This window comes from Drosophila serrata, unplaced genomic scaffold, assembly GCF_035046125.1.
Source record: "Drosophila serrata isolate PLE 108 unplaced genomic scaffold, ASM3504612v1 contig_272, whole genome shotgun sequence".
Classification (NCBI taxonomy): domain Eukaryota; kingdom Metazoa; phylum Arthropoda; class Insecta; order Diptera; family Drosophilidae; genus Drosophila; species Drosophila serrata.
The window spans coordinates 5,546,845-5,599,964 of NW_028257170.1; the positions used below are offsets into that span (position 1 = coordinate 5,546,845).

At 36.1% G+C, this 53,120-nt stretch overlaps 2 long non-coding RNA genes across 2 annotated transcripts; one reads left to right on the forward strand and one right to left on the reverse strand.

Moving 5' to 3' along the window:
- Positions 1 to 14,963: 14,963 nt before the first annotated feature.
- On the reverse strand, positions 14,964 to 22,889 carry LOC147643507 (uncharacterized). Its single transcript, XR_015271930.1, has 2 exons — positions 22,737 to 22,889; positions 14,964 to 16,328 (listed from the first exon to the last, which is right to left on the reverse strand). It is a non-coding gene; the product is annotated as an uncharacterized LOC147643507 (long non-coding RNA).
- Positions 22,890 to 24,152: 1,263 nt separating this feature from the next.
- LOC147643508 (uncharacterized) lies at positions 24,153 to 30,611 on the forward strand. The gene is made up of 2 exons (XR_015271997.1): positions 24,153 to 25,345; positions 25,567 to 30,611. It is a non-coding gene; the product is annotated as an uncharacterized LOC147643508 (long non-coding RNA).
- The last annotated feature ends 22,509 nt before the right edge of the window (positions 30,612 to 53,120 follow it).

Below are 53,120 nucleotides of genomic sequence, written 5' to 3' on the forward strand. Positions count from 1 at the left end.
GAAAAATAAGTGAAGCTTGGATTCTCTAAAAATATCTCGAAGGAATGTCATCAAGACCTAGGTTCTTTAATAAAATATTGATCTAAAACTCTTTTCTAAAATCCATTTCCTCCTTGAAATTCTTACACCTTATAAGCCATTTAATTTTTATGAAACGAACAAAGGCCTTATGTGCCGACGACAGCCATTACCTAAACGGGTAGCACAAATAAATTATGCAAAATAATGTTTAAATGTTCTTTTGAAACTCCCTTCTCCCAATAAAAACTGCAGCCACCTAAAGTCATCTCCAGGTGCATTAAACTAAGTTCCCCCCGAGGAAACTGAATCCCCCGGTTTTCTCCCATAAACAGGACCGTCGTCGTTTTCGTTGCATTCCACTAATGAGAGAGAGACCCCGGTCCCGGTGACGACGGGACTTAACGACACACGCATGGGTGTACGAATGGGTAGATGTCGGGTATTAACATACGCATGTCCGTGAGTATATAACACAAATTTAAAATGTTAACGTTTCTACAAGCTAACATTGAAAATCGTTTAGCGGCAATTACCATCAAATGTCCGCGGCTCTTTGAAGTGCCCCGATGTTTGGACGCCAGTAATCCCAACTCGGCCTAAACATTTCAGGCATTCCTTTAGCCATTGCCGCGGATCAGCGCTTGTGGTTGCAACAGCAACAGCAACTGCAACTGCAACAGCAACAGCAACTGCAACTGTGGCCCAGGCAGCAACTCCGGCTTATGAGTGCATGCACAGGGAGAAAATTAAAGGGATTAATATATGGAAGAAGGAATAAGATTACAGGATTTCTTGTATTTATAATATTTGAAAAAACTCTTTAATATTTCTGTAAAAATTAATTAAGAAATTGTAATACAAAATACAAAGCAAAATACAAAGCTCCTTTAATGGGTTCTAAAAGTAGAAATGCTCTCAGAACAATTCAATCCTTTAGGCATAATGTCTTATATGTTAATTCCTTTTTATTTTTAGTTTTTTTTTATACATTTAATCTTATAATTGATATCCCTTTAATAATATTTTTCCCTGTGTGATCTCCTAAACTTGTGCCTGCGCCATGCACGACCACAGTGAGCCATGTACAGTGAACACGCGCACGCGCACTAAACAAACCTCCGGCGTCTGTTCCTCTTTCTTTCCCTCCACTCACTCACTCTCTCCCTATATACATATATATCTAAGTATATATACAAATATATATATAGGCAATCTGGCTAAATCCAAGGCATTAGCCAGGAAAACACGCCATGAGGCCATGCAAATCGCTGGGCAAGGCAAATACACTCGGCGAATGGGCAAACAGGCCGCTATGATGATCACAAATGCAGCCGAGAAAACACCGCTGACGGTTGTTGTTTGGACACTTGTCACTCAACGACTCGGAACCGATCCATAGATCTAAGGATCTTCAGATCTCAAGGGTTGGAGCGACCGACTGGCCATCGATTTCTATTTGCACCGCCGCCGCAGATGCGGATTCAGATGCAGATGCAGATGCACATGCAGATGCCGCTGGCGATCCAAGAGATGCATTTGTTTGCCGAAACGCATCCGCAAAGCCAGCAATCCGTTAAATGTGCGCAAACAGCAGTCTCAGATTCCATAATGGAGCTGGAGAGTCAAGAGTGAAGATATATACCCTGACAGTGCCTATGCAAATATTTGGAGTTGTTTCTCACACGATTTCCCTAATCTGCCACGGTCTCTGAGGCCTACCTTCTTCGCTCTCCAAATGCGCTTAGTCCGTTGTCACAACAATCACAAACGCCGTCGTCTCTGGCCAATCACACGACTTTTTACACCGCCGTCGACAGGGGGCAAAAGATGTAAGTAAGTAAGCCTTTTGCCATGGAGTTTGGCTTTAAACTCACTCCTTAAGGTGAGAGAAGGTGCTCCATAGGAAGAACAAAGTCCGCATGTAGCTTTTGGAGAGTCTTTTGGGATGGACTTCAATTGGGTGATAATACAAAGGCTCGGAGTTAAATTGTATACAGTTTTGTTTAAAATAGTAATACATTTATGAGGAAATAACATTAAAAAATATAGTTTAAGATTATTTAACACTAACCTAGATGACAGATCTTTAAAGGTAAATTGTTTTTAGTTCGAAAATCCCCCATAACAACCTGCATTTATCAATTTACTTGAGTGATCACACTGCGTATGAGTAATATTTACTGGGAAAACCTTATATACTCTATAGATTCAGCCTTTTTAGGTACCTTTTTGCTGTGTAGGTCTCCTTATAAGGTCCACCTCATTTTGCATATTGCGGATTAACGCATATTCTGCTCTTTTTTTTTGCGTGCAGCGGCATTGTGGCACTGTGGCACTGTGGTGTGGTGTGGTGTGCCTTAGTGGTGGCGACAGCGTCATATTGCTATCGGGCGATCGGACAAATCGAACCATCGCACAGGTGACGACAAGGCCCATTGGCAGGCAGCGCATGTCGTCGCAATTAAAAAACGCCTTCTTCGGCATTGGCATATCGGCTGGATTTGGCACTGACTTTGGCATGTAGGCGCAGGTGCGGCATATGTATGCAGGCTACATACTCGGGGCACTGCCAGTGTTCACCGGTGACGCACATCGTCTGTCCACGGGGGCTTTCATCAATACACCAACTATATGTCCCCTATGCCACATCCATTCCGGAGTGAGTAAGCACGCACAATGGCCATGCAAATTCCACGGCTTGCGAACAAGCAAATTAACGGCCAAACAAAGGCCCGGGGGCAAAGATCAATCGGGGGAATATCGACAGAGAAATGAAAGCCAGGTAGTAGCACTCCGCTGGCTTTATCTCAGTCAGAAAATCGAATTGGAATCGGGATTAAATGGCATTCCATTAAATGATAGATTGGTATGCTAGAGATGGGGTTTGGGGTGTGGTTGACAAGTAGCAAGTTTTTGATACACTTTCAGGTAGTTCTTGTTAACAAGGCTATATTAGATTGTAGATAAATCTACTCTTTTTCAAGGAAATGGGATGTTTTATTTACATTTTAGGTTCTACATTTATAGTTTAGTTTTAACATAACTTTATGGATCCATAAATGTACCTTTTGTTATCCAAATTAATACCAAAACCATAACATTTAAATATTCCATTATGTTTCCCCCAAAGTTGGCGCCTAGGACTATATAGTACCCCCTTCTATATAGAAGTCTACAAAATAACAAGGAATATGAAACTCTTAATGTGGCCATTAGGAACGGCATAAGTGCTGTCTTCCAGTAAAAAAGGTGGAAATTATGTACACACACCATTATCGCCCGATGGTTGCCATGCAGAGCTAAGCATTTCCTCTTTAAAAACCATCCACAGCTTTGCTCCGTTTTGTATGACTTTGTTCCGAGAAAAGTCGTAAAATTACTGCGTAACAACTGCAACAAGGTGTTATGAAGAAGGTGCAACTTGGGGTTCGGGCTAGCTACAGCTACTGTGCCGGCTGCTGGTGGTAACATTGTTTGGCCTAATAGAAGTAAAATTGTTAATTGCCAAACGCTTGACTTGGGTTTGCCGCTTGATTTATACAGTCCAGTGGCTATGCCATACGTGAATAATTGCCAGTCCGCTCTCCGGACTAGAGTGGATGCTCCAAATGTCGTGGGAACGCTTTGAGAAATTTATGGAGGAAGAGCTCCAGGAATGCGGCACCTCGACACCTCAAGCGAAAACTACTTTAATGCCGCTGCAGTTATGCAGTTGCAGTTGCACTTTCAGTGGCAGTGGCACTTACAGTCGGTTTGTGCCACATGTCACATGGCATTCAGCATTCATTGAGGGGCGAATTAGGAATTAATTTCTAATTCGCATGCAGCCCGGCACTGGATTTTGGCCCGCAGTGGCACTACAAGCGATTTGAGCAGTTACCTACACATGTTTCTCGTCCAAATCCGAGCTGTCGCCCTGTCGGCACGTATAACACCTCCGTCCGGGGGCCGCTGCGCATGCGCTGGCGATCGGGTGCGGCATTAGTGCGGAAATATTCGTAAATTTCTTGTATATACTTTTATTTGTATAAAGGTTTCCTCGCCCACATGCCCTGCGATCTGTACTTATCCCAAATCGACAAGGGGGATGTGGGAATTGATGATCCTCGGGTTATATCCGTTGGGAAATGTGTGTTTCCTCTGCTTCATAAAATTATTGAAAGTTAAGGGGTATTTTTCTTAATACGGAAATATTTAAATATAAAATTATTACCTATAACATTCTTTGTATTTGAACGCTTCAAGATTGGCTTACCAACTCCTCCTTAAGTTTCTTTTAGCCCCTTATTAAATTCATATTATATCTTTCCATAGCAAATCCCACTCCCCGGCAGGCGTCTAATTAAGGGAGCTGAAGAACAAGTGTTTAGAGCATGTTTCTGTGCATCTGAAGCATAAAATATGCACTGCGAGAATGCCTAATGCATTTATGCAGACGTGTCTGGAAGGCACTCTTTGTGCCTCTTTGGACTTGGCTCGAATTGCTCACGCAAAACGCTGATAATGAGCTGGCAATTATCACTTTTTAGCTGCGACTCGAACACGGCGAAAGCACAGTTATCAGTCCAGAGTCCCGGGATTCACATGGAACCCAGTGAAACATGAATATGGCGAGAAATGCATAGTGCACACTATGTGCTATAAGCACTATTAGTAACGGTAGACTTCCATGGTTTCGTGCCGCCAATCTGAAGAGCAACAACTTTACCTCAACGCGACTCGACTCACGGATCACGGATCTTGGATTGTGGCTAGACCAAGTCCGGAGCAGAGCTTCCAGCTCGACTAGCGTGCACTGGCGCTAAATTGAGCCGAGATGGAATCAGTGACATCGCCTCCAACAGTGTCGTCTCCCAGCGGAACAGACCTAGTCAGGCTAACCGAAAAAAGCGGAAATAACAGGTTGGAGTTTAAGTTGGGATACTCTTTAGGGGGATTTTCTGATATTTTTAGTTTTAATTTAGAAAATTGTATAGTATTTTCTAGGTTTAAGTGTTTGTAAATATAGTTTTTAGCTTATTAAGTTCCGAGTTTGAAGTTGCCTTATATTATATATATATTATATATATATGCCAGTTATATTATTTTTTAGATACCTCTATCTTGATGTTCTAACTTTTATGGGGCTTGCGATTTCTTCTAAAATGTATACATTAAAATATAACACTTTTTATAATAATATCTGCTGAAACCTTGACAACATACACCTAGAGTTCTACCAAGTTTCAAATTCTAGAGGAAAAGAAAGTACTTTGACTGCAGTTTTACTAATTGAAGTACACACATATATAGTATAAATTCTATATCAAATCAAAATCCCATTGAAAACCAGCATACCCCTCTAAAGATAGGGCATATCGGTCGCCGTTTAATAACATGCTTCCATAAACAAACTTGTTTATTGGCGGCCCCAAAGATGCGAAGGGCTGTGCTGGCATCTCCCACTGTGACTCTGAGACTCTGATTCTGACTCTGTGGCTGCGATTGTGAGTTGCTTGGCTCTGCATTCATTTTTGCAACATTTGCAAAAGTCAATAACACTGCCGCCCACAAAAAAAAAATAAGAAGAGAAGCAAAAGCGTAACGTATACGCCGCGGGGGCCGGCGAAGGGCGAAAGGGCGGGCGGAAATGGAGCGGGTGTGGGGCCGCAGCAGCGAAGCTAGTGGCGAGTGCCAGTGAAATTAATAATAATAAGTGCTGAAACAAAACAAAATGTAAACAATTAAAATGGGCTGCTCCGGCCTGGGCTCGATGCGGCGCGCCGTTGCCAATTTGCAATTCCAAGCACCATCGGCTGGGAGGCGGAGCAGCTCCAACAGCTGCAGCTGGTGGGGATCACCGTCTCCACCTTTACCTCCCCCACACCCAGCAAGAGTGTGACATTGAGGCGCGAAGTGGGTGAAGTGAGTCAAGCGACGGGCGACGAGCGACGCCAACTGTTTGGAGCTTGTTTGTAAAACAAGCGAAAGGTCACAAACTATTCGTGTAGAGTGGCGACCTCTGGCGCTCAGTGTGTGCCACGCAGTTCCGTTTCCTCCACACTAACACATACACGCACACACACAGGCACACACGCACATGCACGGTAAGAAAGTGTGTGTAATTTAATCAAGACACTTTGTACATAAAATTAGTTTTCTAATTAAAGTAGACCTATGTTAGCTTGACTTTTATGTGCTTTTAGAATATGCAAATCTGTAGTTTCCTGTTCTTTAGTCTAGTGTATTTTTTGCGTCTCTTTTCATTGTTAAACACAAGTACAATTCAGTTTAAACCATTCAATGAATTTAAATCAATTCTACAAACACTGTTCGATATTTAGGAGTTCAAGGTAATATTCAATATATTTTTAAGATTACATTTAAATACAAGCTACTAATCTAAAACGTTATTTTAGAATTTCTACGAATTTCTATGAATTTAAAAAAAGTAATTCAAGTATTTTTCTTTTCTTTATTATATTTGAAGTATATTAAATATATTATTAATAATATAAGTACACATTCCACCTCCGTTAATTAATAAGAGATATATTTTAATATATGACATTTAAATAAAAAGTTAAAAGTACTCTTAACAAAGCCTAACCTTCCTGAAAAGTGGAAAAATCGAAATTTAAGTCTCATAACTTAGTGAAAAATCTTTAATTTCAATTTGGGAAGCAGTTTCGTATTAGTTTTCATACGGTTAACAAATCTGCATATTGAATTTTAAAATTTGGAAAATTAATCTTTTTTGTCCAATTTTGACAATTTTAATGATGTATAAAATTTTCAACAAATTTATTTTTAACCGGACATCGATTCAGCTGTTAATGCTGATCAAGAATATATATATATATAGAGTCGGAAATGACTCCTTCATAATGTTACAAGATTCTGACTGAAAGTCTAATCTATATTTTAATTAATACAAATGAAGGTTTCAATCTTTCTTTATGATTTTTTTCTTAGCAAATTTGTAGTAAAATTTATGCACGAGGCATTTTATTTATAAATAGAAATATTACAATGTATATAATTAGTTTTTCTTGTCTTATGAAACAATGTTAAACAAAGATATTATTATCCGAAGGTAAGGAATTATATATGTAGATCTCGTATTGTTTTAGAAACTCCAAACTTTCAACCATTTCCACTGTGTAGATATACACACGTAATTATGGCGATAAAGATACAGATACTGAGCGTATTTTCGAGTAAGTGTTTTAATTGCAGTTGCGCAAATAGCACAAAGGCAATTAATTAATTGCGCCCACCCCCTCGGGCGTTTGCCACCCATTGGCCACGCCCACTTTGCACACACTATGGGCGGTGTCTATGTGTGGGCTAGTTGCATGGCTGTGTGTTGGTGTTGGAATGCGTACATACAGAGTACATGTGTTCCTGGAATGTTGACATGTGTTCCCATAGATGTATGTACAAGCACACCCGCACACACACTCTATACACACACCGAACACCGAACACCGAACACTGAACAGCGAACACTGAACACCGAATACTACGACATCTACATCTCGCTGCCATGGACAGTTGCAGTTGTCATGTTCATGAATTGCCAATGGGGAGCACAAAACTATGCGAAATGCACACACACACACACAGCAAGTTACACACACAACACCCACCCACCCAGCTCCCCCTGCACTGCGCTCATTTAAATGCCCGAGCAAGAATATTAATGGCAACGCTCTCCGGCCCGCGTTACTTAATCAAATCAAATCCATATTTGCATGCGGGCTTTGAGTGCATAGGCATTCGCCGCCTGGCATGTGTGTATTGTTTGTTGTGCAACAACGTCCGTTCATAATTCTGCTTTCTATTTTCCATTTTCCATTTTCATTTCCCATTTTCAATTTTCAATTTGCTTGCCATTTGAATTTACAGAGCCATTGGCACATCTGCATATAATGGATAACGAGTAAACTGTTTGGGAAATATATAATTATTTGTGAATAAATATGAGCAGCCCTTGATCAGCTGGATATAATCAATAATATATTCTAGAAATTTAAGATTTTATTTTAATTCAAATGAATTATATATATAGCAGGAAAAAGATACTTTTAAAAGATTAAAAGGGAATTAAGACGATTATCAACATAAACCTTATTGGGGTAAAGAATACATCTTCAGTTTATAAAAAAGACAAGTATTAGACAGATTTTAATACAGTATTTATTATTATTTTAAGTTATAAAAAATTTAAGTGACTCCATTTGAAGTACATATTGAAAGACCGTGACTCACTTCAGCTATTTTTTCCCTACAATTCTTAAAAGGCATCAAAACAGGGACCACCTGCGTAAAGTCAAGTTTGAGATGGCACCCTTTTTTATTTTTGGTTTCTCATTTCCTTGAGCTCCTCCCAGGTATGCAGATACACATATTGTTCATTAGTGCTAAGCCATCATGTATACAAACATCCACGAATATGGGAATCTTGTTGGCGGAAAGGAAAACAAGTCCGGACAACCTTTGCCTCGATCTGAATGCGTAACTCTTGCAATGCGATATCAATCTCTCATCAAACAAATTCCAGAGCTGCCTGAACAGCATTTAACAATCTTTTGATCATTTATCTATAATTCTACCCAAGTCGAGGAGCAACCTAAGCCATCTCGTCAGACATTGTGTCGTCTCGTTTGGATCGGGATTTCAGGGATGGAGGGATTCTCAACATAGATGGGCATCCGATAAGTGCGTTTTGGGGGGCTACCGACGCTGCCTAATTTGTTTTCAAAGAAAAGTGCCGCGACAAGCCCTATTTTGGAAATGCCATCCGATGGTCGTCATGGGCAGTGGTTTGATTAATACGATATATCCCAGGTCTACGACCTCTTCAAGCCGTGGCTTTGATGGAATAAAAATCAATGATGACCGCCAAGTTCATGTGGGCAGAAATGGAAAGTAAGATAAGTAATAATATGCATTATATTGGATAAGATTTAAGATCTAGCAATAGTTGAGGTTCCTCGAAAAGAACCTTTACTCTACCCCAAAACTGTTCATTGATCTCTGTAAAATATAATTATTCCTCATACCGATGGGATCCCCCACGACTTCCGTTCAACTTTCACTCAACTCAAAATTTCTAGATTAAGATACGCACTTTCGGAAGTGTTTAGTGCTGATGTCAGCGATGATATGCCCTGTCATCTGCTCCTCATTATGCGTATCTCCCAGCAGATCCTTTCTGTTTATTAATATTTAGCATATTGTTGAACTCGACTCTCTCTCTCCTACGCCGACTATCAAGGACACCCATCTACGTGAAAAGCAAAATTGAAAAAATTACTTATTTCCACTTCCAAGGAAACGATCGACAAGCCGCTGGACATTGCGAACGCCTATCAGCGGCGTATCTCAGGCACATTAATAAATTTTACTTTGCTCACCTCAGAGTCCCCGGACCTCAGAGCGTGTGTGTGTTCGTTAGCTAAGCTACCGGGCATATTTGCTCCTTACTTGTGTGTTTATATATTTCTCCTGCATTTTTTAAAACCAGCCCTCCTCCAGCACTCTTTCAATTTGTGGACGCGACCACCGGAGTTCGCGCGCTCATTTGACTGCCATTCGTGGCTGAAATTCTTCAAAAACAATAAAATAAAATTAAGCAAAACGGCATTTTAATAATGCTACTGCCACTGCCGCTGCCTTTCTTCCCTCGACCAACTCAGGTGCTAGTGGCTGGTGTCCGTAATGGGCCATAATGGATCTTCATCCTAACAATTCGATGATTTATGTTGTGCACATAGCGGTTGCTGTTTTTCGTTTAGCTTTTTTATAGTAGTTTTATGATGTTAATAGCGTTTTTGTCTGCATCTTTATCGCCGAGGCCCACACTCTGTTTCCCCAAAAAAGAAAAGGAGAAGAAGGCTAGTTAGTGGATGACGTGCCGGCTCTCGTCTGGGATCCGCCGAGCGCTGCGCATGAGCTGTGCCGTTCCCTTAACCTTTGTGCGCGGATATTTGGGTTAGAGTTTGTTTTGTTTTGTCATAATAAACCACTAAAACGAGCATATAAAAAGTAATTTTCCGCACCTGTCCGCCAAGGTGGGCAAATGCCACTCAACAGCAGCAGCGGTACTTCAAGGGCTCTTCCCGCCGCATGATTTACGATCCTCTTCTCCGTGGCGATCTAATCGGCTAACAAGGTTTGGCCGTTCAATGGCAATTGGCTTAATTGAATGTGGACTTTGTTTCTTAAATTATTAGATGTCGTGGAAATAAATAAGCTAAAAATGTGATTGTGCGAAATAAAGCCATAAAGATGCCAGGCCATCATAATGGATTATCTTAAACGGCTATTAATTTCACACCGTATCTTGTTTATTGCAGATGTTAAAGAGTCAGTTAATGAGGTGTCAATAACAGGTATTATTTCATTAAATAATATATACAAGCTTGGAAATTGAATCCTTAAATTCCAATTAAGTGAAGCAAATGTATTCCAATAAGTATTATTCACAAATTTGAAATCAGTAATATTTTTGTAATTTATTGTTTTAGGAAAACCCAACCCAAATATGAATATATATGTTTTCCCTGCCAGGTGTGACGGCTTTTATCATAGCGACATTGTCCATTAAAGACCACTTTGATTCGGCAGAAGGTCTTGTTTGGTAACCAAAAATGTTTGCCCGGCTTCTTCCTACGATGGGAATGGGAATTGGTAATGGGAATTGGTAATGGAAATGGAAATGGGTGGTTTCTTTGATATTTGGGAGGGGATTTCATTTTTGGTGGAACAGAGAAACCCGACTACGCGCTGCGCATATGAAGAGGTTAGCATTCAAATATGATATTCCGATATATTCAAACTCAATACTATATACGCATAGATAGATCGAACCGAACGATCCGCATCGCGTCTGATTTTGGTTGTCGTCGCACGCAGTTAACAATCGCATTACAAACAGCAAATGTGTCAGAAATATTGTCGTGAGTCTTTCTTATTTGTTTCTGGTACAATGCTCGTAATTTGGGACTTAAAGAGCTTTCAATGTGTCGTTTCGGCGTGCGCTGCTGGAATTTTAAATTAATTATTTCTTTGACCCCACGCAGCAGTTCGTGCCGAGTGCCAGTGCCAGTGCGAGTGTGGCGGAGTATCTGGGAGTCCGAGTATCTGAAAGGCCGCCCGAATCGATAGTTGCGGATGCAGGGTGTGGGGGCAAGCACCCACTTGGAGAAAAGAAGATACTTTGAGAACCAGAAAAGGGAACGATACAACAGTAAACTTAATAAAATAAAGAGTGAAACGTACTTAAATGGCTTATATTTATACTTCAGGTTTTCAAGTTTCAATAGTTTCCTTGGCTGGCATTTTTATACCCTACCCATAATCATTTTTAAAAATTTTTTAAATACATTTCTCTAAGTGCAGAATAGGCATATCGGCTACCGCTCCCCTTGCCACTTACTGACATAATATTATTGTAATGTTCGGAATGGCTCGTTGTCCGACTTGGCTCCGATTCGATTCGATTCAATTCGATTCGAATAGTTCGATGTGTGCCACTTTCTGTCGACTCACGAAGACATGAGCATATTTTGTTTGTAATTTATTAGACAAAGCCGTAGCTTTGCCTACCAAATTAATATCGAACTACCGCCTCGGTCCCTTCCCGTGTGTATTTACCTGGCCTTAGACCATACACCACACACTCATTCTTGGGGCAGAGAACAGCAGTTGGAATCCGCACCGTGGGCAAGCTTAATTCGTAAGAAACAATTTGCATATATATGTCTTGTCGTCCAACAATGGATTGGCAAGGTGTGAATTAATTTGCTCTGCACGCCAGAAGTCAGCCGCTGAGCAGGAGAGCCACACACAATCACAATCAGGATTCCATCCTTCCGTCCGGTTTGGGTCTTGCCCTGCTCTGGGACTCGAACTGGGACTGGGACCTCGTTTCTGCGAAAAGCCCGCATTTGGCAGCCCTTTTACCACTCTGCCCGACTTATCAATGACAAATCTCCAAAATCGTTTACTCTGCCTTTTGCCTGTCAATTTGGCTCGCTGACACTTCCCCTGGCTTTAACACTAGAGCGTTGTCCTCGGCATCCAGTTCGAGAGTTCCCAGTTCGCAGTTCCCAGTTGCCAGTTACCGGGTTCCCAGCTCCAGAGAGCTCCCAGTTGGCGGTGTTAACAACCAGACAGGTTTTGTGTACCGCCGCCACACATACCGCACTTTTTGTGTGTGATTTTGTGTCTCGACTCCTTATTTTCCCGGTGGGATTTGGAGCTTCATGAATGAAAGGCAATGCCAGGATGGGCACCGGGACTGGGACTGGGATCCCTGAGCCCCGAAATCAACGGACAAGCGGAAGTTGCCATAGCATCTTGGCCTCGATTGAGACAATAATCAAACACTCTCCCTGGTTCAGAGTTCCCTTGGTGGAGAAAGTGCCTGATGATGATGATGAGTCGGACTTAAGGAGAGTGTCTCGAGTCCGTTCTGGACCTCACACAGTCATTAGGTCCCAAATCGCCTTCATTTATCGAGCGGACTTTGGGTGATTGAAGGGGCTTGCCAGCTGCCTTTGAGTTCTATTCCAATGGGAAATGACTTTGCTTGGGGTTAATGCACTGCTAAAAAATACTAGAGGGATCTTTGAGAGTGTTTTATTTTATAAATAAATACAGTTTGTTAAAGGTAAGCTTCCCTTTTACTGAAGATTTTAAAGCAGGAAACTGAATTGTGAGAGCTTGCTTATTTGATAATCTTTATGTTGTTGCTTAACTGCTTAGGATAATTATCTACAATTTTCTTCCTAGCTTTAAAGTTTCCTTATTATTATTTTCATTCTATTTTAAATAGATTTTCTTTATTATTGATTTATTTCTCTCTCTGTTTGACCACAAAGTTGAGCCATGAATTTGTCGCCTGCACGCCGCATTTATTTGTGGCCCTCGGTGCCAGCGGTGTGATTAGATCTACGAGCTTCATTGAGCAAAACCCAGGGCTGAGAGTGAGGATTCTACAGATCCAGAAAAAGCTAAAGCCGCTGGCAGCAGGGCAGGCAGGATAAATATCGGCAGAAGCGTTGTCACCTCAACCCGTCGTCCCAATCGAGACACATTTATTTAAGCCTCACGTTGCTCGCATTGCAAACGGTTGGTGATTGCCGTTGCCACCGTCGCCGCTTAAATATTTCGCGTTTCTCCACTGAATAGCAGACAAAAGCCAAACTTAAAGGAGCAAGAAAGCTAAAGCAAAAGCTAAAAAAGAAAAAACAAACAGCGACACAGACACGCTGACAATCGAAATTCGAAATTCTGAATGAAGGCGCAAAGTAAAACAATATCTGATTTGAAGCATCCGGTCGCGATTGTCATTGCCACCTATGCCATGCCACCGACTTGGCGACACGCGCGGTTGGAGGCACTGTGGGTATGGGGTATGGGGTATTATGTATAAGGATCGGAGGAGGTGGCTCAGACCAGGGTACGGACTGAAAATGAGGGCCCCGAACTCCACTTCCTGCGACTGTCCGTCCATCCGCCCGTGCCTGTCCGTTCATTCTGGCCATTCAGTTGCCATCCTTTTTGGCTCTTAGCTGTTTTGCTGTTGCTGTTGTTTTGCTGTCGCCATTGTCACTGCTGTTGTTGATGGTGATGCTCCAGCTCCCGCTCCATCTACAGCCTGGCTCCAGCACTGGCCCAGCTGCAGATACAGATACACATACAGCCGAGGCACAGAGATACAGATACAAAAGGAGGACGAAGTGGGGTGGCGAGTGTGAGATCAATCGTATTTGATTGCAGAATGCGCGGTAGGTAAGCGTTAACGACGTTTTTGAAGTCTCGCTGCTCTGCCTGTTATTTTTCTCTGTGTTTTTTCTGATTTTTATTTCGATTTTGGTTTTGTTTTGTTTCTGTGGCATCAGCAGCAGCAGCAGCAAGGAGCACACACAGGCGGCAAGGGCGACAAAAAATTGCGACACGTTATTTCAATTTAAAATGTTTATAATTCAGTGTGTTCTGTGTTTTTTTGTGCAGCTACCTCCTCGGATCCACATTCGCATTCGCATTCACGAGAGCTGGCTGCCTGGATGGCTGTCGCCACTTTTGTCATGCTCACCGAGTGAAACAAAAGCGCTGGGAAACGAACCCAAGGCGAACGGATCCAATCCCAATCCCAATCCCAATCCAGTCAACCGGGCCCAATCCCATCCAGATTCGGATTCAGGACCGGGCGGGCACAATGCCATGCCATTAGCGTATTGTATTTAAAGTTTCAGCCTCAACCTCGTAGCTCCTCCGCAGCTAACCCCCCGAACACTCAACTTAGCCCATCGCCATTGCCATCCCTCGGATACATTGTTAGCGTTTGCTTATTAAGCGAACGGATGCAGGCCTTTATATAGATTACCACATCATTTTGTTCCTGCGGCGTCTTGCACTCGCGCTGCGGAGAGATCCGGAGGCAGACGTGCTAATATCCAATAAATGCAAATTAAATGCACTCACGGCGCCTCCGCCTGCGGCAGGCAGCTCCACTCCATTCCACTCCACATACATCAGGATGTCTTCACGGGTTTATCACTTTATAGTTGGCAGTCAACAAAAGGTTCTCGGCTACCCGGCAACATTGTTTTTCCTGGGTGGCCATCATCACACGCAGGGAAATAAAATGAGAGTCTTAAGGCTGAGTGCACTGGGAGAAATGGTTTAGCTTTAATAATAGGGAAGAAAAAAAGCTGCCTTGGAGGTTGAAGAAAGTATATTTAAATAGGTCTTACATACCTTGGTTTGTTAGTGCAACTTTAACCTTTGAATAAGCAATAGTTTTCGAGAATTAATAACAATGTTTTGAATATATATCTTTAAATTGCAATATTTATTTACTTTTATAATTATATGTTTTAATAGTTTTCAGTTTATGAAAAACGTTGATCTTTAGATAAACTCTTGTAAATAAAAAACACATTACATGGTTATTTGTAAGTTAACATTTATTTATATTTTTTAATGTTTCAAATTTCAAGTAGAATGTTTTTAAGAGTTTAACTTATTTCTTTAACTGTTTTTGGACCCACACACACACTCACACATTGGATGATGCTGGGGGTCCATTAAATGGCAAATACATTTATGACCGTAATTACACCATAAAATTCAAATTATATCAACAGACCAAAAACCGCACATTGTGTCCAGGCCGTGACTCAATCCTTGGGCCTCGGCCTTCGGGTTTCTGGTAACTGGGGCTCACTTGGCCTTGCGGTTTGCCGGGAACATGGACATAGACATGACACTGGCCATAAACAGCCAGCTGTGTGGCTCTGACGATGGCCTGGAGTTGGGCCTATTTAGCATAGTCAAAGGCAGCGGCAGTATCTATTCTTTTAGCACTCTCCATGAACAATACTCCAAGCTCCCAGCTCCATACTCCATACTCCACTTATTTTTACTACGAGTAACTTGTAGCACAATAGTCCGGCGGAGGCTTTGGTCGGCACTCCCACGGCTCCTGCCCGTCCTACACCTCCTCCACCTTAGAGAAAGTCGTTCCTGACTTGGTCTGACTTGACTTGGCCCCGGCCCGGATTATCCAGCAAATGCTAAAAACTTTTTAGAAGTCATTAAAGCCTTGTAGTGGTAAAATTAATTACTTGTAGTTGCAAACAATGTAGCCACGCCGCAAGCAACATTTCCATTCCGTCTTCTCCTTTATTTTTGTGGGGCCCCGCTCCTATCCCGGGGAAGTCCCCCAGTACTTGGATCCAGCGGAGTCCGAAGTCGCCAGACGCCGCCCAACATTCTCGGGCAGACTAAATGCATGATGGTGAAAACATATTCACTTTGAAATTTATTAACTTTGCGTGTTTTGTTGAATTAAGAATCCAAACGTAAAAGTTTCGAAAATGTTAGCTAAAAGCCGTCCGTAGACCCAGTCGGGGAGAGTCTCATGCATATTTATATATCATTTCCACCACGCGGCCACCGCGGTAAACAATTCGTTTTTATTTCCTCAATTTTTGTTGTAGTTGTTGAATTTATTTCTTAGTGCTAAGCGACTTAAAGCGCTTCCATTAAAGAGTACACATTGTTTCATTGAGTGATGATCGCCCAAAACAAGGAAGCAATAGGGGATTCCAATTTGGCGTTTATATATATTTAATTATTTTTATTTGGCACTGCTCTTTAATTACTTGTTTTTCGGTTGTTTTATATCATTCGAAGCAATGGCAAATTAATTTGAAATTCCAATTAGTTATTAATATGTGCTTCTTTAATCGTGTTACTCCTTTAATCACTTGTTTTTGGCTTGTTTTCCTACAATATTTATAAGGAAACTAAAATGGAATAATATTAGCTGTAGTTTGCTTTAGTTTCCTGAAGGTGTTTGGGAAGGAAATTATTATTACATATAATGATTATTATTCTTAAATCTTAAATCTTATAAATCTTTTAAAATTGAACAACAAAAACCTTGAAATTGTGTACTATTTGAAACTTATTTCGCTGACATGTTACATGTGCCCAACTACTTATTTTTAAATGAATTGTTATAGGTGGGCTCCTCGTTCGCATCGGCTCCATTATCGATAAATGTTCATTACTTTCAATTAACGCTTCTTAATTGAACATGACGTATTTATGAGTTGGACACCGGACACCGGACACCGAACCCCGAACCGAATCGCAGCCACGCAGGACGATTGGTCCCAGCGACAATTGCATTGCTCTTAATTGGCGGTCATCGGAGAGATATATATTCAGTCAGTAAGTGTGCTCCATGGGGGCAAATATCGGCCCAGAGATACGGACAAACATATATATCGCACTGGGCGCAATGTTAATTGTTTATAGGCGACAAAAACGGAAAACTGCAGTGGCGGCAAACTAAGCAACGAAAGTGCAAAACGCCATGAATCATATTTTGCCAATTAAGCATGATCCGATGTAACCCCAGTGCCATGTAGCCATATTGCTATATACATTTATATATATATATATAGTTGCCATAAGCGAAATCCGAATCAGAATCTGAATTAAAATCAAAACCAAAATCGGAGGCGCAGCAAAAGCCAGAGACAGAAAGAGGCATTCTTACACCACGCCGGAAATCCAATGTAGACAGCATTGGCGACTGGGGCGTCGACAGGGGTCTGTCCGTCCGTCCGTTAAGCTGTCCGTCAGTGCGTCTGTCCGTCCAACCGGATGGGCTATTGGGACCACCAAAGAACAACAAAAATGTGCACACTTTCGATTGCAGTATGCAAAAATGCAAACGCTGCACTTACATTTGCGCGATCATATTTCACTCCAATCTCCCGCGATTTCTTGGCCCCTCCCGACGAATGTTTGCTGTAGTTTCTTGCGTGGGGTCCCGGGACCCCCCAGCGTGTTGTGTGCGAATTACAAAACTCTCGTTTAATTACAATATGCATTCGATTTGCATACAAAATGCCGCCCTTGATGGAATCAACAAAATTAGCTCGGGTCGTCCGAATTTGAATACTACATTTGATTAGATCATTGTATGCTATTGAAAATGAAAAGTACTCAAGCGACAGACAATAAGAATTGGTATTTGAAATTCTGTCGAATGAATTAGGAATAAGTACATTGGTACCTTGAATACAATGTTTCATTCAGATTTTGAATAATACATTAATTTTAAGTAGTTGATTGAAATTCAAGTTTGATTAAAGTTTTAATGAAATGGTTTTTGATAAGGTTATTCCTCTAAGAAATATGTTTATTGGAACATGAGATATATCGTTCAATGTTGAATTTATATATTGATTTCAGAGAGTGATATTCAACCTTAGTAAATACTATTTAAGATATTAATCAAATATGTAGTGATTAGGTTATTCTTCTAGTATATAAGAACATGAAATATGAGACTGTTTGATACTCAACATTAATACATACCATTTTAAATATTTATAATTTAATTAAATGGTTATTATTAAGGTTAGTTTTATAGATAGTAATTTAGAAAATCAATTCCACTATTACTCAATTTGTTTAGACAGGTTGTTGCATTTACATGCTGGCAGCAATTGATATACAACTTCCGTCTGTTTTCCAGATAGGAACATTTCAATTGGGAAAACCTTCTACCCCCTTTGCAAGGAAAGTCTCCGGGCTGAGCAGCTCTGAGCTGTTTCCATTATTTTTTGGCATACTATATGTATATCCACGAGCCAACCCCCATTTCATCTGCGTCATCGGAATTAATTCACAGCAGCGAACATACCCATTAAATAAACGAGAACTGCACTTCTTTCGCGTTTCTGAATGAAACCTCAGCGCTCAGCTCACCGCTGGCTGGTGGTGTCGATGTCAGCAAAGTTAATTGATCGAGCCCCGGAAAGTACACACATGCAAATAATGTGTACATAAACACCATTAACCCAAAAAACGCTGAGATCGGGCTTTAACTTTTGAAGCGATGAAAAAATCCCAAAAGAAAAAAATCCATATAGGCAATCTCTGGGCGAGAAACGGAAATGGACTATAAGTCTATATAGTTGGTAACAAAAATTAATTCGTTGACAGTCTGCGAATGTTATAAAATCGATTTTATCGAGTTTTGCCTTTCATTGAGGCTTCCGCCGACATACTTACTGTGTGAGAATATATATATAAATTTCTGAGTTAATAACTGGCTACGGTTTTCTGCACTTTTCAATTAATTAAGCTCGATAGAATCGGCCTGGTTAAGGAAATTAAATTTATCATATTTCCCCCGATATTATTATATTCAATTTGGGTAACAAGAACCCTGTGTAGGCGCCGCCGTCTTATCACAGTCAAAGAAAAAGCCGCGACTCTATATGGCGGCGTTCAAAGTGCAGAAAGTTTCATTACGAATATACATATATATATTGGAAAAGTCAGCTACGGATTTGTGGTTTCTGTTCTGTCTTGCCAGGTTGCAAGTTAGCCAGAAATTAATTGCCAAGCGTATGGACATGACACGGAAGATCACGAGACCAAGTGGAATCGAGAGCTATTAATCGGCGCTCGGGATTGACAAACATCTATTAGGCGTTTAATTAAAAGTTTCGCATGAACGGGGCATTGATAGCGATAGGCAACCAACGATGGCTCCGTTCCACTCCACTCCAGATGTCCGATGTCCCGTGTCCGATACTCGGACAGAGTGTCAAATTCGGCATTTCAAGTTGCCGCTCTCAGATAGCGGCAAAGAGCAAACACAAATATTTGCCTACAATTACTTACCGCCGGATAGACAGATAGCCGCATAGCCACATAGCCGTAGCCGTGGCCGTACAGCTATGCCCGGATGAGACAATGGTCTCGGCCCTGTCCATGTCTGTGTACATAATTGGGCTATCTGCCAAGTGCCAGTGCCAGTGCCAGTGCTGGATGGTCAGTGGAGGCGCTCGGCCTGGACAGAATACGGCAATTAAAACGCGATGGTCAGATATGCCGCCCGATCGAGCATGAAGTGGCTATGGCGACAGGCTGCCCCGATCACAATGGCCATCCCAAAAAAAAAAATTAAGAAAATTACACCCACAAAGCCCAGGGGCATGTCTATATAACCTGTCATCACATTCTTGGGGCTGAACTTCTCAAGTATAGTTTGTCGTTAAGTAAGGTTCTTATGTGAAGTTAATCACTTTTAGAATTAATAAACCTCTACATAAAGGGGGTTTCATAATCAAAATTCCATGTTTTACAAAGGTTTAATAATTATTTTGGCTGAACAGCCACACATACAGATATGCTTTCATGTTTTTAAATACCTTTTACTAAGATTTATTTAGCTTAGTAAGCCAAATACAATTTAAATATACTGAAAAGTTCATATAAGCTAAGATTTCTTGTACCTAAAGATCTTTAAAGTTTAACATTTCATGTTATAGATATTGTAATGAAATCCAAAATTATCCCAAATTGTTCTTTAGGCTTTATGGGGTTTGAAGCTAAATTTTAGAATTAATAAATTATTAAATAATACCAGTGCTTCTCTTAATTTTAATTTGGTATATCGTGCTTAAATCACATTCAACTTATATTTTAAACATTTTCCACGTTCTATACAAAATCAACAAATATTAAACTTTCATGTTAATACTTTACATTTTTCAAGAATACAATTTGGTTTAAATTTATGCAACCCTAAATTGTAACAATATATTTCCGCTTCTCACTGACAGTACCCCTTAACCAGGGAAATAATTAAGAATGATTTAGATTCAAGCCAAAATTAAAAATGTAAAGTGCAAGCATGCTTTTTGCTTTATTTTAAAGAACGTGCTCAGAGTTAACTCAATGAATCAACGCTAATTAATGTCGAAGGATAGACAATGTTGCAGGCGAGCATCGACGAAGGAGCTGAAAGCCCATCCTCGAAATTGCAACACCTGTCTCCTGGTATCCTGGGTCTGGGCTGGTCGAGCGGTCGCTCACCTGACGGCAATGCGGAAAGTCAGTGACTATGTAATACACTGTGTTTTGGTCAGCCTAACCGCACGGACTACACTCATCCGATTAAACTTTTAAATAGATGTCAAACAAACTACATTCTGCTGGCTACAAGGACTTTCGTTGTCATCGTCCTGTCCAGACCGCTCCACGTCGATGTCTTAGGCCTGCCTGTATGTGTGTGTCGATTTACCTTTATCCCTCGGGTGTGTCCATGTCCTTGTGTGTTATCCTGTGAGTGTCCTGTGGCGATTCAACCACCAACGCTTGCTGGTCAGGGTCGTGACGGACAAATGTCCGAAATTTGAAACTTTAAACAGCAGTCTTTGGATCATGTCCGGGGGTCAGTGGACACCTCTGACTACACCTCTGATCTCCGAGCAGGAATGGAGCAGGGCGGGGCTCTGATGAGCCGGTCTCCGAAATTAGTTCTGATTTACCACTGCTCCAACAGACTGTCACAGCGGCGTGACAAGGATTGGCTTTTCGGTTGGTCACATGTCGCCAGACTCTGTGTGTGTCTGCGTATCGTGTAAACATTTCAAAGGACCACACCTGCCGGAACACGTGTACATAATTATACGTGCCGGAGAGTCCACAAAGTCTATTAACTAAACTCCAACGTTGGGGCTTATAATTTTTTAATGAGCGTCTATTCAAGCGTTTATTTACTTAGTTACCAACCAGGCGCCACATGCAGGGACTTTATTATCGCTCTATTAGATTTCATTTAAAAAGTGTTATTAGATTAAGAAACTAATTTAAATTTAAGGGGCACTGTTTTAGCTTACATATTTTCCCTCTATTATTGAGTATTTTATGTATAAACTCTCCTGCAATTAGTTCCTGTAACCAAAAGATTAATAAACCCTGAGGCACTCCCGCTTCCATTCCGTTTGTTTAATATATTTTAATTTTTCTTTGAACTCAAAATGTCAACGCACATCCCTCAGAAAGTCAAAAAGTCTTCCCGGCAAGCTGTCGTTGACAATATTCACAACAAATTCATCTTCCCCCGCTGGAATATATATTTATATACGTATATATACGGTATATCAGTGCGTTTGGATAAGACTCTCGTCCTCTTTAAGTGACAGCTCTTCTTAATAAAAATGAATTATCCAACATCCGATGGCGCGACACAAACAATTTGTTTCGCTTCGAAATGAAACAATTAGATTCTAATTTTAGGATGTGCTCCGAACAAGTCAATTTTCATTCCCAAATAATTTAGGTCGAAAGAAGAAGTAAGATGTGTTGTGGCGTTGGTAAAAATAATGTGGGAGGGGATCATCCCTTATCAAAGTGAGATATTTTAAAGGTTTTTCCTAACATACATGTATGTTTGAGTGATTTTATGAAGTTGAAAATATTATTATTATTTCACGTATTAAAGGCAATAAAGTAATGATATTACCCATACTTAAGGAACAAACATTTTGAAAATTGTATAAATATGATTGAAAATAGTCTTCCCTTCAAAGAATATAGAATAATATTTAACAGAATTTAATTAATTCTAAATAAGTGTTACGGAAATAACATTTCAAATCACAAAAGCTGTATTCCGATGGTAAGTTCAGCACATGCTGATTATTAAACATTAAATAAAAGAACTATTTCAAACAATCAATTCAATCATTTACTATCCAAAAACTAAGCAGTTAATTTAAAAGCATAAACCTACATACATAAAATGTTTAGGTAACGATTTAATGTTTTTAAATAATAAATAATAAAAATATATATAAAATATTAAACTCTTTGCTTGTTTCTATTCTCCAAAGAAGGGTAAGGATAATTCAAAACAAATATTTAGTTAAAATACCAATTTATCTATTCACAAAAAGTTTTGAATTAGTTGTTCTTTAAATTTACACCAAACACCTTATAGAAATAAAATGATGGTATACATTTTGTATGAGCTGTCAAACTAGGAACTAGTAAATTAAAATTAAATTGACGAAAAAACTTATTTGCGGAAAATGTATATCCCATTTTGGTCAAGTATAAATGCCACTAGATATAGCAGTTTTTTTATTCGATAAGAAACTGCACTGCTTTTGAAACATTTAAATTCCTCATCAAATCTCTTCACAAAAAGGACGACCCCATGATATCCAAAAGGCTATCCAATTTAACAGTGACAAAATCTGCAAAAATTAAATTCAAAACCACAAATCTGATGTTACGAAAATATTATAAATCCCCCAAAAACAAACTGACACATATCGCAGATCAATATTAGCGCCTGGATCCAAAACACTTAACCCCCGGTTACACACACTCACACACACAGTTACACCGCCGCACAGCTACAACTACAGTTACTGTTACAGTTACATGTGTTTCCAGCGATTTCGAGTGTATACAAATGTCTCTTTCTGTTTTCGATTCGGTTTTGCGGGGTCTGGAAACACACTCGCAGGATCCATTAGGAGTGCGGAACACCAATTAAAGTTTTGCACGGATTACCAGCGCAAAGTAACGAAAAGAAACGAAAGTGTATGTGTGAGTCTTGCCTGTGGATGTGCCAAAAGGGGAATGGTGGACCGAGAGCGAAAGAGATGGCTCGCTCGCCGCCATCACTCTGGCTATCACGCTCGCTCTCTCTCCGCGCAGGCCGCAGATAAATGAGCAGCCATTTTTTAACGGGCGGTGCCTAAATAACGGAAGCGCTTGGGACTTTCTGCAGATGTGCAGGCGGGGGAAATAAAGGGAAATTTATTGCTGATGGTAGGGAATTTCCCGCTGATTAGCTGCCACAGCTGTGCATAAATTCATGAATTTTCCGCCTTAGAAGCAGAGACTGCGCGTTGCTTGACTGCGGAAATTTCCCGCGACGCCATGCAGTTGGAAAATTCGAACTATCGGAGTGTCCCGAAGCTCCCGAAGTCCCCGAAAAAGCTCCCGAAAAGCTTGCAAATGCAACTTGGTAAGCTGCACCTAAATCTTACTATATAGTCGCCACAAAATGGCGACGCTGTCGCAATCGGAATGCTCCCGATAAATCAAAGTTCCTTGGGATCGAGAAATGTGGCTTTACAACAAATACGCACAGCATCAAGTGGAGGGGACCAGCAGCAGCGACGGAGCGGCCTTTCATCACAGGGAATTAATCAGAGCAGATGGAGCAGCGACAACCGAAAAATAACGACGCGGCATCTCCCAAAGAAAACCGCCGCAAGCCAGCGTTGCGTTATCTCCTCAATCTGAATGAATCGCCGCCACAGCAGCAGCAGCATCAGCATCATCGGGGCTCTTTAGTGCGTGTCCAGCGCGTCAACGGACCTTCGATTTGGGTGAGGATTGGAATTGGAATCGGGACTGGAACCTGGAAACGGCGACATGTATTCGGATGCATCCCATTTACAGAGTATCTGCAGGGAAAGAAAAAATAAGTTCCTAAAAGGTACTTTAAGGTTTGTTCTACAGGGAAGGTATGCTTGGAGCTCAGAATATATAGATTTCATGCTTTAAATATATGTTTTTGACAGTTTATTTTCATAAAAAGTATGGAGAGAATACATTAATATTCATTCTTCAGTGCAAGCCTATTTTGAGCAGAGAATATATATAAAATCAATATAAAACATATGGTTTTCATCCATTTAATATATAATTTTGACAGTTTAATTTCGTCTATAAACTCTACCAATTATTTTTCCCAAACTAAAATATATTTCTTCTTTGTCGTACAGGTATCTATTTCTTCAGTGTACTTGTCTGTATGCGCCTTAGCATCTGTACCCTCAATGGCGCTTGGAGGCGACAGCGGCAGCATCAGCGGAATGTCACTGTGGCAAGTATCTCAACAAGAGAACCTCTTTAGCGGCAACTACACACAATAATATATATACCCATTTCTTTATAAGGTGTACCCATCAAGGAGCATCCATCAAACGCGCGCCCCGTTCATGTCAAATTATAAATTCTCGAAAAAATTTAAATCTAATTTTGTCGCGGCCAGACCATTGCCGTATTCAAATACATAATGGATTTTACTTTTGGGCTGACAAGTACAAGCCCATTTAATCAATAATTAACGTAATCCATCAAGTACAAAGTGTCAAATGCACTCGCGAACCCATCAGGACTAAAAGGATTTCGGATTTAACCGAAAAGCGCATCGCCTCGCCTCGCCTCGGCGTTGACAAAAAAAAATCAAGTTGTCGCAAGGATACACGAAACAAATCCGCGCCCGTCACATCTGCATGTCGAAAAACCAGCAGAAAAAGGAGACCTCCTGGCCAAAACAACCCCCGAGTCTGAGCCTGAGCATCCGAGAGACTGACTTTAACCCCTCCTCTGCCTGCCGTCTGTCACTGTCGAGATATCAGGAGGACAGGGAAAGGATATTGGGAAGGGGAAACGAAGTGAGAATGGGCATTAAACTGAAACAGCAGAAAGCAGCAGCTTATCTAAGCCGAGAAGTCGACCCTGATCATTCTCCGGCCATATAGATAGCCCCTGTCCTGCGCTGCTCTCCAAATGGGTATCAAACTACGCGTTCAAATGTCCATTTTTCAATTTACCTGGTCAAGACCACTCCACATCCATGGCCACACCACTCCCCCGCCATAAATTGAATCTGAAATGATGGAGAGAGGGTACGGATACGGGCACGGGCACCGGTACGGGAAGTGAGCAAACAAACGGACAAACACCCACCGAATCGCTCTATAAATTAGCCCTTAGCCCAGCGACCGATGACCAGTTGTCCAGTTGGTTTAGCTGTCGGGCAAAAGACCGTGAAATTTTCCCAATATGCTGCGTTTTATTTGCGTTTCCCTCCACCGAAACGCCACTCATTCCGCCATTAACCATATAGAATTTACCATTTGACATTGCACTGGCCATAAGTTTATATACAGCAGAGGATGGAATAATAAGTATTAAGGTAAAGAAACGTATTTGAAACCACTTGAATTCATTTACAAATTTACCTGTTCTAGTAGTTTTTTAATAGAATTTGATGGGTATATAATACCACATTTTAATACAATTTGTTGGGTATATAATTCCATAAAATAATTCAAAAATGTAATGTTTTATAGCACTTTGAGATTTTTACAGGCATAAAACATTAACATTTTCTACAATTTTATATATATCTTCAAGTATCTTTGCTATCACTCTGACCTCTGCTGTGGCCATGCTGTGGGACCTTTTGGGAATGCTCGCATTTAAATGCCCCGCTTGACATATGAATAAATTATGCCCCTCATCCCCGCACGATCGATTCTTCGGCTAGTTAACATAATTTCAAAGACAAAGGCATCGCTCTACATATTATCCAGAAAGGGACAAGGACTGGGACTGGACAGCCGAGGGACAGTTGACAGTGGAGAAAATTTATATGCCACAATTTGTCAATTGTTGCAATTTCTCCTTGTGCACGCCTGCATCTATTTAGTTCCCAAAGAATAGCCATAAAGTGCCTCATAAATAATTGAAATGTTTGTTTGCATTTGTTGTGAGCCAGCTTGTCGTATTAAAGGTATCCGAATATCCGTTTTAAAGATCGAGGGGATACTGAAGTTGTACATTCAAAAGTAGTTTATTAATCATTATTGAAGGGTATCTTATTGCAATACTATTTGTACCCCATGTATTACATATTTGACTGGAGTTAAAGGATGTTCCTTTAGCTGCTAAGTAATCAAGGACTTAATACGCATCTTTGTTGCTCCCATCAAGAGTCCACCTTTAATATTTATTTATATAATAATTTATAACTCATTGACTTCTCTCTTCAGGCATATAATTCCCTGAATAAAAAAATGGCCTGGGGTAAGAGGAGCCTGCTCCGAACCAACTCACCCATCGAAGAGGAACTGGCCCGGTAACCCGAGTCCTTGTCACTGGTTGTACATAAGTAAATGAGCTTTAAAATAATTTAGCTATCTGCTGAGCACATGTGTTTGTTTGTTTTCCCTCTGCTCAGAGATACCAGTTACCAGTTCTTAATGCGAGTGCGGACAGAGAGATGTACCGGCTGACGTTTATGAAAAGCCATCGCAGCATCAAAGCCAATTAAGATACCGGCCTGGAGGCTCACTCTCGGCCTCGGGAATACGCGGCTAATTTCCGCGACAAAGCCGACAAACGATCCAGAGTCCAGGGCGAAGTCCAAAGAAGCGGCACTTTTGTCGCAAACACAGGCCGTAAAATTAAGAACTCTGATTGGTAACAAATGTTTTTGTTCATTCGAGTGATAAAAACGTAGCGAACCGAAAAGATATAAAAATCTCTTTAGTGTCTGGCCAGAGCGGCGATGATAAAATATTTAAATGAGCGCCGAAATGGGAAGGTTCTTGGATCGAATCGGTTCGGTTTGGATCGGATCGGATCGGACATTTGGGAAATCAGAGACCAAGAGCAAACCTTAATGGCCGCGTGCACGAACGGGGACTCGAACTGGGCCTCGGACTCGGTTTTGGCCCAAAGGCGAACAGGGCCCAAGGGCAAAGTGTGAAACATCGCCAATAGCATTCGACGATAACCAGTGTGTCCCGAGTAAGTCGGTCGCCTGTCATGATTAAAAGGAACTCCGGTGCCGGCTAGGATATTAAATTACAGCAATAACTGGCAAAGACAAGGGCCAAGAGTCAGGCAAAAGGCTTGCCGGTTTCCTTTTGGGTAAGGCAACGAGGGCCAAGCCCAGGTTGAAACTGAAGCAGAAACAGCAATACAAACAGCCACGACAAAATCATAAAAGGCATAAACAGTTGTAAAGACCCAAACCACAAAGGGCGTAGAATCAAAATTGAGCACTAAAATGTTATCGAGGACGGCACAGATTAACTAGCCTTTTTTTTTGTCTCCTGTGCTGTGTATCTCCAACTTCAAGCAGGTAGTTCGTTGCATCCGAAAGATACTCGTACTTGTGCGACATTACGATCATTACCCCGTGTAACAGATACCGATACGCAGGGAAAGGGCCCGGCAGACAGGTCGACCTGTCGTCGTGTAATCCCGTCCCTCCTGGCAAATATAACCATATATAGAAAAGATACTCCCTCCACTCTCTCACTCTCTGGGTAGTACAAGATCTCCCCCGCTGACCACGACGACCCACAGCCGAGCTATTGTCCAACAAAAATTGTCATTCACAACTGTCTCGCCGATAAGAAACAATTATCGGTCGGGTAGTCGGAGGACAGCGAAGGAGAAATCATATTGAATGGCGCCAGTTTCACAATGAATCTTCAGGCCAAACGACAAGTCCAGCGTTTAGATTTCGTCATGCCTCTTAAAAATGTAGGTTACATAAAACTATTTATGGGTTATGGGTCAGCGGCGACAATGGCTACCAGGAGATGGTACAAACGTGGGAATGAGATAAGAATACCGATCCTCTTAGTATATATAAAGTACTTAAGATTTGAGAATTGATTCTGTGGTCATTGAGGGACAGAAGTAAGTAACTTAGTCACAAAATATTCTCTTTACTTTCAGTAAAAATCAACCCAGCAGAAGTTTCTTTAATTAATAGTTTCCAAATAATACCAAGTAGCTAATAAAAGGTTCGATTAACTGCCACATCAGTTGTTTCACGTTAACACCACACACTTTTCCACCCCGAATTCCATTTCGGGGATACACATCCATTGATTGCGGGGAGTGTCCAAGACGCACTCATCCTAATGGCATCCCTTCAAGGAACATCATTTACTCCACGTGTCGGGGATTACATATTAACTATGCCACTGTTTTCATTTCAGGGGCGTGCCCCTGCAAACGCCTGTTGTTAATCTTTACCTTCTTGGCTTGACATATATATAACCATTCAGGAAAGTGTGTATACATAGTAATATTTAAGGATAGATGTCAACTTTTATTTGTATAGGAAATGTAAAATAATCCTGTTTTCAAAAATAAAACTCCTCTATTTCTCCTTCTTTTTAAGCATTCTATCAGCTCAATAATTAATGCTTTCTTGACTTAGTTCTAAAAGTTTAAAATGTCTTAGTTATTTGTATATTTAACTTTGATTTAAAAAAGAAATATACCTAAAAAAAGGAAAAAAAATTCAAGTATTTCAGAAATTCTTAAGGGCATCAGTCGGTCAAAAAGCTACTGATTGCAAGAAGAAAAATATGAAAATATCTTTCAGTTGTGTCTCTAAAGTGTTATGAGAACATACATACATTAAAAGATCTTTCAGAAAAAAACTGGCCTGCATGGATGGAGGCAATACAGATCCCCAATCCTCTTGCATTTCCTTCTCATATTCAAATTCAAATCGGCGCCGGCGCCACCTGCCATACCGTCGCTGTACTTTTGCACGATCCGCTGCCGTCGTGTAGTTGTTACCCCGTCATCCGGTTGCCTTGGCCCCCGATCTCGTCCAGAAACCGAGAATAAAGGCGATCGCCAACGAAGCCAACTACGAGGTGGCCGCGGCAGGAATTGCCAGAAACATTGTTCTCGTTAAACCGAATCATGTCCAAGTGCCCTTGGAGGTCGATCGTGGGCAAAGCTGAGCAGCGCTAAGCGATCCGATTGCGGGCCACACAGGAATCTCTGTCTTCGTCTCCGTTTCCGTCTCAGTCCTGATCCCAATCCCGATGCCAATTCCCCATCCAGATGATAGAGACAAACCCATGGCAGGGGGCTGTTTCATTGAGTATTTGCTGGCGGGCATCTAATGACATCGTAGTCCTAGACTCCTAGATATTGTTATCTCGTCCTGCAGAATCGTTGAGACAGCCCCGAGTCCGAAGTGAAACCGCAATGACCCCGATCGCCGCAGGAGCATTGTCTGATCCTCAGGCAAAATCGGATGAGCAGAGGCTTCGGAGGAGGAGTGTCTAATGCCGGACACCCCGCTGCGAGGCGAGCACACAGCCGCCTATAATTGAGTTATACATTCGACTGGCCAACTGACCCCTCGGCGATTTGGGTTCCTCCTCCTTCTCATCGGAGTCCTGCAGCTAAGAGGACAATGTTTTGACATAAATAAATGCCTGAATGACTTTAAGTGATGCCAGCTTACTTTGACTTTCTATGCGCCCCGAATTCGGTTTTTGCCATGATTTATGGAGCACGATTCAGCGACTGGTCAAGACATTACTTTCGTATATTTCGCATTAATGGGGGATCGGGGATCGAAGATAGGAATGGGGATGGTTATGGTTCCGATGCTAATTCGTACTCAGGTAGTGAGCGGAAAACAATAAATATATTCGCAGCCGGCTTGAAAGCGGGGGGAGATATTATGACATAAACCTCTTTATATATTTTAATATTTAGTATTGCTCCTTAACAAATTTCGGTATATGACTTTAAAGCTTGTGAATTTTATACATCGTTGTACGCAAAATGAAAATTTAAGCTTATAAATAAAACAAGCCGGTATTCAATCAATTCATTTATCAGATAATTTCTTTATAGTTTCATTAACAATCTGAGTTCCTTGTCGAATAAGAAATTCACGACATAATTAAAATAATGAACTTTCTAACTAAAAAAAGTGTAATGATGTTAAAACATTGACTTTTACAAATTAACCATTTTTTCCAAATAACAATACATTATTGTTATTATGTATCCTTATACGATATGCATTCGACTCTAAAAGAAATATGTAAAATCAGCCTAGAATCTAGAGATTGCGTTTATAACTTATAAATGTTTCTCAAAGTTTCCTTTTTTAATGAAAAAATTATGCATTAAAACACATTTTAGTGTTTGTGACCTAGGCATTGCTGATGTAAATAAATATGATGCAGAAGAAACCAAAATAAATGTAATTTAAGGCCTCTACATTATTAAATGCAACAATTTAAATATATCCTGCTTGAATGCAAACAAATAAACTCGATTTTATGCACACAAACACATAGAAAATAGATCTTGATTTGTGAATATGTTTCGCAGCAATAATTAAACGCATAAGTATGCTTCACAAATTGCATTTCCAAATATGGTGCATACTTTCGGGGTTGCGACTCAATTTCCGTTGTAAGTGGCGTATGCGTGATCGGTATTTCCGGTTCTCAATGTATTTCAGTAAATTCGATAAAATTATATAAAAATAATTTATGTAAGATTTATTTGTAAGTTATTTCTCATTCTAAAGATTTAAACTTTTTAGATTTAAAAGGGAGAATGTCAATGGTCCCCATAATAAACGCAAAGATTTATGATCATTTTAGTAATGCATTCTTGGATTTTTAATTGACCTCAAATGTGATTAACAGATGAAAATCTAAAAAGAGCAGAACGGTATGAACATTTTGGGATGATAAGAATCGCTTTATTTCGTAATATAATAATATTTGCTATTTTTACCTTGATTTATTAATTAAGTACAATACATATATATGTATGTACATTATCAATATAATACAAAATTATTAAACATAATGAAAGTGTTTTTCACAGTACCTCGACGACAGATTAAGGTTCAAGCATTCTCCATCAAGATTATCACTTCGTAAGATAAAACAAGATTTTAAGTAATATTAAGCGATTGGTTACTTTATTGGTGCCATAACAAATATTGGTGGATATTGGACCCAAAATAAGTTGATTGAGCTTAATAATAACATGCCTATCTTTTTCCCAGATTTAAATTTTCGGAAACATGTCAAAAACACTAACAAATCTGCATACTGCGTTTGTTGATGCTATTGACAGTTTTTTACTAAAACCATAAAAACCTCCAAAAAGGTATAAAAACAGACAATTTTTCCCAAAAATCATAGTTTAAAAAAACTCATAGCTAAGCCAAAAAATTATTAATTTTAATTCGGAAAGCTGTCCTATGCTAATTTTAAGTAGATTAATAAAGCTGCATACTCAGTTTTCAAATTTAAACAATTCAATTTTTTGTCAGATTTTGGCAATTTTAATGATGTAACCCCTTATAAAATTTTCAATTTTCGAAAACATGTCAAAAATTTATTTTTTGACCGGACATTGCTAGAACGACTGGGCTGTTGATGCTGATCAAGAATATATATGGTTTGTAGGGTCGGAAATGATTCCTTCACAGCGTTTCAAGCTTCTGATTTAAATTATACCAAGCAAAAAAGGTATAAAAACAGACAATTTTTCTGAAAAATCAATGTTTTTCGGACATCATAATTAAGCCGAATTTGCATTCATTTTAATTCGGAAAGCTTTTCTGTGCTACTTTTTATTGCACTAACAAATCTGCATACTGCGTTTGTTGATGCTATTGACAGTATTTTACTAAAACCATAAAAACCTCCAAAAAGGTATAAAAACAGACAATTTTTCCCAAAAATCATAGTTTAAAAAAACTCGTAACTAAGCCAAAAAATCATTAATTTTAATTCGGAAAGCTGTCCTATGCTAATTTTAAGTAGATTAATAAAGCTGCATACTCAGTTTTCAAATTTAAACAATTCAATTTTTTGTCAGATTTTGGCAATTTTAATGATGTAACCCCTTATAAAATTTTCAATTTTCGGAAACACGTCAAAAATTTATTTTTCGACCGGACATTGCTAGAACGACTGGGCTGTTGATGCTGATCAAGAATATATATGGTTTGTAGGGTCGGAAATGATTCCTTCACAGCGTTTCAAGCTTCTGATTTAAGTTATACCAAGCAAAAAAGGTATAAAAACAGACAATTTTTCTGAAAAATCAATGTTTTCGGACATCATAATTAAGCCGAATTTGCATTGATTTTAATTCGGAAAGCTTTTCTGTGCTACTTTTTAATGTACTAACAAATCTGCATACTGCGTTTGTTGATGCTATTGACAGTATTTTACTAAAACCATAAAAACCTCCAAAAAGGTATAAAAACAGACAATTTTTCCCAAAAATCATAGTTTAAAAAAACTCGTAACTAAGCCAAAAAATCATTAATTTTAATTCGGAAAGCTGTCCTATGCTAATTTTAAGTAGATTAATAAAGCTGCATACTCAGTTTTCAAATTTAAACAATTCAATTTTTTGTCAGATTTTGGCAATTTTAATGATGTAACCCCTTATAAAATTTTCAATTTTCGGAAACATGTCAAAAATTTATTTTTTGACCGGACATTGCTAGAACGACTGGGCTGTTGATGCTGATCAAGAATATATATGGTTTGTAGGGTCGGAAATGATTCCTTCACAGCGTTTCAAGCTTCTTCTGATTTAAATTATACCAAGCAAAAAAGGTATAAAAACAGACAATTTTTCTGAAAAATCAATGTTTTTCGGACATCATAATTAAGCCGAATTTGCATTCATTTTAATTCGGAAAGCTTTTCTGTGCTACTTTTTATTGCACTAACAAATCTGCATACTGCGTTTGTTGATGCTATTGACAGTATTTTACTAAAACCATAAAAACCTCCAAAAAGGTATAAAAACAGACAATTTTTCCCAAAAATCATAGTTTAAAAAAACTCGTAACTAAGCCAAAAAATCATTAATTTTAATTCGGAAAGCTGTCCTATGCTAATTTTAAGAAGATTAACAAAGCTGCATACTCAGTTTTCAAATTTAAACAATTCAATTTTTTGTCAGATTTTGGCAATTTTAATGATGTAACCCCTTATAAAATTTTCAATTTTCGGAAACATGTCAAAAATTTATTTTTTGACCGGACATTGCTAGAACGACTGGGCTGTTGATGCTGATCAAGAATATATATGGTTTGTAGGGTCGGAAATGATTCCTTCACAGCGTTTCAAGCTTCTGATTTAAGTTATACCAAGCAAAAAAGGTATAAAAACAGACAATTTTTCTGAAAAATCAATGTTTTTCGGACATCATAATTAAGCCGAATTTGCATTGATTTTAATTCGGAAAGCTTTTCTGTGCTACTTTTTATTGCACTAACAAATCTGCATACTGCGTTTGTTGATGCTATTGACAGTATTTTACTAAAACCATAAAAACTTCCAAAAAGGTATAAAAACAGACAATTTTTCCCAAAAATCATAGTTTAAAAAATCTCATAACTAAGCCAAAAAATTATTTATTTTAATTCGGAAAGCTGACCTATGCTAATTTTAAGTAGATTAACAAAGCTGCATACTCAGTTTTCAAATTTAAACAATTCAATTTTTTGTCAGATTTTGGCAATTTTAATGATGTAACCCCTTATAAAATTTTCAATTTTCGGAAACATGTCAAAAATTTATTTTTCGACCGGACATTGCTAGAACGACTGGGCTGTTGATGCTGATCAAGAATATATATGGTTTGTAGGGTCGGAAATGATTCCTTCACAGCGTTTCAAGCTTCTGATTTAAGTTATACCAAGCAAAAAAGGTATAAAAACAGACAATTTTTCTGAAAAATCAATGTTTTTCGGACATCATAATTAAGCCGAATTTGCATTGATTTTAATTCGGAAAGCTTTTCTGTGCTACTTTTTATTGCACTAACAAATCTGCATACTGCGTTTGTTGATGCTATTGACAGTATTTTACTAAAACCATAAAAACTTCCAAAAAGGTATAAAAACAGACAATTTTTCCCAAAAATCATAGTTTAAAAAATCTCATAACTAAGCCAAAAAATTATTTATTTTAATTCGGAAAGCTGTCCTATGCTAATTTTAAGAAGATTAACAAAGCTGCATACTCAGTTTTCAAATTTAAACAATTCAATTTTTTGTCAGATTTTGGCAATTTTAATGATGTAACCCCTTATAAAATTTTCAATTTTCGGAAACATGTCAAAAATTTATTTTTTGACCGGACATTGCTAGAACGACTGGGCTGTTGATGCTGATCAAGAATATATATGGTTTGTAGGGTCGGAAATGATTCCTTCACAGCGTTTCAAGCTTCTGATTTAAGTTATACCAAGCAAAAAAGGTATAAAAACAGACAATTTTTCTGAAAAATCAATGTTTTTCGGACATCATAATTAAGCCGAATTTGCATTGATTTTAATTCGGAAAGCTTTTCTGTGCTACTTTTTATTGCACTAACAAATCTGCATACTGCGTTTGTTGATGCTATTGACAGTATTTTACTAAAACCATAAAAACTTCCAAAAAGGTATAAAAACAGACAATTTTTCCCAAAAATCATAGTTTAAAAAATCTCATAACTAAGCCAAAAAATTATTTATTTTAATTCGGAAAGCTGACCTATGCTAATTTTAAGTAGATTAACAAAGCTGCATACTCAGTTTTCAAATTTAAACAATTCAATTTTTTGTCAGATTTTGGCAATTTTAATGATGTAACCCCTTATAAAATTTTCAATTTTCGGAAACATGTCAAAAATTTATTTTTCGACCGGACATTGCTAGAACGACTGGGCTGTTGATGCTGATCAAGAATATATATGGTTTGTAGGGTCGGAAATGATTCCTTCACAGCGTTTCAAGCTTCTGATTTAAGTTATACCAAGCAAAAAAGGTATAAAAACAGACAATTTTTCTGAAAAATCAATGTTTTTCGGACATCATAATTAAGCCGAATTTGCATTGATTTTAATTCGGAAAGCTTTTCTGTGCTACTTTTTATTGCACTAACAAATCTGCATACTGCGTTTGTTGATGCTATTGACAGTATTTTACTAAAACCATAAAAACTTCCAAAAAGGTATAAAAACAGACAATTTTTCCCAAAAATCATAGTTTAAAAAATCTCATAACTAAGCCAAAAAATTATTTATTTTAATTCGGAAAGCTGACCTATGCTAATTTTAAGTAGATTAACAAAGCTGCATACTCAGTTTTCAAATTTAAACAATTCAATTTTTTGTCAGATTTTGGCAATTTTAATGATGTAACCCCTTATAAAATTTTCAATTTTCGGAAACATGTCAAAAATTTATTTTTCGACCGGACATTGCTAGAACGACTGGGCTGTTGATGCTGATCAAGAATATATATGGTTTGTAGGGTCGGAAATGATTCCTTCACAGCGTTTCAAGCTTCTGATTTAAGTTATACCAAGCAAAAAAGGTATAAAAACAGACCATTTTTCTGAAAGGAAAGCTGACCTATGCTAATTTTAAGTAGATTAACAAAGCTGCATACTCAGTTTTCAAATTTAAACAATTCAATTTTTTGTCAGATTTTGGCAATTTTAATGATGTAACCCCTTATAAAATTTTCAATTTTCGGAAACATGTCAAAAATTTATTTTTCGACCGGACATTGCTAGAACGACTGGGCTGTTGATGCTGATCAAGAATATATATGGTTTGTAGGGTCGGAAATGATTCCTTCACAGCGTTTCAAGCTTCTGATTTAAGTTATACCAAGCAAAAAAGGTATAAAAACAGACCATTTTTCTGAAAAATCAATGTTTTTCGGACATCATAATTAAGCCGAATTTGCATTGATTTTAATTCGGAAAGCTTTTCTGTGCTACTTTTTATTGCACTAACAAATCTGCATACTGCGTTTGTTGATGCTATTGACAGTTTTTTACTAAAACCATAAAAACCTCCAAAAAGGTATAAAAACAGACAATTTTTCCCAAAAATCATAGTTTAAAAAAACTCGTAACTAAGCCAAAAAATCATTAATTTTAATTCGGAAAGCTGTCCTATGCTAATTTTAAGTAGATTAATAAAGCTGCATACTCAGTTTTCAAATTTAAACAATTCAATTTTTTGTCAGATTTTGGCAATTTTAATGATGTAACCCCTTATAAAATTTTCAATTTTCGGAAGCATGTCAAAAATTTATTTTTTGACCGGACATTGCTAGAACGACTGGGCTGTTGATGCTGATCAAGAATATATATGGTTTGTAGGGTCGGAAATGATTCCTTCACAGCGTTTCAAGCTTCTGATTTAAGTTATACCAAGCAAAAAAGGTATAAAAACAGACAATTTTTCTGAAAAATCAATGTTTTTCGGACATCATAATTAAGCCGAATTTGCATTGATTTTAATTCGGAAAGCTTTTCTGTGCTACTTTTTATTGCACTAACAAATCTGCATACTGCGTTTGTTGATGCTATTGACAGTTTTTTACTAAAACCATAAAAACCTCCAAAAAGGTATAAAAACAGACAATTTTTCCCAAAAATCATAGTTTAAAAAAACTCATAACTAAGCCAAAATTTCATTAATTTTAATTCGGAAAGCTGTCCTATGCTAATTTTAAGTAGATTAATAAAGCTGCATACTCAGTTTTCAAATTTAAACAGTTCAATTTTTTGTCAGATTTTGGCAATTGTAATGATGTAACCCCTTATAAAATTTTCAATTTTCGGAAACATGTCAAAAATTTATTTTTTGACCGGACATTGCTAGAACGACTGGGCTGTTGATGCTGATCAAGAATATATATGGTTTGTAGGGTCGGAAATGATTCCTTCACAGCGTTTCAAGCTTCTGATTTAAGTTATACCAAGCAAAAAAGGTATAAAAACAAACAATTTTTCTGAAAAATCAATGTTTTTCGGACATCATAATTAAGCCGAATTTGCATTGATTTCAATTCGGAAAGCTTTTCTGTGCTACTTTTTATTGCACTAACAAATCTGCATACTGCGTTTGTTGATGCTATTGACAGTTTTTTACTAAAACCATAAAAACCTCCAAAAAGGTATAAAAACAGACAATTTTTCCCAAAAATCATAGTTTAAAAAAACTCATAACTAAGCCAAAATTTCATTAATTTTAATTCGGAAAGCTGTCCTATGCTAATTTTAAGTAGATTAATAAAGCTGCATACTCAGTTTTCAAATTTAAACAATTCAATTTTTTGTCAGATTTTGGCAATTTTAATGATGTAACCCCTTATAAAATTTTCAATTTTCGGAAACATGTCAAAAATTTATTTTTTGACCGGACATTGCTAGAACGACTGGGCTGTTGATGCTGATCAAGAATATATATGGTTTGTAGGGTCGGAAATGATTCCTTCACAGCGTTTCAAGCTTCTGATTTAAGTTATACCAAGCAAAAAAGGTATAAAAACAGACAATTTTTCTGAAAAATCAATGTTTTTCGGACATCATAATTAAGCCGAATTTGCATTGATTTTAATTCGGAAAGCTTTTCTGTGCTACTTTTTAATGCACTAACAAATCTGCATACTGCGTTTGTTGATGCTATTGACAGTATTTTACTAAAACCATAAAAACCTCCAAAAAGGTATAAAAACAGACAATTTTTCCCAAAAATCATAGTTTAAAAAAACTCGTAACTAAGCCAAAAAATCATTAATTTTAATTCGGAAAGCTGTCCTATGCTAATTTTAAGTAGATTAATAAAGCTGCATACTCAGTTTTCAAATTTAAACAATTCAATTTTTTGTCAGATTTTGGCAATTTTAATGATGTAACCCCTTATAAAATTTTCAATTTTCGGAAACATGTCAAAAATTTATTTTTTGACCGGACATTGCTAGAACGACTGGGCTGTTGATGCTGATCAAGAATATATATGGTTTGTAGGGTCGGAAATGATTCCTTCACAGCGTTTCAAGCTTCTGATTTAAGTTATACCAAGCAAAAAAGGTATAAAAACAGACAATTTTTCTGAAAAATCAATGTTTTTCGGACATCATAATTAAGCCGAATTTGCATTGATTTTAATTCGGAAAGCTTTTCTGTGCTACTTTTTATTGCACTAACAAATCTGCATACTGCGTTTGTTGATGCTATTGACAGTATTTTACTAAAACCATAAAAACCTCCAAGAAGGTATAAAAATAGAAAATTTTTCCCAAAAATCATAGTTTAAAAAAACTCGTAACTAAGCCAAAAAATCATTAATTTTAATTCGGAAAGCTGTCCTATGCTAATTTTAAGAAGATTAACAAAGCTGCATACTCAGTTTTCAAATTTAAACAATTCAATTTTTTGTCAGATTTTGGCAATTTTAATGATGTAACCCCTTATAAAATTTTCAATTTTCGGAAACATGTCAAAAATTTATTTTTTGACCGGACATTGCTAGAACGACTGGGCTGTTGATGCTGATCAAGAATATATATGGTTTGTAGGGTCGGAAATGATTCCTTCACAGCGTTTCAAGCTTCTGATTTAAGTTATACCAAGCAAAAAAGGTATAAAAACAGACAATTTTTCTGAAAAATCAATGTTTTTCGGACATCATAATTAAGCCGAATTTGCATTGATTTTAATTCGGAAAGCTTTTCTGTGCTACTTTTTATTGCACTAACAAATCTGCATACTGCGTTTGTTGATGCTATTGACAGTTTTTTACTAAAACCATAAAAACCTCCAAAAAGGTATAAAAACAGACAATTTTTCCCAAAAATCATAGTTTAAAAAAACTCATAACTAAGCCAAAATTTCATTAATTTTAATTCGGAAAGCTGTCCTATGCTAATTTTAAGTAGATTAATAAAGCTGCATACTCAGTTTTCAAATTTAAACAATTCAATTTTTTGTCAGATTTTGGCAATTTTAATGATGTAACCCCTTATAAAATTTTCAATTTTCGGAAACATGTCAAAAATTTATTGTTTGTAGGGTCGGAAATGATTCCTTCACAGCGTTTCAAGCTTCTGATTTAAGTTATACCAAGCAAAAAAGGTATAAAAACAGACAATTTTTCTGAAAAATCAATGTTTTTCGGACATCATAATTAAGCCGAATTTGCATTGATTTTAATTCGGAAAGCTTTTCTGTGCTACTTTTTATTGCACTAACAAATCTGCATACTGCGTTTGTTGATGCTATTGACAGTATTTTACTAAAACCATAAAAACCTCCAAAAAGGTATAAAAACAGACAATTTTTCCCAAAAATCATAGTTTAAAAAAACTCGTAACTAAGCCAAAAAATCATTAATTTTAATTCGAAAAGCTGTCCTATGCTAATTTTAAGAAGATTAACAAAGCTGCATACTCAGTTTTCAAATTTAAACAATTCAATTTTTTGTCAGATTTTGGCAATTTTAATGATGTAACCCCTTATAAAATTTTCAATTTTCGGAAACATGTCAAAAATTTATTTTTTGACCGGACATTGCTAGAACGACTGGGCTGTTGATGCTGATCAAGAATATATATGGTTTGTAGGGTCGGAAATGATTCCTTCACAGCGTTTCAAGCTTCTGATTTAAGTTATACCAAGCAAAAAAGGTATAAAAACAGACCATTTTTCTGAAAAATCAATGTTTTTCGGACATCATAATTAAGCCGAATTTGCATTGATTTTAATTCGGAAAGCTTTTCTGTGCTACTTTTTATTGCACTAACAAATCTGCATACTGCGTTTGTTGATGCTATTGACAGTTTTTTACTAAAACCATAAAAACCTCCAAAAAGGTATAAAAACAGACAATTTTTCCCAAAAATCATAGTTTAAAAAAACTCGTAACTAAGCCAAAAAATCATTAATTTTAATTCGGAAAGCTGTCCTATGCTAATTTTAAGTAGATTAATAAAGCTGCATACTCAGTTTTCAAATTTAAACAATTCAATTTTTTGTCAGATTTTGGCAATTTTAATGATGTAACCCCTTATAAAATTTTCAATTTTCGGAAGCATGTCAAAAATTTATTTTTTGACCGGACATTGCTAGAACGACTGGGCTGTTGATGCTGATCAAGAATATATATGGTTTGTAGGGTCGGAAATGATTCCTTCACAGCGTTTCAAGCTTCTGATTTAAGTTATACCAAGCAAAAAAGGTATAAAAACAGACAATTTTTCTGAAAAATCAATGTTTTTCGGACATCATAATTAAGCCGAATTTGCATTGATTTTAATTCGGAAAGCTTTTCTGTGCTACTTTTTATTGCACTAACAAATCTGCATACTGCGTTTGTTGATGCTATTGACAGTTTTTTACTAAAACCATAAAAACCTCCAAAAAGGTATAAAAACAGAAAATTTTTCCCAAAAATCATAGTTTAAAAAAACTCGTAACTAAGCCAAAAAATCATTAATTTTAATTCGGAAAGCTGTCCTATGCTAATTTTAAGAAGATTAACAAAGCTGCATACTCAGTTTTCAAATTTAAACAATTCAATTTTTTGTCAGATTTTGGCAATTTTAATGATGTAACCCCTTATAAAATTTTCAATTTTCGGAAACATGTCAAAAATTTATTTTTTGACCGGACATTGCTAGAACGACTGGGCTGTTGATGCTGATCAAGAATATATATGGTTTGTAGGGTCGGAAATGATTCCTTCACAGCGTTTCAAGCTTCTGATTTAAGTTATACCAAGCAAAAAAGGTATAAAAACAAACAATTTTTCTGAAAAATCAATGTTTTTCGGACATCATAATTAAGCCGAATTTGCATTGATTTTAATTCGGAAAGCTTTTCTGTGCTACTTTTTATTGCACTAACAAATCTGCATACTGCGTTTGTTGATGCTATTGACAGTATTTTACTAAAACCATAAAAACTTCCAAAAAGGTATAAAAACAGACAATTTTTCCCAAAAATCATAGTTTAAAAAATCTCATAACTAAGCCAAAAAATTATTTATTTTAATTCGGAAAGCTGACCTATGCTAATTTTAAGTAGATTAACAAAGCTGCATACTCAGTTTTCAAATTTAAACAATTCAATTTTTTGTCAGATTTTGGCAATTTTAATGATGTAACCCCTTATAAAATTTTCAATTTTCGGAAACATGTCAAAAATTTATTTTTCGACCGGACATTGCTAGAACGACTGGGCTGTTGATGCTGATCAAGAATATATATGGTTTGTAGGGTCGGAAATGATTCCTTCACAGCGTTTCAAGCTTCTGATTTAAGTTATACCAAGCAAAAAAGGTATAAAAACAGACAATTTTTCTGAAAAATTAATGTTTTTCGGACATCATAATTAAGCCGAATTTGCATTGATTTTAATTCGGAAAGCTTTTCTGTGCTACTTTTTATTGCACTAACAAATCTGCATACTGCGTTTGTTGATGCTATTGACAGTTTTTTACTAAAACCATAAAAACCTCCAAAAAGGTATAAAAACAGACAATTTTTCCCAAAAATCATAGTTTAAAAAAACTCATAACTAAGCCAAAAAATTATTTATTTTAATTCGGAAAGCTGACCTATGCTAATTTTAAGTAGATTAACAAAGCTGCATACTCAGTTTTCAAATTTAAACAATTCAATTTTTTGTCAGATTTTGGCAATTTTAATGATGTAACCCCTTATAAAATTTTCAATTTTCGGAAACATGTCAAAAATTTATTTTTCGACCGGACATTGCTAGAACGACTGGGCTGTTGATGCTGATCAAGAATATATATGGTTTGTAGGGTCGGAAATGATTCCTTCACAGCGTTTCAAGCTTCTGATTTAAGTTATACCAAGCAAAAAAGGTATAAAAACAGACAATTTTTCTGAAAAATTAATGTTTTTCGGACATCATAATTAAGCCGAATTTGCATTGATTTTAATTCGGAAAGCTTTTCTGTGCTACTTTTTATTGCACTAACAAATCTGCATACTGCGTTTGTTGATGCTATTGACAGTTTTTTACTAAAACCATAAAAACCTCCAAAAAGGTATAAAAACAGACAATTTTTCCCAAAAATCATAGTTTAAAAAAACTCGTAACTAAGCCAAAAAATCATTAATTTTAATTCGGAAAGCTGTCCTATGCTAATTTTAAGAAGATTAACAAAGCTGCATACTCAGTTTTCAAATTTAAACAATTCAATTTTTTGTCAGATTTTGGCAATTTTAATGATGTAACCCCTTATAAAATTTTCAATTTTCGGAAACATGTCAAAAATTTATTTTTTGACCGGACATTGCTAGAACGACTGGGCTGTTGATGCTGATCAAGAATATATATGGTTTGTAGGGTCGGAAATGATTCCTTCACAGCGTTTCAAGCTTCTGATTTAAGTTATACCAAGCAAAAAAGGTATAAAAACAAACAATTTTTCTGAAAAATCAATGTTTTTCGGACATCATAATTAAGCCGAATTTGCATTGATTTTAATTCGGAAAGCTTTTCTGTGCTACTTTTTATTGCACTAACAAATCTGCATACTGCGTTTGTTGATGCTATTGACAGTATTTTACTAAAACCATAAAAACTTCCAAAAAGGTATAAAAACAGACAATTTTTCCCAAAAATCATAGTTTAAAAAATCTCATAACTAAGCCAAAAAATTATTTATTTTAATTCGGAAAGCTGACCTATGCTAATTTTAAGTAGATTAACAAAGCTGCATACTCAGTTTTCAAATTTAAACAATTCAATTTTTTGTCAGATTTTGGCAATTTTAATGATGTAACCCCTTATAAAATTTTCAATTTTCGGAAACATGTCAAAAATTTATTTTTCGACCGGACATTGCTAGAACGACTGGGCTGTTGATGCTGATCAAGAATATATATGGTTTGTAGGGTCGGAAATGATTCCTTCACAGCGTTTCAAGCTTCTGATTTAAGTTATACCAAGCAAAAAAGGTATAAAAACAGACAATTTTTCTGAAAAATTAATGTTTTTCGGACATCATAATTAAGCCGAATTTGCATTGATTTTAATTCGGAAAGCTTTTCTGTGCTACTTTTTATTGCACTAACAAATCTGCATACTGCGTTTGTTGATGCTATTGACAGTTTTTTACTAAAACCATAAAAACCTCCAAAAAGGTATAAAAACAGACAATTTTTCCCAAAAATCATAGTTTAAAAAAACTCATAACTAAGCCAAAAAATTATTTATTTTAATTCGGAAAGCTGACCTATGCTAATTTTAAGTAGATTAACAAAGCTGCATACTCAGTTTTCAAATTTAAACAATTCAATTTTTTGTCAGATTTTGGCAATTTTAATGATGTAACCCCTTATAAAATTTTCAATTTTCGGAAACATGTCAAAAATTTATTTTTCGACCGGACATTGCTAGAACGACTGGGCTGTTGATGCTGATCAAGAATATATATGGTTTGTAGGGTCGGAAATGATTCCTTCACAGCGTTTCAAGCTTCTGATTTAAGTTATACCAAGCAAAAAAGGTATAAAAACAGACAATTTTTCTGAAAAATTAATGTTTTTCGGACATCATAATTAAGCCGAATTTGCATTGATTTTAATTCGGAAAGCTTTTCTGTGCTACTTTTTATTGCACTAACAAATCTGCATACTGCGTTTGTTGATGCTATTGACAGTTTTTTACTAAAACCATAAAAACCTCCAAAAAGGTATAAAAACAGACAATTTTTCCCAAAAATCATAGTTTAAAAAAACTCGTAACTAAGCCAAAAAATCATTAATTTTAATTCGGAAAGCTGTCCTATGCTAATTTTAAGAAGATTAACAAAGCTGCATACTCAGTTTTCAAATTTAAACAATTCAATTTTTTGTCAGATTTTGGCAATTTTAATGATGTAACCCCTTATAAAATTTTCAATTTTCGGAAACATGTCAAAAATTTATTTTTTGACCGGACATTGCTAGAACGACTGGGCTGTTGATGCTGATCAAGAATATATATGGTTTGTAGGGTCGGAAATGATTCCTTCACAGCGTTTCAAGCTTCTGATTTAAGTTATACCAAGCAAAAAAGGTATAAAAACAAACAATTTTTCTGAAAAATCAATGTTTTTCGGACATCATAATTAAGCCGAATTTGCATTGATTTTAATTCGGAAAGCTTTTCTGTGCTACTTTTTATTGCACTAACAAATCTGCATACTGCGTTTGTTGATGCTATTGACAGTATTTTACTAAAACCATAAAAACTTCCAAAAAGGTATAAAAACAGACAATTTTTCCCAAAAATCATAGTTTAAAAAATCTCATAACTAAGCCAAAAAATTATTTATTTTAATTCGGAAAGCTGACCTATGCTAATTTTAAGTAGATTAACAAAGCTGCATACTCAGTTTTCAAATTTAAACAATTCAATTTTTTGTCAGATTTTGGCAATTTTAATGATGTAACCCCTTATAAAATTTTCAATTTTCGGAAACATGTCAAAAATTTATTTTTCGACCGGACATTGCTAGAACGACTGGGCTGTTGATGCTGATCAAGAATATATATGGTTTGTAGGGTCGGAAATGATTCCTTCACAGCGTTTCAAGCTTCTGATTTAAGTTATACCAAGCAAAAAAGGTATAAAAACAGACAATTTTTCTGAAAAATTAATGTTTTTCGGACATCATAATTAAGCCGAATTTGCATTGATTTTAATTCGGAAAGCTTTTCTGTGCTACTTTTTATTGCACTAACAAATCTGCATACTGCGTTTGTTGATGCTATTGACAGTTTTTTACTAAAACCATAAAAACCTCCAAAAAGGTATAAAAACAGACAATTTTTCCCAAAAATCATAGTTTAAAAAAACTCATAACTAAGCCAAAAAATTATTTATTTTAATTCGGAAAGCTGACCTATGCTAATTTTAAGTAGATTAACAAAGCTGCATACTCAGTTTTCAAATTTAAACAATTCAATTTTTTGTCAGATTTTGGCAATTTTAATGATGTAACCCCTTATAAAATTTTCAATTTTCGGAAACATGTCAAAAATTTATTTTTCGACCGGACATTGCTAGAACGACTGGGCTGTTGATGCTGATCAAGAATATATATGGTTTGTAGGGTCGGAAATGATTCCTTCACAGCGTTTCAAGCTTCTGATTTAAGTTATACCAAGCAAAAAAGGTATAAAAACAGACAATTTTTCTGAAAAATTAATGTTTTTCGGACATCATAATTAAGCCGAATTTGCATTGATTTTAATTCGGAAAGCTTTTCTGTGCTACTTTTTATTGCACTAACAAATCTGCATACTGCGTTTGTTGATGCTATTGACAGTTTTTTACTAAAACCATAAAAACCTCCAAAAAGGTATAAAAACAGACAATTTTTCCCAAAAATCATAGTTTAAAAAAACTCGTAACTAAGCCAAAAAATCATTAATTTTAATTCGGAAAGCTGTCCTATGCTAATTTTAAGTAGATTAATAAAGCTGCATACTCAGTTTTCAAATTTAAACAATTCAATTTTTTGTCAGATTTTGGCAATTTTAATGATGTAACCCCTTATAAAATTTTCAATTTTCGGAAACATGTCAAAAATTTATTTTTTGACCGGACATTGCTAGAACGACTGGGCTGTTGATGCTGATCAAGAATATATATGGTTTGTAGGGTCGGAAATGATTCCTTCACAGCGTTTCAAGCTTCTGATTTAAGTTATACCAAGCAAAAAAGGTATAAAAACAGACAATTTTTCTGAAAAATCAATGTTTTTCGGACATCATAATTAAGCCGAATTTGCATTGATTTTAATTCGGAAAGCTTTTCTGTGCTACTTTTTATTGCACTAACAAATCTGCATACTGCGTTTGTTGATGCTATTGACAGTTTTTTACTAAAACCATAAAAACCTCCAAAAAGGTATAAAAACAGACAATTTTTCCCAAAAATCATAGTTTAAAAAAACTCGTAACTAAGCCAAAAAATCATTAATTTTATTTCGGAAAGCTGTCCTATGCTAATTTTAAGTAGATTAATAAAGCTGCATACTCAGTTTTCAAATTTAAACAATTCAATTTTTTGTCAGATTTTGGCAATTTTAATGATGTAACCCCTTATAAAATTTTCAATTTTCGGAAACATGTCAAAAATTTATTTTTTGACCGGACATTGCTAGAACGACTGGGCTGTTGATGCTGATCAAGAATATATATGGTTTGTAGGGTCGGAAATGATTCCTTCACAGCGTTTCAAGCTTCTGATTTAAGTTATACCAAGCAAAAAAGGTATAAAAACAGACAATTTTTCTGAAAAATTAATGTTTTTCGGACATCATAATTAAGCCGAATTTGCATTGATTTTAATTCGGAAAGCTTTTCTGTGCTACTTTTTATTGCACTAACAAATCTGCATACTGCGTTTGTTGATGCTATTGACAGTTTTTTACTAAAACCATAAAAACCTCCAAAAAGGTATAAAAACAGACAATTTTTCCCAAAAATCATAGTTTAAAAAAACTCATAACTAAGCCAAAATTTCATTAATTTTAATTCGGAAAGCTGTCCTATGCTAATTTTAAGTAGATTAATAAAGCTGCATACTCAGTTTTCAAATTTAAACAATTCAATTTTTTGTCAGATTTTGGCAATTTTAATGATATTTATAAAATTTTCAATTTTCGGAAACATGTCAAAAATTTATTTTTTGACCGGACATTGCTAGAACGACTGGGCTGTTGATGCTGATCAAGAATATATATGGTTTGTAGTTATAAGTTTTTTTATACTATGATTTTTGGGAAAAATTGTCTGTTTTTATACCTTTTTGGAGGTTTTTATGGTTTTAGTAAAAAACTGTCAATAGCATCAACAAACGCAGTAGGCAGATTTGTTAGTGCAATAAAAAGTAGCACAGAAAAGCTTTCCGAATTAAAATCAATGCAAATTCGGCTTAATTATGATGTCCGAAAAACATTGATTTTTCAGAAAAATGGTCTGTTTTTATACCTTTTTTGCTTGGTATAACTTAAATCAGAAGCTTGAAACGCTGTGAAGGAATCATTTCCGACCCTACAAACCATATATATTCTTGATCAGCATTAACAGCCCAGTCGTTCTAGCAATGTCCGGTCGAAAAATAAATTTTTGACATGTTTCCGAAAATTGAAAATTTTATAAGGGGTTACATCATTAAAATTGCCAAAATCTGACAAAAAATTGAATTGTTTAAATTTGAAAACTGAGTATGCAGCTTTATTAATCTACTTAAAAATAGCATAGGACAGCTTTCCGAATTAAAATTAATGATTTTTTGGCTTAGTTACGAGTTTTTTTAAACTATGATTTTTGGGAAAAATTGTCTGTTTTTATACCTTTTTGGAGGTTTTTATGGTTTTAGTAAAAAACTGTCAATAGCATCAACAAACGCAGTATGCAGATTTGTTAGTGCAATAAAAAGTAGCACAGAAAAGCTTTCCGAATTAAAATCAATGCAAATTCGGCTTAATTATGATGTCCGAAAAACATTGATTTTTCAGAAAAATTGTCTGTTTTTATACCTTTTTGGCTTGGTATAACTTAAATCAGAAGCTTGAAACGCTGTGAAGGAATCATTTCCGACCCTACAAACCATATATATTCTTGATCAGCATCAACAGCCCAGTCGTTCTAGCAATGTCCGGTCGAAAAATAAATTTTTGACATGTTTCCGAAAATTGAAAATTTTATAAGGGGTTACATCATTAAAATTGCCAAAATCGGACAAAAAATTGAATTGTTTAAATTTGAAAACTGAGTATGCAGCTTTATTAATCTACTTAAAATTAGCATAGGACAGCTTTCCGAATTAAAATTAATGATTTTTTGGCTTAGTTACGAGTTTTTTTAAACTATGATTTTTGGGAAAAATTGTTTGTTTTTATACCTTTTTGGAGGTTTTTATGGTTTTAGTAAAAAACTGTTAATAGCATCAACAAACGCAGTATGCAGATTTGTTAGTGCAATAAAAAGTAGCACAGAAACGCTTTCCGAATAAAAATCAATGCAAATTCGGCTTAATTATGATGTCCGAAAAACATTGATTTTCCAGAAAAATTGTCTGTTTTTATACCTTTTTTGCTTGGTATAACTTAAATCAGAAGCTTGAAACGCTGTGAAGGAATCATTTCCGACCCTACAAACCATATATATTCTTGATCAGCATCAACAGCCCAGTCGTTCTAGCAATGTCCGGTCAAAAAATAAATTTTTGACATGTTTCCGAAAATTGAAAATTTTATAAGGGGTTACATCATTAAAATTGCCAAAATCTGACAAAAAATTGAATTGTTTAAATTTGAAAACTGAGTATGCAGCTTTATTAATCTACTTAAAAATAGCATAGGACAGCTTTCCGAATTAAAATTAATGATTTTTTGGCTTAGTTATAAGTTTTTTTAAACTATGATTTTTGGGAAAAATTGTCTGTTTTTATACCTTTTTGGAGGTTTTTATGGTTTTAGTAAAAAACTGTCAATAGCATCAACAAACGCAGTATGCAGATTTGTTAGTGCAATAAAAAGTAGCACAGAAAAGCTTTCCGAATTAAAATCAATGCAAATTCGGCTTAATTATGATGTCCGAAAAACATTGATTTTTCAGAAAAATTGTCTGTTTTTATACCTTTTTGGCTTGGTATAACTTAAATCAGAAGCTTGAAACGCTGTGAAGGAATCATTTCCGACCCTACAAACCATATATATTCTTGATCAGCATCAACAGCCCAGTCGTTCTAGCAATGTCCGGTCAAAAAATAAATTTTTGACATGTTTCCGAAAATTGAAAATTTTATAAGGGGTTACATCATTAAAATTGCCAAAATCTGACAAAAAATTGAATTGTTTAAATTTGAAAACTGAGTATGCAGCTTTATTAATCTACTTAAAAATAGCATAGGACAGCTTTCCGAATTAAAATTAATGATTTTTTGGCTTAGTTATAAGTTTTTTTAAACTATGATTTTTGGGAAAAATTGTCTGTTTTTATACCTTTTTGGAGGTTTTTATGGTTTTAGTAAAAAACTGTCAATAGCATCAACAAACGCAGTATGCAGATTTGTTAGTGCAATAAAAAGTAGCACAGAAAAGCTTTCCGAATTAAAATCAATGCAAATTCGGCTTAATTATGATGTCCGAAAAACATTGATTTTTCAGAAAAATTGTCTGTTTTTATACCTTTTTGGCTTGGTATAACTTAAATCAGAAGCTTGAAACGCTGTGAAGGAATCATTTCCGACCCTACAAACCATATATATTCTTGATCAGCATCAACAGCCCAGTCGTTCTAGCAATGTCCGGTCAAAAAATAAATTTTTGACATGTTTCCGAAAATTGAAAATTTTATAAGGGGTTACATCATTAAAATTGCCAAAATCTGACAAAAAATTGAATTGTTTAAATTTGAAAACTGAGTATGCAGCTTTATTAATCTACTTAAAATTAGCATAGGACAGCTTTCCGAATTAAAATTAATGATTTTTTGGCTTAGTTACGAGTTTTTATACCTTTTTGGAGGTTTTTATGGTTTTAGTAAAAAACTGTCAATAGCATCAACAAACGCAGTATGCAGATTTGTTAGTGCAATAAAAAATAGCACAGAAAAGCTTTCCGGTCAAAAAATAAATTTTTGACATGTTTCCGAAAATTGAAAATTTTATAAGGGGTTACATCATTAAAATTGCCAAAATCTGACAAAAAATTGAATTGTTTAAATTTGAAAACTGAGTATGCAGCTTTATTAATCTACTTAAAAATAGCATAGGACAGCTTTCCGAATTAAAATTAATGATTTTTTGGCTTAGTTATAAGTTTTTTTAAACTATGATTTTTGGGAAAAATTGTCTGTTTTTATACCTTTTTGGAGGTTTTTATGGTTTTAGTAAAAAACTGTCAATAGCATCAACAAACGCAGTATGCAGATTTGTTAGTGCAATAAAAAGTAGCACAGAAAAGCTTTCCGAATTAAAATCAATGCAAATTCGGCTTAATTATGATGTCCGAAAAACATTGATTTTTCAGAAAAATTGTCTGTTTTTATACCTTTTTGGCTTGGTATAACTTAAATCAGAAGCTTGAAACGCTGTGAAGGAATCATTTCCGACCCTACAAACCATATATATTCTTGATCAGCATCAACAGCCCAGTCGTTCTAGCAATGTCCGGTCAAAAAATAAATTTTTGACATGTTTCCGAAAATTGAAATTGCCAAAATCTGACAAAAAATTGAATTGTTTAAATTTGAAAACTGAGTATGCAGCTTTATTAATCTACTTAAAATTAGCATAGGACAGCTTTCCGAATTAAAATTAATGATTTTTTGGCTTAGTTACGAGTTTTTTTAAACTATGATGTTTGGGAAAAATTGTTTGTTTTTATACCTTTTTGGAGGTTTTTATGGTTTTAGTAAAAAACTGTCAATAGCATCAACAAACGCAGTATGCAGATTTGTTAGTGCAATAAAAAATAGCACAGAAAAGCTTTCCGAATTAAAATCAATGCAAATTCGGCTTAATTATGATGTCCGAAAAACATTAATTTTTCAGAAAAATTGTCTGTTTTTATACCTTTTTTGCTTGGTATAACTTAAATCAGAAGCTTGAAACGCTGTGAAGGAATCATTTCCGACCCTACAAACCATATATATTCTTGATCAGCATCAACAGCCCAGTCGTTCTAGCAATGTCCGGTCAAAAAATAAATTTTTGACATGTTTCCGAAAATTGAAAATTTTATAAGGGGTTACATCATTAAAATTGCCAAAATCTGACAAAAAATTGAATTGTTTAAATTTGAAAACTGAGTATGCAGCTTTATTAATCTACTTAAAATTAGCATAGGACAGCTTTCCGAATTAAAATTAATGATTTTTTGGCTTAGTTACGAGTTTTTTTAAACTATGATTTTTGGGAAAAATTGTCTGTTTTTATAACTTTTTGGAGGTTTTTATGGTTTTAGTAAAATACTGTCAATAGCATCAACAAACGCAGTATGCAGATTTGTTAGTGCAATAAAAAGTAGCACAGAAAAGCTTTCCGAATTAAAATCAATGCAAATTCGGCTTAATTATGATGTCCGAAAAACATTGATTTTTCAGAAAAATTGTCTGTTTTTATACCTTTTTTGCTTGGTATAACTTAAATCAGAAGCTTGAAACGCTGTGAAGGAATCATTTCCGACCCTACAAACCATATATATTCTTGATCAGCATCAACAGCCCAGTCGTTCTAGCAATGTCCGGTCAAAAAATAAATTTTTGACATGTTTCCGAAAATTGAAAATTTTATAAGGGGTTATATCATTAAAATTGCCAAAATCTGACAAAAAATTGAATTGTTTAAATTTGAAAACTGAGTATGCAGCTTTATTAATCTACTTAAAATTAGCATAGGACAGCTTTCCGAATTAAAATTAATGATTTTTTGGCTTAGTTACGAGTTTTTTTAAACTATGATTTTTGGGAAAAATTGTCTGTTTTTATACCTTTTTGGAGGTTTTTATGGTTTTAGTAAAATACTGTCAATAGCATCAACAAACGCAGTATGCAGATTTGTTAGTGCAATAAAAAGTAGCACAGAAAAGCTTTCCGAATTAAAATCAATGCAAATTCGGCTTAATTATGATGTCCGAAAAACATTGATTTTTCAGAAAAATTGTCTGTTTTTATACCTTTTTTGCTTGGTATAACTTAAATCAGAAGCTTGAAACGCTGTGAAGGAATCATTTCCGACCCTACAAACCATATATATTCTTGATCAGCATTAACAGCCCAGTCGTTCTAGCAATGTCCGGTCGAAAAATAAATTTTTGACATGTTTCCGAAAATTGAAAATTTTATAAGGGGTTACATCATTAAAATTGCCAAAATCTGACAAAAAATTGAATTGTTTAAATTTGAAAACTGAGTATGCAGCTTTATTAATTTACTTAAAATTAGCATAGGACAGCTTTCCGAATTAAAATTAATGATTTTTTGGCTTAGTTACGAGTTTTTTTAAACTATGATGTTTGGGAAAAATTGTTTGTTTTATACCTTTTTGGAGGTTTTTATGGTTTTAGTAAAAAACTGTCAATAGCATCAACAAACGCAGTATGCAGATTTGTTAGTGCAATAAAAAGTAGCACAGAAAAGCTTTCCGAATTAAAATCAATGCAAATTCGGCTTAATTATGATGTCCGAAAAACATAAATTTTTCAGAAAAATTGTCTGTTTTTATACCTTTTTTGCTTGGTATAACTTAAATCAGAAGCTTGAAACGCTGTGAAGGAATCATTTCCGACCCTACAAACCATATATATTCTTGATCAGCATCAACAGCCCAGTCGTTCTAGCAATGTCCGGTCAAAAAATAAATTTTTGACATGTTTCCGAAAATTGAAAATTTTATAAGGGGTTATATCATTAAAATTGCCAAAATCTGACAAAAAATTGAATTGTTTAAATTTGAAAACTGAGTATGCAGCTTTATTAATCTACTTAAAATTAGCATAGGACAGCTTTCCGAATTAAAATTAATGATTTTTTGGCTTAGTTACGAGTTTTTTTAAACTATGATTTTTGGGAAAAATTGTCTGTTTTTATACCTTTTTGGAGGTTTTTATGGTTTTAGTAAAATACTGTCAATAGCATCAACAAACGCAGTATGCAGATTTGTTAGTGCAATAAAAAGTAGCACAGAAAAGCTTTCCGAATTAAAATCAATGCAAATTCGGCTTAATTATGATGTCCGAAAAACATTGATTTTTCAGAAAAATTGTCTGTTTTTATACCTTTTTTGCTTGGTATAACTTAAATCAGAAGCTTGAAACGCTGTGAAGGAATCATTTCCGACCCTACAAACCATATATATTCTTGATCAGCATTAACAGCCCAGTCGTTCTAGCAATGTCCGGTCGAAAAATAAATTTTTGACATGTTTCCGAAAATTGAAAATTTTATAAGGGGTTACATCATTAAAATTGCCAAAATCTGACAAAAAATTGAATTGTTTAAATTTGAAAACTGAGTATGCAGCTTTATTAATTTACTTAAAATTAGCATAGGACAGCTTTCCGAATTAAAATTAATGATTTTTTGGCTTAGTTACGAGTTTTTTTAAACTATGATGTTTGGGAAAAATTGTTTGTTTTTATACCTTTTTGGAGGTTTTTATGGTTTTAGTAAAAAACTGTCAATAGCATCAACAAACGCAGTATGCAGATTTGTTAGTGCAATAAAAAGTAGCACAGAAAAGCTTTCCGAATTAAAATCAATGCAAATTCGGCTTAATTATGATGTCCGAAAAACATTAATTTTTCAGAAAA